At 40.0% G+C, this 72,089-nt stretch overlaps 2 protein-coding genes across 4 annotated transcripts; both read right to left on the reverse strand.

The window, feature by feature from the left end:
- Positions 1-16,038: 16,038 nt before the first annotated feature.
- LOC121634448 lies at positions 16,039-28,522 on the reverse strand. 3 transcript variants are annotated; one of them, XM_041977083.1, is made up of 2 exons: positions 28,233-28,522; positions 16,039-20,860 (listed from the first exon to the last, which is right to left on the reverse strand). In XM_041977083.1, exon 2 carries the CDS (start codon positions 20,408-20,410, stop codon positions 18,635-18,637), a length of 1,776 nt encoding a protein of 591 aa, XP_041833017.1. In that variant the 5' UTR covers positions 20,411-20,860; positions 28,233-28,522; the 3' UTR covers positions 16,039-18,634. The 3 variants fall into 3 exon arrangements, with proteins under 3 accessions (XP_041833017.1, XP_041833026.1, XP_041833035.1); XM_041977092.1 differs by lacking the exon at positions 28,233-28,522 and adding an exon at positions 27,200-27,361; XM_041977101.1 differs by lacking the exon at positions 28,233-28,522 and adding an exon at positions 27,148-27,361.
- Positions 28,523-39,540: 11,018 nt separating this feature from the next.
- Positions 39,541-42,547, reverse strand: nfil3-6 (nuclear factor, interleukin 3 regulated, member 6). The gene is made up of 2 exons (XM_041977172.1): positions 42,247-42,547; positions 39,541-41,479 (listed from the first exon to the last, which is right to left on the reverse strand). Exon 2 carries the CDS (start codon positions 41,370-41,372, stop codon positions 40,197-40,199), a length of 1,176 nt encoding a protein of 391 aa, XP_041833106.1. The 5' UTR covers positions 41,373-41,479; positions 42,247-42,547; the 3' UTR covers positions 39,541-40,196.
- Between the last annotated feature and the right edge of the window lie 29,542 nt (positions 42,548-72,089).

Genomic DNA, 72,089 nt, shown 5'->3' on the forward strand with positions numbered 1-72,089 from the left:
TTGGACAATTGTCCCTCACTGTACAGGTGATCTTGGAGCGGTTGTCGTCTGTGTTGAGGTAAAAAGTTAAAATAATTATGATCATTATTTGGCCATAACTCTTGACCTCTAGCTACTGATTTAATGTTATAACTTATGATGGAAACTCACTCTGAGATTGGGACATTTTTCATTGCTTGAAGTTCTGCTTAAAGCCCCACCCTGATAGTACTGAGGACTCATGAAAATACTTTTCTTTGGGGGTATAAATTAGATAAGGTCTTTAATTACTCATGCATTACAAAGTCAGCGTAATTAGGACTGAACTGACATGTTATCTTTTCATTTAACTAAAAGAATCATAAAGCTTAACACCACCACCAAAAGCTTTGATCAGGCCAGATATTTGTTGTCTAATCTCAAATCAATTGCTTTATCATCTGTCTTTTTTAAAACAATGACTCTGCACTTTAAGACCCTGGTTTTGCTAAAGAGCAGATAGATGTTGGAGATCTTCCCACAGCCTGAGCCTGAGTGAGACAATGAATCGTTTATCCCACAGACATGATGGTAGGTGAGTCAGTCTGTGTGGTGAGGACTGACGGGAACCATGGGTGGGTTTTCTTCTTGGATTTTTTCTCTTAACCCTTTAATCACGTATCTATCATATTTGATACGTAACCTAAAACCTTTCGCATCACTTTATGGTAAAAACTTTGCTCAAAACCCTGTTGGACACAATAAGATACTCGTCTTCGCGATCACGTGGAGTATGTTACATGCTTAACTCCTTTGTATACAAATCTTTGGTGGTTTGAACATTTTTTTTCTTTTTTTTTCTGTCATTCTTTATCTCAAAATTCAGGACACAGTCTATCAGTGCTTTGTGTGTAGAGGTTGGTGGGATGAGCCGGGATGTTGGGAAGTTCTGTTTTTATTTTTTCTTTATTGATTCTACAGCTTTTTAGTAATTAAGTAAAGTTTATTTATAAAGTGCTTTTCACAGATAAAAATCACAACCTGCTGTACATAATTTTTCTGTTTTACACTGCAAAGAAATAAAGTTTGATTGACTGACTGACAGAGTTTTTAATGTATTTATGTGTATTACTCTCTGAAGGACTTCCTAAGTTCTGGGGTGGGGGGAGGGCAGGCTAAAGTCGATAGGATGCATCTTTTAGAAATTTTGCTTTGATGCCAGAGATCAATAAAGATAAATTTAAAAAATATGTCTGATTGTAGACATTTGATTTTTGGTCTTTGTGTTTATTTCATTCAAATGTATTTTTAAAAATTCTTTACAAAATATAGCAACTTTTTACTTTGTTTATTCACACAACATCTGCAGTAGTGGTGGGAAACATCATGGTTTAATTTAATTACAATTAAGATGGTTATGACCATTTTCAGAGAGGAAAGGTACCACGAATTTTCACATTGTCATGACCACCAAAAGAAAAAAACTAGTCTATCGTCTAATTTGAGCAATGTATGTAAAACCTAAAGTAGCAGCTAGTTGTGAGTGGAGGACAAATCAATATGTTGCTGCCCCATAAACCTCAGGCTCAACTCTCTGTCCTTTTCTTTGTGTTTAGTTGAGGTTTTTAAGGGAATCATTAAGATCTTTTGTTTCTATGAGTGAAATATGTATGATACATATTTTTAATGGGTGACTCTGGTGTTGCAGCTACAATTCTGGATTCATGGCCAGTAAAATTAATAAAATGAGCTGCAATTTATCCAAAATATGAATTAGGAACATCAGAGCCTAAAATAAAAGCCCTCTCTGACCTCTTGACATGGTTTTACACTATAAGTCATATTATGCTTCTTTTCCTGTAAAAGGGTTTTTGGGCTCTGGTGGCCTTAGCTGGACAGAGATCATGGGGAATGACCTGCAGCAAAGGGCCCCAGACCAGGATTTTAACCCAGACCGGCTGCACCAAGAAGCTGAAGTCTCTGTACATGTTGCTGCCCCTCTGTCTCCTCCAGGCTGGATTACTGTAATGCACTCCTCATCGGGATCCCTGACAAGAGCGTTCAGAGACTGCAGTACATCCAGAACAACGCTGCCAGGATCCTGATGAGGGTGCGCAAGCAAGACCATATCATCCCTATCCTGAAAACTCTTCACTGGCTCCCTGTCCCACTCAGAACAGAATACAAGGTCTCTCTCCTCATCCACCAGTACAATCATGGACATGCCCCTCCTTATCTACATGAACTCCTCACCCTTCACATCTCCTTAGCTGTGGCTAAATTTCACATACTTTTGAAATCTGGGCCCAGGTTTCACCAGTTTTGGCTTAACACTTTCAATAGGAATCCATCCAATATTGAGCAAGAATGATAAAAACCATAACCACAGAAAGACTGATTTTATACTGTCAAAGGGAAACAGCCTGTTTTAGTCATTGAGAAGTTTAGATTGTTATTCAGATGAATGTGAACAGATCTTTATCCACAGTATGTCATGTTCATCCATGCACACCTGATGTTGACTTTCTGGAAACTGAATTGCTTCATAGACCATTATGTGGATTTTGGGGATTTTACAGAAAAAAAATCTCCATTTATGAGGGTATTTCTGTCTGTGGGACTTTAACTAATTAAGTTATGTTAACAGTCTCAACATAAACTAGATGAAAAACATAATAATGACTGGAAAGAACATACAGTTATATACACATGAAGAACTGGATCATGTGTACTTTGTTATGGTTCACATTTAAGTCTGCCGAGTGTAAACACAAGTTAAACATTAAAATATCCACATTTTTACTCATGACAACAAGCAGGCAAGACTTGTAAACAACTTAAGTAGCCAAGAAAATTATTATTTGGAATACAAATCACCCAAAATATTTCTTTTTTCTTCATACAGTATGTTTTCAGGGACATTTAAGTCAAGCTTGACTGGGCCAAAGCATTAATGTTCTCATCCCAGTAGGAGAATCTGCTCGTTGGCCAAAGTATGTCTGACATTTAAAAACAAGTTCAAGTTGGCCTGTTATTATTATTACTAGTCCAAAACAATTGCAATAAAATATTTTATACTGCAGTGAAATGATGAAATGTTGAGTTTTTGCATTTCAGATGAGCCGTACTTGTTGCTAAAGGCTTTTTCTGGATCAAAGCCAGAAGCAGGAACCGAGCATCTAGGCTGATTTAAGCCTGATTAAGTAGATACTTGCAGAAATATTTCAGTTTTATTTGCATTATTTGGATGTGTTTGTCCATTTTTGAGAAATTTTGTACGATTTTAGTCAAATTGATGTTTAGATGCCTTTTAAAAGACCAGATTTTATTGCACTAAAACCATTTGATTTTTGTCATGTAAATGCACTGATTAGAATTGCTCCCTTCTGGCCATAAGAAAAGAGTGGCAGTTTTAGGCATTTTGCTTTTTAGACTTGGATTGTGGAGGACATTGCAGTCCAGTGAACTCATCGTCATGTTCTAGAAAGCAGTTGGAGAGGATCTGAGCTTTGTGACATGGTGCATTATCCTGCTGAAGTAGCCATCAGAAGATGCTACACTGTGGTCATAAAGCAATGGACATGGTCAGCAACAATACTCCCGTAGGCTGTGTTGGTTAAACCAGGCCATGTTGGGCCCAAAGTGTGCCAAGAAAATATTTGTTTTTCCAGTTTTGGTGAGTCTGTGTGAATTGTAGCCTTAGTTTTCTGTTCGACAGGAGAGGTACCCAGTGTGGTCTTTTGCTGCTGTAGCCCGTCTGCTTCAAGGCTGGACGTGTTGTGTGCTCAGAGATGCTGTTATGCAGACTTTGGTTGGAACCAGTGCTTATTTGACTTCCTGTTGCCTTTCTATCATCTTCAACCAGTCTGCCCATTCTCCTCTGACATCAACAAGACATTTTGGTCCAGACTACTGCTCACTGGATATTTTCTCTTCTTCAGACCATTCTCTGGAAACCCTAAGATGGTTGTGTGTGAAAATCCTAGTAGATCAGCAGTTTCTGAAATACTCAAACCAACAACCATGCCAAGTTCAAAGTCACTTAAATGCTCTTTCTTCCTCATTCTGATGCTCAGTTTGAACTTCAGTGCGTCATCTTCAGCATGTCTACATGTCATGTGATTGGCTAATAAACTGTGTAAAAAGCAATTGAACATTGTACCTGATTAAATAGCCAGTGAGTGATAATGTGTTTCTGTTTCTTTGGAAATAAATAAAGTTCCTTCTTCCATTGCAGCTCCGATAATGTTTTAGTGCAGCCTTGACCTCTGAATCTCTCAAGCCTTTTTCCCAGGAAAAAAAACCTTTCAGCAGTCTCTCTGGAAGGTCTTCTCTCCATCCTCTCAGATCTCACTTACATGGGGCTCGCAGCCTGCTGCTTTGTGACAAACTAGCTTGAACTGGATAAGAAAGCAGGTTCAGTGGCTTTATATGTGGAGAAAGACGCATCAGTTACACTGTGACACACAGGAGCTGTGGGAGTGTGTGTGATTAATAACGTGAGCAAAGGAAGCAGATAACGTGAGCCAGAGATGTATGTCGGCAAAGCCATGAAGCATGTATGTTTTCATGGAGATGACTTTCTTATTCGTGCACAAGAACTGAATAAGATGCTAGAAAAACATTTAATGCTCCAGTTATTGGCCTGTTTGTACAGCCAAACCACAGCCCAATTAGTCACACACTTTCTAAATAATCTGCTTAAATTAATGCATTTGTTTGTTTTGTCTAATGTGTCTTTTTTATGCAAAGACTGCTGGGCTGTCGGTCCGATACAAAAGGCCCTTTTAGCGAGTTGTATAACCAACCACAGAGTTCAGTTTGCGTCTCTGTTTTCAGATCATATTTTCCTTATCTCTCTGGGAACCTCTTGTCAGACGTTTGTCTACTCTTCCCCTCCATGGTGTCTACTTTCCTGTGTAAACTATTTTGATGCTGAAGCCTGGCTGCTATTCATAAAACTACAACCACTATATGATTCATGCCTTGATTAAGTTTTGTGTTGTAAATCTAGCTGAGACTGGCTAATATAACTAAAGTCAAAGTTTAGTGATGCATGGAGAAATGACTACAGAGCCAGGATAGTATGGAACTAGAAGATGGACACAAGTTTTGTCATTTTAAGCTCCAGTTTTGTAACTTGTACCCATGTTTTGTAACTTGCGCCTCCCTATATGTAAGTTTAGTAGTAGTAGTATCTTTGGACTTGTAAAATGTACTTGTATTTTCTGACACGTATTTTCAAACCTGCAGAAATGATCTGTACTTGATTTGTACCTCTACTTGCTTACAATCTCAAATATGGAGATGTAAGTTAGAAAACATGTGTTTAAGTTTTAAAATTTATGTCCCTATCCTAGCTTGACAGAAGACATGCTGCTTTAAAATCCCTAAACTGGGGCCTCCGTCTTCCCTTCAGTTGTCAACCTGTCTACCATCCAGCTTATAATGGCTGCATCTGTTTGTGGTGTGATGCAAAGTGGGATTTTATAACACGGTCCTGACCAACGGCCTCATAACGGGAGGTTGAAGTCACCCGTCAACAGCCGTGCAGTCAGCTGCTGCCAAGAGGCCTTGATATGAGTCTGTGCTCAGATTCCTGCCTTATGGGAAGCAAAAATCCCCCCCCCCCTTCATTATCTCCTTTTCTTTGTAAATCCACCCCAACCCTTTACAGATCACATATCACCTTTATTTTTCTCCTTAAAAGGTGTCTCTGTTTCTGTCCTGACTGCTAACAGTCGCAGCGCAGCATCAACACTTGAGGGGACTAAACTTGCTGTTGTATAACGGTCGGACTTAAGAGGGGTCGCCGCAGATGTGACATTCCTGCAGTTGGCTGCCAAGGCAGAATCAAGGCAGACACGTGACCACAGTTTAGTCTGTTGGTGTGTGTGCTCACAGGCTGCTGTATATGGTTTGAATTCTTGGAGTTTGGGAGCTAATTCCTAAGAAGTCAGGAAGGAGGAGGGGTGGTTGCCAAGAGACAGAGCCATGTAGGGAAGGCCGAATTAGGATTTTAGCGTGCTCTTTGCTGGAGTTTCACTGATCAGCAACCCCCACTTTTTCCCCATGTCTTTATTTCTGCTCTGCCATGGGTTCATTTGAGGCTCCGCTGCTTGCTTATGTGTTTGGTGGAAGGGTAAAAACAAGGTGGGGTCGTGTTGAAGAAAAATGGGAGGAGCTGACCTACATTCTGCTTCCAGCGCAGACGCCGATGCTGTCGTGCCCACAAAGGATTGATTCACTCCCAAACATTTTTTTTTAAATCTTTTTTAGTTTTTATGTCTGTCAAGCATCACAAGATGGATCATGTCTGAGGATAACATGGCAGTGTTTAATAAGTTTACCTTTCACTGACTGTTTCTTTGCAGCTTTTAAATGAAAGAGAAGGAGAGTTTACTAAGATTTGCTAAATATTGTGGATAACTGTTTCTTACCTGACTTCGATTTCTAAACCATATTTCATTCTTTTGTTTCAATTCAGAATTTGGTTCTGATTTATTTCCCACGTGTAGCTGCTCATTCCTATAGATGCATCTGATGTTTAGAAATAAAGTAATTTCTGTTTCAGTGTATAAAGGTCTAACCTCTGCTTACAGACCCCAGATTGCTATCAACACCTCGCCACTAGTACCTACTCAGTTCAACTTGGTTTTTAAGGTGTAGCACCTGGTACCAGGTACTTTTTTTTTAGCATGTATTCAACCGGAATTGCAAAGAAACCTGTTGAGTCAAGCTGAAAATGTGACTTATTGGCCAGGAAGTCATTTCACTGGATGAGTAATTAGAGCGACTCCTTCATAAGAACCCTGTCAAATGCTCCTGTACTTTTCCATGGTGTTTTGTCTCACCTCCTGCAGACTTCTCTGGCTCTTTGCTTTGAGTCAGAAAGGCCATAATCTCTGTTCACATGGAAGCCACTTAACTAGTTTAGAACTGGTATTCATTTGTAAGAGAAAATGGCCTAAACTGAGTTGAGTCGAGTAGAGTAGGTACTTGTGGAAAAGAGGCTATAGTCATTGTTAAATTATCAACAGACAGGGTGAGGCAGCTGTTTTAGATTTTAGTGTGAGAAGGCATTGAGTAGTAGCCATTGCAGTCTTGGGCCAGAGATATATTTTATTTTTAACCCTCAGCCAACCAACTCTGTCATGTGTGTAACTGTTAACCTCTTTGTTTATGAATGACGCTTGTTACTGGAGGATTTCACTAGGATGCACATTAGAGAACTCAAGCCTGGTTGATTTTCTGAACTTGTTGAGTGTAAACAAAATATGAAATATGATGACAATATGGGAGGTTAGTAGGTGGTGTGTAAGGCATTTAAATCAAACAAAGCTTTCGGCCATTTTTACTCTTGTCAACCCTGATCCCTTTTCTCTGGTCAAACCAATCCCCATACTGCCCCCTAGCAGTAACTCACATATTGCAGCGAATATGCAAAGGGTTCATTTCTGAGGACATGCACAATGCTTCAAACACAAAAACCATGAGGCAGCCATGATAAATGTATAATTAAAAACAAGTATGTTAAGAGCAAATTTTTACTCTTGCATCTCAGCACCTAACGACAGCGATCTTTACTTTTAAGTGATAAGTTAACAACTGGGAAAAATAAAACCAAAAGGCATCAACAGCTCAAGATGCCATGCAGTGGAAAGCTAAAACAGGTGTCTGCACATTTGCAGGAACTGTCTAGAAGAGCTACATGTAGGCAGGGCTCTAAATTAATACACACCATCCTGCCAAATTTGGGTTAAAATCCATTTTGGTTGGTATAAATGAAAACTTACTGGCCAGTTTGGCAGATGATGAATGAAGTAAATCACTTTGGTTATTTATCCTGCAGTGCTGTCACTACATTTCCAAAATATTTATTTATTCTATTATTCCATGACTGTAATAAGCAGTATAGAAAATGAATGACCGATCTCATCCATGGACGACGTATGTGATGTCATTTATGCATTACTGCCTGAACAAAGTGCAGCTGAATGAGGAGCAAAATTTGAATCAAGCAAGTGAGATGCAGACTGAAACACAAAAATGTGGCTGTGGTTGGATGATGTAAAGAACGAGGCTGTTCACATGAAATGAAGGAAAGTAGGGATAAGGCTGATGATGAAAAAAAAAATGAGACAAAGAAACAAGAAACTTAATACAAAAGGATTTTTGGTTTGTAAGTGGTTGGTGTTTTACCATAAAGTAAAGAACTGACACATCTACACAAATTAAAAAAAATAAATAAATAAAACAAACCTTTTTATCATTGGGACAAATTATTTAAGCTGGAGACAGTGAAAGACCATGAAAGAGTCAGAAGAGAATGTTCCCCAAGACAGGGATAAAAGAGGACGTTGAGTCTCTTCTTCTTCTTGTTGTTCGGCATGTTTATAAAAACATCAATGAAAACAGTTTAACATTTTGAAACCTGGGCCTATTTGTTATGTATTTATTTTGCATGTTCTTGCATTCCTATAATAAAATTAGGACATCTCTGCAACCACAAGGTCTATTTGAGTTCTTTTGGATTAATTGTAAAGGGAGATTTCTTAAGATGGGTAAATATCAGTATATGTGTTACTGCTTAGGAATAAAAGAAAACGCACAGCACAAATGAAAAATGTTTCAGGCTTGCCTAAAAATTCAAACATATTCAGGATAATTATGAATATCTCTTTAGAATGAAGAAGCTGTGACATTGCAGCACAGTATGTTAACATTATCGCTGCTGAGATCAACTCTGATCAAGTGAAGCAGAACAAAATTAGAGAAGTTTTAGTTTAGACAATAGCTTCAAAATGGCCATGTTGGCACCATCTGTTCTCAAATTTATTTATTTGAACAGGGACAAATCCAATAAACATAACTTTATAAAATCATTTAAAGTAAAACCCATGCACACAGGTTTATTTGCACACAGGGCTAATTTGCTACCTCTGTGCCTGGTTAGATTTCCAGGATGAAAACAATGAATATTGAATTAAACATACTACCATTAAAACACACAATAAGATAAGCATTTACAATAATATGTAGGATGTTAAAAGCAGGAAGCAGCACGAGTATATAGATAGGAAGAGAAAGATAAAAGAAAAGAAAAATAGTTTGTGTTTGTGTCTGTGTGCTTGTATTTGAACACATGTATTAAGCACGTATGATTAAATGCATTCAGATGTACTTATAATATGGCTAACCTAACTTTAGCGACCTACCAGCCACACTGGTTGGTGATCAAAAAGGTTCATCCAAAGCCCTGCGCAGAGGTATGTTCAGCTATGCTAAATATAGATGCTGCACATATACGACACCACATTAAAACAATACAGACTGAAAAAGTCTATAAAGAATACTTTGTGTAAACCATTAGATGTAAGGTGCACTTAAAACCTAAAGCCAAGAGCTGCTGCTATTTCTGCCTTTTAATGGAGATACAGGAGTATGTTGCACCTGGTCCTAGCAGGTTAATGTTTAGCCTCTGGCCCAATATGAACATTTTTGTTATCAGGACGTAGAAGTGCACAGAGTACATAATGTTATGCATTTTGACCCCTTTATGTTGCTTCTCAGGGAAGAAATCCGTAAAAATTTAAAATAAAGGTAAAATAAACTTGTTGTGTGCCCCTGGATTTAGTAACAATCACCATTTGGCAAAGTTTAGTGGTGTAGAACCATAATTAGATTACACCAGGCACAAGGCAATAGTAATAGCTTTTATGTTGAAAAAAATCATACAACCAATAAGAATCTATAATGTGAACAAACAACAGCAATAACACTACATTAAAGATGTCTATATTTTGTATTACAGATATGTCCAGAGTTTAGCTTGCCAGTTACTGATGACTTTATGGACAGTGAGTCACCCTAACTTCTTGATCCAAGTTGCCAGGAAGAAAAAGAAACCCATGACCAGGCTTTATATTATTTCAGATATGCATTGCTCTTCGCCATGGACTCAACATGTTTCAGTCTGAAGATGAACGCTGACTTTACTGTCAGCATGAACCTTTATCTCTATGACATGTATTGTTTTGTTCTTTGTTTCCTCATTCCTGCCACTCCCTGTAAACACTCATATCAGGCATTTTGCACATTCAGTCCAGCACCTGCGATGGTGACTTTCCACAAGGTCACTGCAGCTGGAGTCCTTCCAAAGTCAACAGTCACATGGCCAATTTTTATCTCCATACAGCTCGGTGTAAAAAAAAACCTCTTCATGTTTTGGGCGATGGAAGTCAAAGTGCTTGAGTTTAAAACTTAGCTACAGAATAACAAGGAACTTGTTTTTCTTTTTTCTTGACTGTCATAGCTCCGCTGGCTGGAAGAAACTACATGTGACTGTTGACCTAATTTCCAGTCATGGATGAGGAGTTGAAAACAAAAACAGAGGCAAGGCAAGTGGGAGTAATTTGCTGTGATTGAGCCCTCCTATTACTTACATGCAGGCACACACACATTATCTGAGTGCACATGTAAACACACTTCATTGCTCGAACCCCTTGACTTAGCTGTCTGAAATCAAAACAAACATTCTTCAGTCTCCATGTCCATACCCAAAGTGTCTGTTAATCAACTATAACTCCCAGCAGCAGGCTGCCCAGAGTTGTGTAATACATTTCCCAGTGCTTTTTGATTTGTTTCACACTACTGATGACTTCAGATAGACTCCCTAAGAAGCTAGCTTGCAGACAAAGTGAAAAAGAAACTGAGCTCCAAAGACTTTTATCACAACCCTAATGTTTTTCAAATGTGTTGTGCTTTAAAGGAAATGTTTTAACAATGACTTGCACAAACATGCTAGTGCTAGCACTTAGCTACTATTAATTTCATGGTATTGTACTCTTTATACCTCACCAGTAAATAGTTCACTCTATATCATAAAACCTTTGATAGCCATCAAGTCAATATTTAGATGAGATTAGTTGTGTTGTTAATGACTCTTTGTGGTTCCAGCCTTATCTAGCAGCAGCACAGTTACCCAAGGCCTCACATTAGCAATGGTGATGTTTGTCTCAAGTCTTTTTATCCCATTACATGGACACCTTCCTTCTCAGTTTCTGTTGGGACAAATCATTTAGCTATGCTTCTAATTTTATAACCAGTGTCCCACCTCAGATCTACGGTCATGGTAAAATAAATAAATAAATAAATAAATAAATAGAAAGCATTCATCCATAAATTCTGGACAAAATAAAGCCCTTAAACGTAGGTAAATACAACTTTAGCTGAACAGCATCTATGCTTATTTTAAGCCATTTAAATATTTTTGTTGCTGCTGCATGACCGATGGCCGCTCATCTGACCCATGGGAAAAGAAGGATCTTCTCTAGTATGTTTCAAATCCAACAATTTCCTCAGACTGAAGCTGGTTCACAAACTGTGTTGCATATCCAGTGTAGTGCATCGATGGGTACTCAGACCTTTTTATAGGAGACACCAAACAACCACTTTATAGATGCGTGGCTCAGCGTAGGAGAGCTAGCTTTTCAGGTAAAGCTTCATGAAAGACCCTCATTTGAGAGAGGTGTCAGGGTATCCATCCACTGTATGTTAAACTGGAAAATCCCTCTGTGAACACAAAAGATGGCCTCAGATATCACATTCCCAGCACCAATACAGTTGAGACTTTCCAGAGTTTCACAATTAACATGTTGGACTTTGTGACCAAATGAGTTTGGGTAACAGTGGTGAAGCTATACTTTCATACATGGGGGGCCAGAAAGTAGACAAGTCTTTATCGGGGGGGGGCATTTCCTTTTTTTATTTATTTATTCACTGCTCTAAATTGTGTTTCTTTGTGTGTATATGTTTGCACATGGTTGCTTTGTTTTAAGCACTTTGAGTTCTTTTTATCTGAAAAGTGATATATAAATAAAGTTTTATTTGATTTGATTGTGTTCCTCTCTATAACATACACACTCTCATGGATGTGATAACTGTGGTCACATTAGAGAGACATGAGAAATGAGAAACATCTTCACATTAAGACTTACATGTCTATCTCCTCATTGGGAGCTGCTGGGGCAATACGTGGGTTCGGGTCTGTCTCGGCCTGATCTGTGTCCGTGCTCTTTACGAAAAAGTTTGAAATATCTCAGTTTGCTTCAGTCTTATAGCTTCCTAAACAAAATAAGTCTGGTTACAGGTTTTATTTGTCTACGTTTTCATGCCATAGTTTACTTGAAAGGCAACTAGCAGTCTTGCTAGCCTTCTGTTTAATTTAAACTAGATCATGTAGCTTTACCTTAGTCATTAGTGGGGAGTAAGTTGGCTATTGAGGTACTCTTTGAGTATCTTTATAGTTTATTTTCAGCTCTAATGGGAAAAATTCTGATTAACTGAGTTTATGTGTAGTCCCTATATACACTCACCACCAACTAAATATGACATGGTTATACCACATCAGGTTAAAACTAATGTTGTGTTCCTGACTAATTTAGAAAACCCCTTTAGAATTTGTTTCAAACTGGTGTAGTGACACTGGTGATCAAGGTGTGTCTGGAAAGACATTTCTATCCTCCTCCAGTGACCTGTCAATCAGCTATGGAAGCACCTTCGGTGTACTGTGAGATTTGAGAGGTGGCGTTAGCCACCTTGGCCACCCCTCTAGTTCTGCCCCTGTTTGGTATGACAGGTAAACAACACAGGGGACCATGAGTTGAAGGCCCCACATAGTGGCCAGGATCAAGCTCTTCGAATTACCATGACCTGGCTGAGTCTACACCAACATTTTGTTGGCTTGTTTTATGCTACAAAACAAACCCCAACCATCACCTCTCCACCACCGTCCTTGAAAATTGACATGAGGTGTTAGTGCTGGTATACTGTTTAGTTTTCTTTATTATGATCAAACACCTCCACTTTGGTCTCATCCATCAAAGGACGTTGTTCCAGAAGTTTTTTGGTATGTTGAAACTTTAGCTGTGCTGCCATGTTCTTATGAGAGAGAGGAGGAGGATTTCTGCTGGCAACCATTCCAATCAGGCCATACCATTCATAAAAATTCATACTGTCATGAACTGTAATATTTTAACATGCTAACTGAGGCTTGTAGATGTTAGGGTTGTAGTCTGGGTGATAGCTCTTGGATTTTGATGTGAACTTACTGGAACATCCACTCCTGGGGATATTTTCTACTTGTGATTTATCTTAACTGTAGAGAGATAGACTAAAAATAATTTGGAAATGTCCTAACATGTCTTCCCAGTTTGATGGGCAGCAACACTTTCTTATCTAAGATAATTGCTGATGTCTTTCCTCCTTGGCATCATGTTACTACAAACCTGAATGCTCCAAAGCAGCAAACTGTCTAAACATCTGTGTTCACACTAATGGTAATCAGCACCTCCTAGCTGCTAATTACGCTCTTAAATCCCTGAAAATAATAAAGGTGAATACAGCTTTTCCACACATTGCTTCTGTATTTTGGCTTAGTCATTGTTTTAAAGAGTAAAATCTCATGTGTTGTTTTTTTTTATTATTATTATTAATTATGTCCTAATAAATACATTCTTTGAAGTAATGGATTTTTTTTTTTTTTTGGTCTGCTTGCGATGTGTAGCAAGCCTTTTTGTCTAAGCCAAGTTTCTCTCGGGGGAAACAAATAGTGACCTTTGACCTTGAAGGCAATTTGCTTTTATTTTCTTGTAGGGGAGTTTAAAGAAAATCTTTTTATTTTATTATAGAAGTTACTGTATAATACATACAAAGCAAAACAGAAACAAAATTTTTACTATTCCCGTCATAACTCAGTCCTGATCGTCCCCAGTTCATGCCACACCAAGGTTTAATGACTTTATAATCACTGGCATCAGTGCTCAGTGTACTTCAGGTGTGAAATCTAAACAAACTCTTTCCACCTCTGGCACCTGACATGTTTTTCATTCTTTGATTCATTGTCTTGGTCTTTTGAAATGACAGATTGTGATAGTTGCATTGGTGATGTAATTGAATAAGTCTTTCAAACTGATTCAACCAAGCATTGCAGAGACCTTTTTAAAGCACCTGATGCACCACAAATTCTTGATTAGTAGTGGAATTTCAGACGTGTTTGCAATGCCCCACTGCATGTCTTGCTGCTGCATGAGATCAAGCTCTTCCAGCTGAATCTGCTGCTGGGAGATGATTTGCGGTATTTGTGTTGCCCTCACTTGTTACATCACTTCTGTATGTTGACCAAGTGGTTTTGGAAAGGATGTGCAGGTGTGGCTGGTGCTTGTGTTGGGAAACAAGGCCATAATGGGTAGATTTTAGTGTTTTTTTTTTTCCTCCTGTTGCTGAAGTTTGTGGCTCTTTGTTGGCCGACAGGAAGGAAGCCCATGAGGAAAATAACACAGCCAGCTCTTTGTTTTCCCACTCCCTCTCTTGCAACCTTTAGGCCTCGCATCATCGTTCACTCACTTGAATCCTCGCCAAGTGGTCCCACTTCTCTTGACTGGTTACTGCAGATTCATGAGCCTTCACCTGTCTCTTCTTTGTTTCTCCAGACTGCTTTCTCTTTAGATCTAATAGGAGCTGGCAGAGCCTGCTGTTGCAGATAAAACTCTCACCCTGGTGGCTCGCCGCATGCCAGTCGGCAGCCGACTCACTGCCGCATTTGCACTCTGCTCTGCTGTGGAGGAGCCACAGTAGTGGGGATGTCACTGCACTGCAGGTGTAGGTGGAAACAAGTAACTGATTTTATGTCTGAGATTATATCAGGACTGAAAGGATTAAAATGATCATTTGAGGATGTTTCAGCACACAAATGTTGCACATAAAAACTCATGGAAGTATTTTGCTTTCCTTTAAGCTTGGAAAATAACACAAAAATGTGAATAATAAGAACTGAATACACAAAAAACAAATGCTGCACGATCCTTTTGCAGGTATGTGTGAGCATGCATGACCTAGAGACTCTGATGTGGGGAGGGGAGGTTGTTAGAATGAGCCAAAAGCTAAATCTGGTCCAGGCCACTCCCTGTCCCTGTTCACTCTGCTCACTGCAGCAACCGCCTCAGACCAGTCTGAATGTGGGTGAACGACTACACAAAGCATTAAACACTTCAACCCATCTCTAGAACTATAATTTGCAAGAATTTCATCTTGCATTGAATAGCAGGATTCCTTTCCAGGAAAACTTTTCCCTAGAAGAAACAATTTTCTGTTGTACAGGCCTTGTTCTATACAGCTTAATGGAATTCAGATTATCTTAACAGCACAGTCAAACTATCAATCATCCCTTTATATCCAACACGTGCTCTTTATGTTTGACCTGCTGTAATGATGGTTTATATGCAGGAAAAATGGAGTTTTGTGGCTGGAGATGTGCTTTTACACTTTGCAGTTTACAGGCAAGGAATTCTTCCTTTGGTCTTACCTGAATTTAATTTAGCTGTGCAGCCACATTGAAGCCTTCCACAAAAATGCCCTTGAAGCATCTAGTGTGTCATCTTGGGAACAAACCAGATTTCTACAATTGTGGGGTCGCCCTGCTCCACTGACCGCTTTTCCCCCTTCCATGAAGAAGAAGAAGGTAACACAAGACTTTCTGCTCCATTTGCCAAAAGACAACCCAGGTGACACAGATGGAGCCATAACCGTCACTGACCCACTCCCTCTGCCCTCCTCTCGTTTCTCCCGTCTCGCGCACGTTGACCTACTTTCATTCTGACCTGTTTATGTAAGCGCCGGTGCAGCAGCCGCTCAAGTCAAATTAGGAAAATAAGGGACGCAGCAGAATGCAGCCCTGAACTTTGCTGTGCTTGCAGAGAGCGTCACCTTGGTACGATCCCATGGGGTGGTCGGAGCCAGAGGGCCTTTTATGCATCTGTTGTGTTGTGCCAAGTAATTTGGTTTGCTTGGCAATCATGATTCATTCTCTTATGTCAGTCACTGAGTAATGTGTTACCTAACTGGTGATTCTGGCATAAGGTTTATAACTCATCATCTGACATTATATTAGGACGAGTCAGGCTTTCAGCTTGTTGACGATGAAAATGGGTGCTCAGTTCACTGTCAGCTCCCATTTATGGTATAAATAGCTGCTACTTCAATAAAAACACTTTAACACACACAAAAAAAGCTCAAAACACGTTTTCTTGATATGTTAACAGATCAACCTTGTTTTTTTTATTCTTTTCTTGAAATGCTCCCATTTTCCACAATGAACATTAGTGTTTTTACATACATATTCTTGTCAGAAGAAAGAGATGGTAATGAGCAGCCAGACCAACCACCACCTGTCTCTAAACACCACACTATCTTTGCCTGTTTATTTTTTATGTTTAATTTTTTTAAAACCATCAGCAAAAAACCACAAACATTACTGATTAATACACACTGAAAAAGTGGGGAGGAGGAATGAGGCAAATACACATTGTCATGTCACAGTCAGTAGAAGGAAAGAAAACAGGACATCACCTTGACTAAAAAGAGGATATAAAAGCAATGAAACAAACGTTACAGTGTTTGTGAAACTTTACATTTATACACAAGCACCAAAAAGCCAAACATGGTACATAGACATAAAAACTAGAATCCAGTGAAGGCAATTCATCACAACCCAGTAGAACTACTAATGAGAGGGGGATGAAAAGGGCTGAACAAGCCTTGAAACACACTCTTAAAGCCTCATTTATGCTCCATTTACATAAAATTAAATGTCCTTTACGTTTTCAATATCAATTTCAGACAATAGCAAACATGGTGACGGTTAGGCTCCCTTCACTCATGTAAATATGTATGTCTGTGTTAAATGTTGTCAAACATCATCGCCCACGTACTCCCATGTGTCCTTTACGTTTGCATGGCTGTTAGTCAATTCATCCACTAGAGGGCAGTGTGGAGTTCAGAGTTAACTTCTGAGTTCGATGTCAGTTTCCGACAATTGCAAACATGGCGACGATGGAGGAAATCATGATGTACATTCTCAGAAAAAGACATAAAAAAGGCAGCACGCTAGACAGTGGTGGTGTGTGTAGTTATTAAATAAAACGGCTTCTTTTTTGTTCCCTTCACTGGTCGCAGGTGAGCTCTACTGCTCAACACTGCCCCTGCAGACTCCAGGGATTTTGCTCTGTTTGCTACGTCTGGCTACAAATCAGCAAGCTCTCTAAAAATAGACTGAAATAGGCACATAAAGGATGCAGAAGACAGGAAAAAAGTCTCTGTCCGTATGTAGTGTAGACCATAAATGAGGCTTTAATGAAACACCCGTTGAAGGGCTGACAAAATGTTTGTATTAGCATGAACCTTTACCATCCATATCCTCAAATATATGGTGTGTTTGGTCACACTACAAAACCAAAAACAGTAGCTATGCAGGGCTCCTTAGTTAGGTCTTCACACACGAGGAGCTCCTGTTTTCAGTGCACTGTAGTGTGTTTACATAAATGTGACTAAATTCCTCCTGCCTTTTGTTCCCAGGCATCCCATACCAACATTACAGTTCAAACCCTGGGCTGCTACATGTATCTAAAAAGATCTGTACACACTCTGTCTATGTTCCTGTGGGCTTCATTTCTTCCTTTTTTTTTTTTTTTTTTTTTTTTTACAGTGACGGGCATGTTGAAGGGAGGGGAAATAAATACATGGGGCCAGTGAATGGTGACAACAAGAAGATAGGGTTGATAAAGCTCAAATAAACTAAAGGCTTATAGCCTGCAGCTGGTGAATTCCACCAAATATTTAAAGGCTGGTTTAAAGGTTTAAAAATCAAGACATTTTAATGAGGCCACTGCCTCAGGGAACAACTCGTTCTCCATTCAGTGCTGCTGGCGCTCCAAACTGGACGGCCACTTCTGTGTAAACAGGGCATTAACTAATGATTAATGCCGAAGCTTAACAATCAAGATAGAGATGATTCACTTGAATGGGGTCCTGCAACGGTAGACAACTTGGCTGTACAGTAATCGTGATTTGTCATAAGGTGGTCGCTTTCAGAAATCTCTAATACCATTGCAAGTTTATCGCATTTTTTGTTGAATTTGTATTCAAATTTCTTTCTAAAATAGAAGTTTATAATAGATACATATATGCATATATCACAGTTATATACAAACCATATGTTTAAAAAATAAAGATGATGGCAATCTTTTGTGAGATAAAGGAGATGGTTGGAGAGAGTTGGGGTTGGTAGAGGTAGGGTCTGGGAAGAGGTATGGAACTTGATATCTGTAGTGTTGTAGGTGTTTCTTTGGTCAAGGGGATATCCCCAGAGTATGTTAGCATTTGATTTCAGTTAAGGCAGAGAGCCATACATGTGTATGTTTATCTACAGCTGGATATGTACCAAATTTATTCTATAGATAAAGCTTGATTCTTTTTGTTTGCTTCTACATTCCTTTGTGAGTTATTAAAATGTGCTTTCTCTGTTGTACGCTGCTGGATATTGTTGAATGACAAGTAGAAAAACTGGTTCCATTCCTCCTCTCATCACATAAACAAAAGTGCTTCTCTAAGTATGGAGAGGATGTAAGAAATGACAAATCTGTACATTATACACAAATATGATACAGCCCTACAAAATGTCCAGCCGTTAGGTGACACTGGGGGGGGGGGGGGGGGGGGGGGGGGGGTGGTATAGAAAAAGCCCAGTTTCCTGTCCCAAGGGCTTAAGGAGGTGATTTGATTGTAGGGCAAAGGCATGATGGTAGGGTAGTTCTTAGAGGTGCTCAGAAGTAATTGTCATTTAATCTCGCCTCTTGTTTCGCCGTCCACCATTCTCCTTTTTCTTCCCGTCCCGAGCCTCTCGATTAATGTTCTGTGGTGGCGAGAGGGACAAGTAGGGATGCTGGGGGAGGGGAGGTGGCGTTGCAGAGGGAGGAGTGGTTGGTGACTCCTGGCCAGAGCAGTTGCCACCAGTGCAGCTGCCGGTGCTCATGGCCCGGTGTTTGAGTCTGAGTTTGTGTGGCAGTGCTGTTCCCCGCACCTCCCCCTGAGGATCCCATCCTTGGACTTGGGAACAACCATGGTACTGGTTGAGAGGCGAAGGTGGCTGCAGGATGGCTGAAAGATGTTGGTTTTGGAAGCCCAAAGAAGGGGACTCGTCGTCATCCGTGGAAGCCTCTTTATCAGGGCTGCCGGGATCTCCTTCGCTCAGTGTGGTGTCTTTGTTAGAAGAGGCCAATTGGCCTTGATAGCACACCTCGTTTCTGTGCTCGCCCTCGTAACTAAGCAGAGGTGGCTCCTCTTCTTGAGTGCCGAGGTATGACTGGTGAGACTGCTGTAGATGGTGGTACAGGTGAGAGTGGTTGACCTCCTCTGCTTGTTCATCAAGGAGTTCTGCAGACAAATCGCCTTCCTGCTGGGGAAGTTGGCACATTCTGTACACCTGTCTCTCTTTGGCCTCATTACAGCTGTCCGCCAGCTCGTATGGAGGGGAGTCTAATGTCTTCCTCTCCAGCTGCTTCGTCACCTCAGCCAGCGTCTCTGTGGAGCTCTCTGTGATGGACTGTGGCAGCTGGCTGACACAGATCTGGTTGTTGCTGCTGCTTTGCTTTGGGGCTGAGTGCAGATCGACCTCCTGGGGCCTGGCCAAGGTGTCTACGGGGTAGGAGGCACTGCTGGCGCCGTACAGAATGACGCTCCTCTGGGCAGCAGGTGGGTGAGGGGCAGCTTTGATAGGAGTAACAGGCTCCTGATGGGGTTGTGGTTGCTGCTGAATTAGATGGTGCTGCTGCTGCTGGCTGTGATATCCAGCATCCATCTCTTGATGCTGCTGGATCTGGTGGTGAGTGGGTACAGAAGCCAGCCCACGGTGGATGTTAAACATAATCTGGGTGGTGGTGCCATTGGCAATGTCCATCTCTAGCCTGTCCCCTTCCTGTTTGATTTCAAAAGGGATAGGCTCTGGGCTGTCCCGCGATGAGCCATCGGACATGTCTGAGAGTGAGCCACGTGGGGAGTACTTCACCAGCTGCCTGTGACTCTCACTTCGTCCGGACTGCTCTGTTTCAGAGGAATCAGAGTTCATCATCACCTGAGAACCACTGGAATAACCACTGGAGTAGTACTGACTAGAAGAGGAGGACGAGGAGCCTCCATTTCCCGCATTGTTGCTCACGCTAATTTGTTGACTCTTTTCGATGTAGGAGGCTGTGCTTATGAGGCCGAAGCGCAGCTTCAGCTGAAGCAGCTCTGTCTTAAGCCTCACATTCTCATCGTTCAGTGCAATGACGCGGTTTTCCAGAACCATATCATTGAGACGTCGCTTCTCCCGAGAGCGCTTGGCAGCCTCGTTGTTCTTGCGCCGTTTCTCCCAGTATGAGGCATCCTTTTTCTCATCAGATATGAACTCGCGCTTCCGCCTGCAGCTGACGTTGGGCTTGGGTTTGATGAGACGCCCCAAGCGAGACGGCGTCCCCTGAAGAGAAGTCTCTTCATAGTTGTTGTAGGTCTCAAGGCAGTTCAGGTTATTCTCTGAGTTTTTGTTTAATGTTTTGAGAGCTGATGTCAGATTTTCCATTCTTGTATGATGGTAGCCAGTTTGAAATGCTGGGGTTGTGATGAAAACGTCTTGCCTTCCACAGTTTGTGGGGTTTTTTTTATTGTAGGTTTGGTGTAGTTATACAAGGATGGGACTCATGTGTCCAAGTAAGCCAATAAGACAAAAAACAGTTGAAGCTCAGCATTGGCAACCCTCATTTATCCACTTTCACAATTCTTGTTTCAGAGTCCAGTGGATCAGATCAATCCTCCAATTTCCTTGTTTTTTCTTCTCTGGCTTTTCCTGGTTGTCAAAGGTTAAGCATGAGAACAGCACAGTGTGCTAAGCTGGCGAAGACGTGTCCTAGATCTCCACGCAAACAGCAAGATGTAGGTCGGCCTGTCTACCTCAGCATGTCAGTCTCTTGGGGAGCCTCTTTCTCTCTCTCCGTCTGTCTCTTCACTCTGCAGTTTACTGTAAGATGAAAGGCTGCAGAGATAAAAAAAAAAGAAAAAAAGATATGTTAATCCACTCAGACTGCTGCTGTTCCACTTCACACTATAATACAATACTTGTACTTTTTCTTTTTTGGCATTTTTAAAAAATTTCCCTTTTTCTTAGCATGAATACCAATCAGAGATACATTTCTAAGCAAGTAAAGCTTTCTTCCACTGCTTTGGCATGTCTGGTCTTTGCTGACTCTGTCACCCCTGGCAACCACTGAATGGCTGTTAAACCCCAGTGTCTGACCTTTTGGCCCTGCTATTGATCCGATCTGTCTGCAACCCATGACCCTGGAACCTTTGCCTGGCATGTTGATGTTGGCTTTCGTGATGTAATGTGGGCAATGAGTTCATTGCAAGGCCGACAACCTTATTTCATTTCGTCACCCAGGACTTAAAAAAGCCATCTGTAAGACACGCTGAAAGATCTGTGCTCATTTTTATGGCAGCCAAAAGCAAAGCCGAGAGCTGGTAATTATAAAATTGCACACACTGCAGATGAGGCAAGCGCACACATAAAATAAAGAGCATAACACCACTGAAATTACATCAGTCTGAGACATGCTGAGAGCATGAAAAGTACATTGTACAAGGATTAGCTCTTTTGTTTTCCCTGCCTGATGATTATTTGAGCCAGACAGAGGAAAGGGTGAGTCAGTTTCAGAGCTTGTGGGGTTCCCTGGATCTGTTTTAAAGCATTTCCCCTCAAATAGAAAAAAAAGGAGAATGGTTTTCCACTGAGAAACCCCATCCACAAACACATACACCGCCACCCCCACCCTAACCCAGTGCGTTCATTCGCAAAGGAATGTGGTAACAGTCTTCGCCAAAACAACTCAATGCCAAATCAATGATGCAGAGTGAGCAGATAAGGTAGACAAAGGCATCTGCTAATGCAGGTCAAGGATAAAGAAGCTGAGACTGTGGTAAGAGATTTGGAGGTGTGGGGGAAGCTGGGAGGTGGGGCATTGATAAATATAGGTCAAGGGCCCCCAGAAAGAAGGGAGGCGGGAGGTGGGATGTGGGCTGGAATAACACAGAATGATGAATTCAGTGAAAGCTCAGAAGGCCTCAAAACAAAGGAAATAGGTACTTTGGTATCTCTTTATAATAAATCTAATAGGTGTGTCATAATGTGACTGAATTAACACCTATTAACACACACACACACACACACACACACACACACACACATATATATATACATATATATATATATATATATATATATATATATATATATATATATATATATATATATATACAGAAAGAGACTAATTTAAATACATTCATCATGAAAATGTGAAAAAAATTACTAATCTAAAGTATGTTTTTACGATTTTTTTACACAAAAATATACATTTACTGTTTACTAGTTTAATCAAACTTTTAAATAAAATCCCAACAAACAAATCAAGTAAATAAAGGTTTTGTGGGGAAAAAATGTAACATACCATTTATAATCGCTAAATAAAGCTAAAGTCGAAGGTCTGAGTGATACTAAATGAAGAGCCATTTGGATGGTTCTTCTAATGGAACCGAGCCAAAAGAGCTGAATCTTTAAAAAAAAAAAAAAAAGAAGATCTGGACTCGCAAACACTAGAAAGAAATACTGGTTAATATTTTAAAAAGCTAACAGGAAAAATCGTACACTTTTCTGTAACTGGTTTGAAGTGAATAATTGTGACAGCGTAGTTTCACCAGCGACTGGTAGAGAAAGTTACACTGCTGGTGATTGTTAGTCAGTTAAGAAGTTGACCTAACTGGAAACATGGAGGTTAAAAAAAGAGAACCATAAAAACAATAACAACAATAAAACAACTGTGGCAGACATCTATGAGAAAAATGGACAATTCTTTAAACTCTTGGAATATCTGGAATATTATATGATGTCTGGGAGGATTCTAGGAATCTTTCAGCATCATGATTCAATTCACTTATGACAATTATTCATGCACCTTGATGTTTTTGTTTTATATATGGGACTTCTTCTTCTCATCGTGTGACTACTTGGTACTTTCTGAGCCGAGTATTTGTAACAACCCATCATTTACTTTCATTTATCTTTTAAAATCAAACTAACAGAGGAAATGAGCTGGAAGGCTTCCTGGAAATAAAAAAGAGCCAAAAGGAAAAGAAAAGTGTGCCCGTATACGGCCCGATGGTAGTAAATTAATCTAAACATCAGCATATTCATAATAACAAAACAGAAATAACTAAAATTAGCAGGATAATGACTCATTCACTGCTCTTGTCTGGATCAGATAAGACGCTATCTGTCGATCATCTATGTGTTATATCACACGTTAGAGCTACTCAACCTGTTTTTCTTAATTAGCTCCAGGGCTCTGGGGATCACTGTCTTCAGCAGCATAGCGTTAAGATGGGACACCGTATCTTAGTTTACAGTGTGCTTCATAGTGCAAAAGCCCTGATTCAAATGGAGATACGAAAAGTTTTGCTTTTCCTTTTTCGAGTTGGGATCAAGCTTTCACATCGCTGGCTCAATGGTTGTCCGTCCTTGGCTGGAACTGCTGCTTCTCATGTTTGTTGAATTTCCAGTCTATTTTAGTTCAGTGACATAGAAGCCAAAATGTTTCCATTAGCTAGCTTTAAATACAGATCACTTTTCCAAGTTTTTTCTTTTGGACTTTGTTAACATTACCTCATAAGCAAACATTAGAAAATCTATTTTTGACTTTCCACATCTGCATCTTTACATAAGATTCAATTACCTGATTGTTTCAAAATCTTTGAAACAGGTAGAAACCAACTCAAGCAAGGATAAAACAACTTTAGCGTATTAGCAGAAGTTTCTCCTGTCTCAGGGTATATTGGTACATTTTGTATAAAACGTAATTAATCATCATTTTGTGCTATATAAAATTCTCGACGATGTCTTGGATCAGCTATGAAATTTGACCTCCTTTTACCTCTTTGTGATCCCCATGGAGAACCATATTCTAGGTCAAACCTTTAATATGTCTCATGCTTGTTTTCAAGACTAAATACAAAGCAAAACTAATAACAATCGCATCAGATCTGGACATGTTTATGTAGAAACTAGTCCTGAAATAGATATAGGTCATGCTATGAAGATGTGGCTTTTATATCTACTTGTTGAGTCCAACTGAAAAGCGCAGGAACGAAGTCATGCCAGAAATGTTTTTGTTCTGTGGAAATGCAGCAGCAGTAATCCCGTGTTCTTAACCAGCTGCTGTAAATGCCTGTTACTCAACATTGGCACTCCTGGGTTAAAGTACATAAGCACTATTTTACTGTCTGAATCTCATAATCTGTCAAGGTGTTTGCATCAGTTTTACTCTGCTCCTCCCCTGGATCTGACACTATTATGTAATTCCTCACAACACAAATAGATTTCACCCTTGATCCTGGGGAAATACATCATTTTATGGCCCTAAAGGCAAGAAAAGGTTAACTGAATTGTTACTTCAAATTTTTCCTCAGAAAAACTGGATCAGTTCTTAGAAAAAGCGTCACATTCACGCATTGCTGTGCAGTCTGGAGCAGTTTTTCCTAAACCGTTTAAGGTCATCCTCGTGAGCCTTTGACATGTGCCTGTTGGACACGCGAGCGAGGAGCAAACGAGAGGAGAGAGTTTTTCTCTACGTGTCCCAGTGACCCAAAAACTGAGGCCCGGCTGCACTCCGTAAACACAAGTCTGGCTTTCTCTCCACTGCACGCCCCGCTGGAATATAGGTCAGCCGAGAGGCGGAGAGACAGAGAGAAAAGGGAGGACTCCAAAAACTGATAGGGAGACAAAAAAAAAAAAAAAAAAAAAAAGACAAGAAGAAGGAAGTGTGCAGAGCACTGTGTGAATATCAACAAAGGTGTGAGCAAGCAGAGCAGAGACAAAGAAGTGAAGGGAATTAATGAGCGAGAGTTAAAACAAAGAAAGGAATTGAGATGAGATTATACTGTTGCTCTCAGAGAGGTGAGGTGGGGGGGCCAGTGGCAGTTGCAACAGTGTTGGTGTTGCATCAATACAAGAAATGTGTCACCCATAGCAACAAAAAAGGGGGGTGACAGTTTTAGCCAATCATATCAGACTTTCTCTCCTTCTAAACCAGTAGCTTGACATGGCCAGAAGCAGATGGTGAAAAACAAGGTTCCATAACAAGAAAAATAGACGTCAGAGAGTGCGTATTTTCCATATCTCTATTCCACACAAATGACCTTTGGTGTTTCAATAACTAACAGTGGAGGCCTTTCCCTTTCCTCTACAGGATACCTCAACATTTAACTCTGAGAATGAAGCGGATTTACATTCTGATGATGCTTAAAAGAGCAGCAACATGCTGCAAAAAAGGTAAAAAAGCAGGAGTTTGTATGCTTTGCAGCACACTCTTTTCCAGCTCAAATTTACAAATACAAGCACTGAAGCCAGCTCCTGCACACATTCCCTTGACCTAGATTACTCTTTCCATTTATCATGTGTACTTCACGTGTCATCGTCTGGTCTCTGTGGCACTTGTGGAATGATAGCACAGTAAAAGAATCCCAAGTCGCACTCCCTCACGTGACCGCAGGCCCCACGCCGCAGGAGGCTAAATGTGGCAACGAGCTTTAGAAACGGTGGTCCAAAAGCCGCCACACTTTTTTTTTTTTTTCCAGCAAAGGAAACGGGAGCAGGTTGGACATAAAAGGAGAGAAAAGGGACTTCCTGCACAGACGAGGAGAATGATGAAACTCTGGTGCCCCCCCTTCATGCCATACAGTAAAGGATGTGTGATATGTGGTGTAAAACTTGGGGTTGGGGGTGTGCTTGAAATACAAATCTTCCCAAGAAAATTATGTCAAGGAAAAGGGGAAGAAGGGCAAGAAGCCAACAAGGCAAGGGTGGAGCCGCTATCCAAACTAGATTCTTGTTCCATGCTCACAGGCCATATCATCACCCCCCTGTCAGAAAGGGGGAAAAAGACAGAGTGACTAAGTCCATGTGTTGCACCAGTCACATGTGCTCCCTTGGCCTACTAAATGCTGTAATTCGCCTTTCTGTTGGCTCCAAACCGCAGCACGATAACAAAGCAAGGCCCTCATCTTTCATCATCTTACATGTGCCAGGAAACCCCAAGAAAGTCAAGAAGCCGTAAAGTGGGACAGGATGGAAACATGGCTGACCATAAACATCCCATCCACATTTTTTTAAATTGGCTCCAATACATTTTATTTCCCACACAACAGATATCTCAGTTAACTTGAATGATTTATGACCTGTTTTTAAAATTATTTACATTTTTAAATGAAGCCTACTGCTGTTTATTTAAGTTGGGCTTTCAGTTTTCTATTTCTGCATCTCGCTTCTTTGTTATGACTGGGGAGGGGGCAAGGATTTATTTAGGTAGGGTTCTGAATCTGCCTTTTCTTGTCAGCAGCCGCCCCCCTTCCTCCCCTCCCCGCGGGATTGATGTGACCTACATTCGCGGCTGGCATAGAGACCCAGTGTGCCACGCCAACCAATTGGCAGCGGCCGCTCCGCAGCAGAGCGCAGCGCATAGCCACAGACTCCGAGTTTCCGCCTATTGCATAATCTGCTCCATTCTTTAATCCATTTTGATTATTTAATTAATTTATTATGTAACCTACAAACTGATTCCTACAGCTCGGTGTACACAGGCGAATAAAAAAAGTTAGAGCTAAAAAAAAAAAAAATCACGCATCACTCAGTTGAAGACATGTTCTAATCTTGCTTGTGGATGATCTATATTTGCCCAATAGCCACGTAATGAATGCCATAGCTGAAGTGGAAACCTGCAAGAGGTGTAGGGCTATATGATCCCCACGTGGAGCTTTGATATTAGATAGGAGTCTGCATGGAAAGTGAAACCCAGATGTGGTTTATTTACCAAAACACAATAACAAACAGCGCATAAACAACTAGCTGGTAATCTGCCCGCAATTAATAATGTTAAACCACAATAGATCTGCAGCCAAGTGGGGTTTTTCTAGCTGCTAAAGTTCAGTTTCAGGCCACACTGTAGGCTATTGTTCGGACAAGCAGATCGGAAAATAAATGCATAAATAAATCTCACCGATCGAGCAACACATTGCGAGCAATATGTTTCCCCGCACGCTTCCTTTGTTGCGCTGTCTGACAAATCGTGTTCATGCATATTTAATCGGATCCTCAGTCATCCGAGGCAACTCCAACTGTGCCATGAAATTCACCCACGTCCTCAAAAACGCTTCAAACATATACATACGCACAATAATAAAGCCCGTGTGCAGAGCTAATCAGGAATAGTGACACACTTTTGATCTGACTCCCCCAGAACTGATCCAGATGTTCCGACCCGCACCTCACCTTCGCCTTTATTCCACGTCCATTTGGCTGCCGTTAGTCCGAGCTCAGGTTGTAAACAAAAAGAGAGGAAACCGGGAAAAATAGGACGTGACGAGCATTTTGTCGGTCGTGCGCGTGCCGGGTTGTGTTGTGCTCCTTCAGCGTGCCGTCGCCTACTAAAGGGTTAACCCGTAGGGCTGCACAGCCGCGTTAACCTTTACAAAGAGCTGCTACACGTGACGAGGAGAAGTGTGTCCTCGGAGCCTGCGTGGGATTTTTTTTCCTCTCTACTTGTCTGCATGGACTAGCCTACTAACCCAAAAGAACGCGCGTGCGGCTCAGATAACCGCATATAAACCCCAGTCTATTTACGTTATCACTAACAATTAGCTAACACTAAATAGGTTAGGTGGTGGTAGAACTATTAATAGTTGTACTATATTAATAATAATAGTCTAACTAAGATGTTAGCGTAGGCTGTACTGGTAAAGTTAATTTTAAAGTTATTGATACTATTTATGTAGGCTAATAAAGTAATAAGCTAACAGGCTAATATTAATATAAGCTAATTGGCGGTAGCTACAGCTATTATTATTATTATTATTATTCTATAAATAATTGCAGTGTTAAAATAGGCTGCATGCACGAGGGCTTGTGTTCATCATGTGTTAAGAAAGCAGGTGTTTGGTAAACAGACTGGGAATGCAAAGCTAGCTTATTTTGATAATGCAGCATAGTACCATAATAAACAGCTTCGTTACAACCATGGCACCTGTCTGTACACAATCGCATGTGTTTCCTCCGCAGCCTCAACTTAACGCTTTGCTTTTTTTTTTTCCTTGAAGGAATCCCACAACCTCAAGCCACCCACCTACATCCTTTCCGCACACACAGACCCCCACAATTAGCTCCATGGAGGTGGGAAGCTGCCTCGCCTTTACATTAAAGCAGCCGCGCACAGAGCACCAAAACAAACACTCACCAAGTGTAAGCGGCCAAACTCCACGCACAATTTTCACAAATGAGAGTTTAATGATAATACAAGAAAACTTACCCTTTTTATTTACTACAGGAGAATCCAAAAGAGTCCACGCACAATTTTGTTTTCCAACAATCCGCTTTTCCCATCGGTGGTCGCTCATCTAAAACACCAGCTCCTCGGTTAGGCGCAGGTAGAAGAGAGAGCGTGAACACAGTGCCTTGTTTTGGTGCGCTCCTTGTGTCATGTTCGCTTCAATTCCACCCTCCCCTCCTCTATTTTTCTCTCTATTTCCTCCTCTCGCTCTCTCCTTCTCGCCCAGAGTCTCTAAATGTATGTTAGTAGGTCAGTTGTTGCATAACAGGACGCTTTGGGTGCCTAGTCACGTTTTTTGTTTCTCTCTCTTGGCTCTGCCCCCTCCCTCGCTCCTCGCCTTCAAATCCTGTGGCAGCAGAGGCGCTGCAGAGAGCGGAGAGGGGAGGAGACAGGTCCGAAAGAGGGACGGCCCAGGCTCCGAGACAGATGAAGGCTTGTGACAGACATAAGAAGGTTAGCAGACATTAAAAAAGAGTGGAAACACATAGAAACACTGATCATGAACACAGATGCTGAAAAAAGTCTGCCTTATAAACCACAGCTGGTGCTTCCAGGAAACCTAATTCTCATGCAGTCCTGATGCCAAACGTTGACTAGGAGGCCCATAAAAGTGGATTCCACTGCTGTTCCAAACCAGTTTTAAAGAGTTTCTGGAATTTTTGGAATTTTGACATACCCTAATTGTGCTTTTGCTTTAATAGTTGGTTTAGAAACCTGATAACAGCCAGACAACTTATCTTTATGCAAAGACTAGAAAGAGTGGAATAAATCACTTTAAATGCCCTAAAACACAACTTCTCTTTTCTTTTGTTCTTTAAGTTTTCATAAACCATGATTTTATAGAGCTTTTGTAATGCAGTGCAGGTGCGGGTCTAGAAAAATTTTGATGGGGGGAAACGTCCGAACAGAGAAAGTCGCTGTGAGAAACTTCCTGTTTTGTGGTGAATGTTTCGCCACCAGCTTTGGCAATAAACACCGCACAGCTCCGCTAGTTCCAACAGAGTCTCGTGTCTGCTTCACACTGCTAGGCTAGGTATAGAGAAGGGAGCTGACCCTGAAGCTAGCTGCAGCTTTACCCAGGAGGAATCCCCTCTCCTCTATCTCCCAACGTCGATGTGGAAAGTTTAGCAGCTGTTTCTGTCTGAGTTTTTACCGATAGTGGAGACAACAGACCAGCACGATTACTAAACACTCACAAAAATTGTTGTTTCAGGAGCAAAAAGACCAGACAAAGAAAACAACTGGTTTTCTTGTTGCTGAACGCTTCTGTAGGTGCAGTGTTTCGCTCACGTAGCATAGCAGGTGGCCCTTAAAGCAATCCCGTCTCCCTGACCCACTTTCTCATCTACCTGCTGAACAATGAAGGACACCGGAGCCCACACAATGATTAAAATATAACTATGTAAATATATCTGTCTATGGAACACCCACGCTAAATATAAATAACACCTCATACAAGTTTTACAGTTTCCATTTGGAAATAAAGGTTTTTTTTTTTTCACTTTTATTATTGACGATGTCGCTCGTTTTTGAAAGGCCTGATTAGTCAACTTATATAGTTATTAGATTTAGATTTGGTCTATTTTGGATTGCATCAGCTTGAAACAGTTTGGATGAGAATTAGCATCTCAAAGTTTGAAGCTATGGTCAGTAGCGATAGAGTAAGGATGAAAATACAAGTGGGTTTCCTCTGAATGTTGCCGCTACTCACTTTTAGGGATAGCGTATGGAGCTGAGTCATCCAAGAAGGGCTCAAAGTGGAGATATCCAAACAGTTGAGGTGGTTCAGACATCTAATCAGGAAGCCTTATGAACATCACCCAGGGTAGGTGTTTCAGACACGTCTCAGTGGAAAGAAGCCTTGGAGCAGATCCAGGACTCACCTGAGAGATAACATATGTCTACTGGCTTGGGTATGCTGGTGCATCTGATCCGAACAGCTTGAGGAAGTGGCTTTGGGAGAGGGAGGATTGGGCTGTCTATGCTAAGATTTTCGCCCTGGACGAGTGGTAGAAAAGGGATTGATAAAGGCCTGAACAGGTCTGAGAGTTTTTGAGTGAATTAGGGCAGCTTTCCTATCAACAAACCATAGAATTGCATAACATGATACTGAAGTAAATTCAGAGTATTTCCAGGCAGTTAGCAACATATTTAGAGGCTTTTTACCATCAAGAGTTAGTTCAAAATTAGCTCCTTGGCTAACTCTTTTGCACATTTACATTAGTTCATTTATACTTATGTTGGAGAAAAACAAAATTAATTATTTATTAAGAAATCTGTAAAGAAGAACTCACAAGCTACAATAAAACAGTTAAACAGGCCGGAACATGTAATTTTCCCATCTTATTACAGAAAATAAAAATAACCTCAAATTCCTTTTAAGGACAATTAATCGTTTAATAAACACAGATTTTAACAAGTCTTACATGACAGCATCAGACGCTGCATGCAAAGATTTTGCAAACCACTTCAGAGGTAAGATCAATGCTATTAGATCCAGAAAATTTCCTACAAGTGTTGGTGTTCTGTTTGTGTTTTCTGGTGTGTTCATGTACAGGTGTAACAGTTTGTTGTTTCTTGTCTGGTGATGGTGTGGATTGAAGGGTCGTTTCCTTCTGTCTGTGATCTTTTTGTCTCCTTTCTTCTTTCCCTTTTGCTCTTTTTGCTATTTTCCATCTTTTTCTGTCCCCTCCGGTCAGGTCCAGCAAGATTACATAGATTGCGTGATTTAAAGTAAATAAATAAATAAATGAATCAGATTATCAAGAGGAGCCTTACCCATAGGTCTCCCCTTAGCAGAGCAAATTCACTCAGCACGATACAGCAACCAGATTATCAGTTTGCTTGCTATGATGCTGGACAGGACAAGTTAAAAAAAAAAAAAAAAAAAAAGCTATTAGATCCAGTCTTCAACAACATGTTGATTTAACAGATCTGAAGCATCATTTTTACCCAGGGAAACACAGGAGGGTTTTGTCCTGGTTGATGCAAAGGTGCTTGTTCAAGTTTTTTCCCAACTAAACCCAACAACCTGCCTTTTAGATCCCATTCGCTTTTAAAAACATTTTAAGGTTTCTCTGAGTGTGAGCGTTTAAACATAGTGAATTACTCTGTCTAGATGGATTTCTTCTCATCTGCCTGTAAAACAACATTGGTAAGGCCCCTTTTGAAGAAGAATAATTTAGGTCCAGACATTCTTGATAACTACCGACCTGTATCCAACTTATCGTTTTTAAGTAAAATTACTGAAAACTTGTGTTTATGCAATTAAGTTTAAGTTTTAAGTTTAAGTTTAAGTTTAAGTTTATTTTATTTGCACAAAATATTATACACATCACATAATATAAACAGAAAAAAAAAAAAGCTGTGCAGGAAGAGGCAAAAAGCCAGTTTGGCTTATTCGGAGCCTCCACCTAAAGCAAATTGATTAAAACACAATTACACGAGTTTTTGCATAAACACAATATTTTAGGAAAATATCAATCTGTTTTTAGGACAAACCAGAGTACTGAGACAGCCCTTTTAAATATTGTTAACAATCTCAGGAGTAACTTAGACTCACAGAAACTTTCTGTCCTGGTTCTACTGGATCTTCATGCCACCTTTGATACAGTAGATCGCCAGATTTTATTATACAGACTCAGAAGTCTGTGGGCCTCTCAGGTACTGTTTTGAAATAGTTTTACTCCTATCTCAAAGAATTGCAGTTTTAAGTAAGTATGGATATATGTTCCTCAGGAATCCATGAAGTCAAATGTGGGGTTCCCCAAGGATTAATTTTAGGCCCAATTCTTTTTAATCTGTATATGTTGCCTCTTGGGGATGTCACCAAGAGACATGGTATTGATTTATACAGCTATGCTGATGACACACAGCTTTACATCGCCGTGTCTCCTGATGACCTGGAGTCAGTCAATGTCCTTTTAAACTATATTTTAGATGTAAAGTCATGGATGGCAGAGAACTTCTTGCAGCTCAACCAGGACAGAAATGACGTTTTAATTATCGGTCCTGAAAACATGAGAGAGATCATTTAACCAAAATTACATTATTTTAATCCATCTAAGTGTGTGAGAAACCTGGGTGTTCTTTTTGACTCTGAACTGGATTTTATTCTTCCCATCAGAAATGTCACAAAGATAAGATTTTTTCATCTTAAAAACATCAGAGTGTGCCCATTCTGTCTCTTGCCAGCACAGAGATGCTGATGCTTGTCTTTATTTTTAGTAGAATAGATTACTGTAATATCCTGCTCTCTGGTATTCCCAAAAGATCTATTTTAAACCTACAACTACTTCAGAACTCAGCAGCACATATTCTGACAAGGACCAGAGAGCGGGAACACATTACACCAGTTTTAAAATCGCTGCATTGGCTCCCTGTGCATTTCAGGATTGATTTCAAGGTTCTTTAAATCTTTTATAAATGTCTTAATGGTATTGGGCCTTCTTATTTATTTGACTTGCTTTTAAATTATAAGCCCTTTGTGGACCCAGAGGTCCTCTAGTACCGGCCTTTTAGTTGTTCCTAAAGAAAGGACCAAGACATATGGTGAGGCCTCTTTCCATTACTTTGGCCCTCGTCTGTGGAACAGCCTGTCAGAGAGCCTCAGGGCTGCAGAAACTGTTAATGTCTTTAAAAAGAGACTCAATATGTCATGATCTGTGTTTTTGGTTTTTCATGGCCTTGTCATGTTTAGTTCTGTTTTGTTTTGTTAATTAGCAAATTCTCTTCACCTGTTTTCTATTCCTCGGTGTGTTTTATACCCCTTGGTTTCAGTTTTTCTTTGCCAATCCATTTGTAGCCTCGAGTCATGTAGTCTTCATTTCATTTTTTGTTCATGTCATGTCACAGTATTGCCTCTGTTATGTTTTGTTTTTCTAAGATTTGTTTATTCTGCATCCATATGCCTCCTGTCTCGTCATCTGCCTGCATTTGGGTCCACACCTTCCACGCCACTCAACCCTGACAGAATGGATTGGCCACCCACAGACCCAGCTGGCTATACCTTTATCACCTCTTCACAATTGGTGAGCTGGCTACAGGTGCATGATCCATGGACCACGCTCCTGCAAGGTTGATGTTCTGGGGGTCCAGACTGGCAGTCTGGATGCCTCCTGGCAGACTCATGTTTTATGGGTGTGCATGGACGGCTGCGGTAGCCAGAAGAAGACAAGGCTCCAACACACCTTCCTTGGCACCATCGCACCCAGCTCCATGGCCCACGTTTCCAGTGTCGCCACCAGGGCTTCAGCGTCCAACGGCGGCGCCCAGACCCTGTCCAGTGCTTCACAGTCCTACACTGGCACCCAGGTCTTCTCCAGTGCTCAAGCATCCCACACCGGCTCTGCAGAGGTACTCACTGCTATCACTGCCCCTGGTTCCTTTCTCCAAGGGGGTCCTGGTCTGGGGGGGTTGTTGCCATGGTGTTTGGCTTTGACTGGGTGGCTGGGGGTCCTGCACTACAGCCCTTCGACTGTGGTGTGGACTCTTGCCTGCCATGATCTGGGTGGTTGTGGTGACAGCCTCTGTGGACATGGGTGGGCTGGTTCCTGGCGAGACAGAGTTAGGGAGTTCATGTTTGGGAGGGTTAACTGCTCTGTTTGTGCATGTGTGGATGTCTGTGATGGATGTGAGAGATAATGATGTTTTTTTAAATGGCTATATTGCTAAATTTGCTGTATGAAGGCTTGTTTTTCTTTAATATGTATAAATTGTTTTTACCATGTAAAGCACTTTGTGTTGGCTTTGGCAGGAAAAGTGTTTTATAAATAAAATTGATTAGATTTTTAATGTACTATTTGTCCTTTAAAAAAAAGAATTAGAAAACAAAACAAAAAAAACAGTGGACTGAAGTTTGCTGAGGGCTTGACTGATGGATGGATGAGATCAGTGTTAATTCAATCCAGATCTAATTTTGACCTTGTTTTATTGGCCAGCCCTAACGTAAAGTGTACTAGGGTTAATTTAGTTCATCTTGTTTAGTTCTCTTATTTCCATTTTATGCCACCTAATGATTATTTTCCACTGCAGACATCTTTTGTGCAACTGATGACTTTCAAAACATGGGGCCAAAACCAGGATTTATTTGTTGTCAGTTTCCCACAATAACAAGCATATACATTGAATTTCTTTTGCCTCAAACACTGATTACACTAAAATCCATTTTTGAACATATGACATTAGTAAAGATAATTTAAAAAACATAAAACACCAAATGAGCACCATTTTCATACATTTGATGCCAGATGTTTAGAATCAAATGGAGTATATGCTCATGTTTTCTTTGTAAGCATTGGTTCTTAACTTGTTTTTACCAGAACTTTACACTGAATTCCTCTTGACACCCTACCCTCCTCACCAGTAACCAGTAACATGTGCTTATAAGCATACAGGAAAGATCTGCAAACTGCAGATCATTATGTCATCATCAGATACACGAACACAAAATATTAGTTTAATCATTATAGAAGAATGCAAGTGGAGCTCAAAGTCTCCTCTGTGGAGAATCTGACGAAGCTCTGAATAATGTAGTTAAACCAGTTCTCCTGGACAGAGTGTAACCATTTTTACATGACTGAAAGGCATGTTTTGCTTCTTGAAAAGAGGAAACGTGTGTCATGTCTGCAGAGATGGAGCCTGGAATAGATACACAAAGAGCTGGGTCCGCTTCATTCATCTCAAAACTCTGATTTAGGTGTGAACATTTTGCCCTGATTTTGAAACAGCTGAAACTGTTGAATAGTTATCAATGATGGAGGCGTGCAGAGAGCTGGATCAGTGTATGAGACGCACTCCAAGAAGGATAAGATAAGTCCACATGGTAGAAGCTTTCAAATCTTTACGCAGCAGCTGGTTAATTATAGGAAGGAAAGGGATATTGTTTGGCTTCAATTTGGACTCTGATGGAAGGAGCTCTGTCAGGTCCAGGTAGAAGTTGCTTTTCAACCTGCCTTTGTCTCACTATGAAGTGCAACCTCTATAGTGATTAAAATGTCCAGGTAGCAACTGAGTATAAGCCTTGAAATCTGACTTCTGCTGCAGATGTGACCATAACTCCTTTTGTCATCAAGGCCGCACACAGTGTGAATGTGTGTATTTTCAGTAAACTTGACAGATGTAATCACATTTTACATTTTCTGTTTTAAAAGTAACATTTATGGGTTTAAATATTTGTGTAATTAATGTTTTGAACAGGTCCCTGAAGGCCGTTTAGACTAAATATTATTATCACTGTTTAAATTTACACATTGTTTACAGATGTTAAGTCTCTCCAGCCATTTTTGTTTTGTTACTTCACATTTTCAGAAAGTAACCTTGACCGTGAACCCTTGGTTTTGTATTGAATAGTTCCCCATTCCTCTGCACCTCTTTGTTTCCTCCTGTAGCAGCAGGAGACAAACGGCGCTGAGGCAGCAAAGGCATCGGCCGTGAACTCGGATCCCCCTCCCCCCGCTTAAAAAAAGACACTCTCAGTTTCTGTCTGCAGCACTCTTTTTCTTTTACTACCCATCTTTTACCCCACCCTAACACAACATTTTTACCCCCCTTCTAGCTATGTCTGCAAGTGTTCCCATGGCAACTGTCGCACTGCCTGCCTAGCAACAGGCTTTACCCTTTCATTGGTTAAAAAAACAGGGAAAAGGGGGAAACAGAATAAGCAGAAGAGGGCGGTTGCAGTTTTTATTTTATTTATTTATTTATTTGTTTATGGGTGTGTGAATGTGAATGAGCATGGTGGAGGAACAGCAGCATGGTGCAGTGGGTTTATTTATAAGTACATGATACTTCTGATTGCTCCACCTGTAGCAGCTTTTTCTGTTTCTGTTAAATTGTGTGTTTTTTTTTTTGTTTGTTTGTTTGTTTGTTTTTTTGGTCATTGAAAAGAAGAAGAAAAGACAAAACAAAACAAAATAAAAAAAACAAAAAAACAAAAAACAAAAAACCAAAAACCAAAAACAAAACAACAACAAAATGAAGCCAAAAGTGGGGGTGGGGTGGTGGGGCTAATGAAAAAAACATCCACGTATTAGTAAGATAATAATGGGAAATGTCATGCAGAATAAATTACTCTATGAAAAAAAAAGGAAAAACTTCCTTAGTTTAAGTAGTTAGTAGCAGAAATAATGTTGTTGACATCATTTACTTTTTTCTGCAAGAGTTTCTCCTGAATGCGACATTTCCAGATGAACTGTCGGTTAAAGCAGGGCCATCTCTAGCCTCTAAAGGCGGGGGGGCTCAGTCCTCAGGAGAATGACATACAAAGTTGTTCCTGTCAGCCGGAGGTAAAATCATGACGATGATAAGTTAAAAGCAATGTCGATAAGCAGTTATTGTACTAATCTTCAGTTACTGTAATGTTTTTGTAGACCCAAAGCTGTGTGGGACATGAGGAAGTTGCTACTGTCTCATGCTCCTGCTGAGTTCTTCTAGATCAGGGGTGCCCAGCTCTGGTCCTCAAGGGCAACAATCCTGCAGGTTTTTGATGTGTCCCTGCTCCAAAACCACCTGACTCAAATTGTTGATTCATTGTGCAAAACTTAGGCTGTTGGATCCATTTCATTTGAGTCAGGTGTGTTGATGCAGGAAACATTAAAAAAATTTGCAGGACAGCGGCCCTCAAGGACCCACTTTGGGCACCCCTGTTCTAGATACAACAACATAAATGCTAAATGTTCAAAACGAAAAGCAACACACCACCTAATTCCACTTCCCACTAGATAACTCTGTCCACCTATTAATGGCACTTTATTGCAATTTATCTTATTTGGACTAAATCATAAACCCTTCTAGAGTTAATATAGATGCACCACCTAACATGCATTTTTTTGGACAGCGGGAGGAAGTCATGCATGCAAAGGGAGAACATGAAGTCCACATAAAAAGACTCTAGCCAAGTTTCTAGCTGTCATTCAACTAACCAACGAGCAGCCTGTTTCAAGTCTAAAGAAAGTTAGGTCCACCATCACTGCTCTGTAGATTAATTCAACCAGGGTATGATTTTATTCTGTGGTTTTACTTCCAGGTAGAATACAGTAGAAAAAACTATTTACTCCTTATAAACTCCAAACATATCTGGTCTTCATTATTACCACAGGAGGGGGTGAGATGCTCTGTTCTGTGCATCTCATGGACAGCTGTTCAGCATCGTCTGCCTGGTCCTGTGGCTTTGTCAGACCCACTAGTGGAAGGCGTTTCTTCTTTTATATGGATCTGTTTCAATTTCTCTGTCTCTGGATCTCAATGTTCTCCCTAATGGACAGGTTAACGTCATTTAAGCTGTTTATATTACTCGAATACAGTAACAGAACCCCACATCTTTTTAAGGTCAGACTTCTTGTTAAATCCTTCAGACTCACCTCCTCAGCCGATGTCTCTGTCCTCTCTGTCCCTGTCCTGTCTCTCAGTCTGGATACAGATGACAGAAATGTTTTCTTTTTCATTGATAACAGCTGGAGAACAAACTCAACGTTTCAGAGCTAACCAAAAAAAACAGACCTCAACATCATTCTAAAATTTTAACTGAACAGACTAGCAAGTGTTTTATTTGTAAATAATCTACTTTATCAATAATAACCAGGTTTTAGCCGTTAACTAGCTGGACCTAGTGACTACTACTTACTCTTTTCTTTTTCAAAAAGCTTCCTGGATATCCATTTTATTCACAGTTTAAGTTACATGCACAATTTTAATGTTACATGCATCATGAAATCATGGATAAACGGACCAGATTTGGCTTCCAGGACTTTAAACGGGAAAGTTCTCTGCATTGTGTTCCAGACATCATTGAACACATCTCTACCACTAACACCACAATTATTGATGCCAATATTAAAATCCACTAATTTATTATTTTTTAAGGGAGGCTTAAGAACATTTTAGGGTACTTCCAGAACCCCTGATACAAGCCTAATGACATCCATGAGTTACAGAAAATAATGTATCAGACTGATTCTTCATGGCTGCTCTGAAGGAAATGTCTTTGCTGCCCTCTGCTGAAAACAGCAGAGAAATTCATCTTCACAAGAAAGGTGGTTTGTCAGTGATGAGCCTTAAATTAAGTCCAGATGCTCAATAAAACAGTTAAATGTGTCAATATGCACTTTGTTCATGCTTAAAATGTAGCTGTGAGGTGTTGATTTATGTAAATAAATATACATATGAGCCATCAGGACACCCTTGCTAGTACCAGGTAGGACCTCGTTTTACCTTCAGAACTGCCTTCATTCTTATTTAATTGATTCCACAAGGTGGTGGAAACATTCTTTAAAGGTTTTGCTTCACATTGACATGACAGCATCACACAGTTGCTGCAGGTTTGTCGGCTGCATCCATGATGAGAATCTCCCGTTCCACCACATCCCAAAGCTGCTCTACTGGTTTGAGATGTGGTGACTATGGAGGCCGTTGGAGTCCAGTGAACACAGGTGGAGATGATCTGAGTTTTGTGACATGGAGCATTATTCTGCTGGAAGTAGCATCAGAAGATGCTACACTGTGGTCATAAAGGGATGAACATGGTCAGCAGCAATACTCAGGTAGACTGTCAACCAGTCAAAGTAATTTCACCCTTTCATGCATAGTGTCCAGGACAGTGGACAGCGATTTGATAGCTACTTTCTATTATATTCATGAGTGAAGATGGTATATTTACACATTTGATGCTTTACTGGACATCAGTCAGTGATCCAATACACTGCTACTCCAGAATGTATGTATATATATATATATATATATATATATACATACATTGTAATTACCAAATTTGACTTAATATTAAAAATAAAATTAAATAACATAGCTTCATTTTTATAGAATATTTTTATTATATAAATATGAAAACAAAATATTATATAATTTTGTGGAATATATTTATATATTTATTTATTTTTTTTTTTAACCGACCTTGCTCCAGGTCTTAGTTGCACACTTTAACTTGCATCAATAAAGTTTGGAAAACGTAAAGAATCTTTAGTTAATTCAAAATGAAAATTCTCAGACACCTTGCAGAAGGAGAGAAGAGGTTGAGTCACAGCAGACACGCAGAATCTGTGTCTGGTTGGCAGTCAGTTTGTTTTACCGCCTGCATTTGTCAGCACTTGCCAGGTTAAATGTAACTCTCTCTGAATAACACCACACCATCTTCTCACATCTTCGATATAAATGATCTGTTAGAAAGTTATTTCCTTGATTAGAAGATGGCATCTGTTGTAAATGTTCGCTGTGATCATCCACCTGTTCCAAGTATTTCCAAGCACAGAGATCAACGCTCCACCATAACAATGAATCAGACAAATATTTATTTTTAATATGAAAATACACAAAAACAGCAAACAATGAATTCTCATTACCTCAGTACAGATAAGTTGAGCCAGAACAGTGATGTGAAACAACGAAACTCTACAAGTGACAGTGTTTTTACTTAAACTGAATGTATCCCGTGATGAGACAATATGATACACAATAGCTCATGTAACCTGATTCAGAGCAGATCTTTCCTGAAGCTTTGAGGGCCTGTGATAGTTTTTTCAGCTAATAACTTCCTTTGTGTGTGTTTGTACTGTTTGTAGCTTTGCAATGGGTCGCACCACCCTAATTACACAACTGCACAAACTTCCCCATCCTGGTGTGTTAGCAACCTGAACTCCAGTTAAATCGATTCTACCTGGTGTGAGGCTATGAGCTTTTTTTTCTTTTGCTGTCACAGTGTATGAAACAGACACCGTTTTACACTTTAATACAGGTAAGACTCAGCAGCAGTGATACTTGAGATTAAAGTAAGTTTTTAAACAGCAAATATAGGATGAGTGTTCAAAGACGTTTAATACAACATTTAGAAAAACATATGTTAGCAAGACTTTAAAGTCCTTGTGAGCATCTGGATGGTCCGGCACTGCGGCTTTTCAGCTTCATTTTCTAGACTTTGTCCGTAAAAGTGGAGGCTCATCCGTTAATTTTCCCCATCAGTTGCTCTGTAAAAAGCTTCTTCAGCTGCGCCACCTCCTCACTGAGAGAGTTCAGCTGGGACTTCAGGTAAGTGTTCTCATGCTTGATCTCGCTTTGAGCTGGCGTGGGGGGTGAATGAGGGTTGGAGGTGGTAGAAGCACCATTATGAGGGGATATTCTCTCCCTCCGGCTCTCGTCCCCTTCTAGCTTATGAAGCCAGGATCCAGCGCAGTGCCCCACTTCCACTCCGATCAGTCCTTTGACGGCCTCTCTAGGACCTTCCCGTCCAGGGCTCCTTCTGACACTGTTGTCACTCGTACTTTCAACCCCTTCGCCACTTCCAGGCATCTTGAAACGTAGCTTGTGAGGAAGGTTTTTCATCCCCTCTCCTTGATCGAGCTTTCCTCCATTGAGTGCTGCACCGTGGTGGGCATCAGCAGGCGAGTGATGGAGGTCGTAGCCCAGCTCCTCCACCCTGGGTGGGGATAACTTCTCATGCTCGCCAAGACGGTCTTCAAAGAAGATTGGGCTGCCCACACTGGACCCACCTGGCGTAGAAAAGCCGGAGTCCTCCGACATGTTACCAGCCTCCCTGGAGCTCCTGGAGTTTGACTGGCCTGTCTGGTTGCTGGGATTTGGTGTTGGAGAGCCCTGGAGACCTCCATCTTCTCTGTGGAGGTAATAGTGAGGAGTTAAAGTTTGAGAGGTGTGGTGAGGAGCCGTAGTTAGGGGAAGAATCTGTGCGTTGGAGGGATCTTTCACCAGGCCGAAGCGAAATTTAAGAGCCAGCAGCTCTGCCCTTAGGCGAGCATTTTCCTCCAGCAGAGCTAGAACCCGGCTCTCCAGGACTATGTCGTTTACACGCCGCTTCTCTCGCGAACGCTTGGCTGCCTCGTTGTTTTTCCTCCTCTTGTCCCAATAGCCGTCATCCTTTTTGTCATTCGGGATGAATTCACGCTTGCGGCGGGCACTGGGAGGGGGACTCTCTTTGCGCTTGATGGCTGAGGGGCGACCCAGCAGGGAGCGAGCCAGCAGGCTGCCGGAGGTCAATATGGGCACAGGTTCATCTGTGAAGGACATCAGCCCCACTCCTGCACCTACACCTGGCACTCCTGCAGCAGGTGACTCCATGTTATGGAGCACAGCCACCTCCCGAGACTCTTCCTCAAACATAACTTCTGAGGGATGACTTTTTCCTGGCTGCTGGGAGTGAAGAGGACCACTGCGAGGTGCTGAGTGCTTGCTGAACTCTCAGGAACTGTGTGTAGCAACAGAGCCACCTAGTGACAAAGAGGAGGGAAGGAGAAGAGCAGAGGGATTTGGTGGTTACGCAAGAGCCATTACAACACAATATTATGTAACCCCATTACATCCCTCCAATAAAACAGGAGCAACTTGTACCAGAATCTTACAGGCTTCATTACATGTTAAATATGTGGCATGTAAGGTCAAAGCTGTTTATCCTCAGGTCTTTTTTTTGGAGGGGGGACAATAATTTAGGCGCAAAGCACCTGTTTTTTTTTTTTTTTAATTCGGCATATAACAAATAATAAATTGATATTAATATTTCTTCAGAGTTATTATAAATTATATGCATTTCTATTAGGTTAAAAACTTAGACTTGAACGGTGTGTTTGAAAGAATTAGCGTTTCTCTGTCATTTCAGCTCCTGAACCAGTTTCCGGTGTGACTGGTCTACATGCCTAATGCGCACTGACCCACATGTCTCTTCACTCGGTCACTTCTAACTATCAAAGCTGACCCGATTCTGCTTTTCTTGTCTCATCGTAGAAATGTGAGACTCAGATTGAGATTTAAAGGCATCCGGATATGTTTTTTAAAGCACTATGCAACCATGAGTTCACTGAAATTACAATAAAAGAAAGCGCGTAAGTGGAAACATGACACCGAAACATGCGTAAAAATGCTCAAATAACAACAAAATATCAGCTGAAAACTAAAGTTAATACAAATTTTGGGGAAAAACTTTATGATTTGTTTTATTTTAAATAGTTTTAGGAAATCTCTGCTTATAAAATAATCATACCTCGGTGAAATGATCAGTTTTCTCCTCCGGTGCGCATGACTCCTTTCCAAGCGTGTTGTTTTCTTTTTCGGTCCGGGAAGACGTGCTTTTCTCTGTTTCCCTTTCTGCTTAAATGCCGCAGATTCTCTGTTCGCTGTTACTTAATATTATCCCCGGCGTGCTGCGCCTCCACTCTGCTCCACTTGGAATGCCGCAGCTCCTATTTGTAACGTCGAGTTCACCTCAGGACGGTCCTTATCCTCACTTGAACTAGCGAAGCCCTGTTTGTGTGTGTGTGTCTCTGAGACCGCCTTCCTCCCTCCGCCATCCAAAGGAAAGCTCCCATCGACGCTCATATAACATAGCTTTTCAGACATCATCATCACCATCGTCATCATCTGACCTCTGTGGCCACGCCCCCTCCGATAGGATAATCTTGTAACAATTAGATAATGTTGCGCCCCTCTGTGAAGACAGGCTCTGTGACTCAACCTCGCAAGAAAAACGTCCCTCATCATCAATCCAGTTACAGTTATAAATGTGATTTTTCAGACAATTAGATTTTCTTTTTCCCCAGTAACACCATATCCTCTACTTTAGGGATCAGAATGGAGGCTGAAAATATTAAATTTTGTGGTATTATCAAGAAAATGGGAAGTAGTTGCAGCAGTTTAATGAAACATACATAAAGACAAATCGAAACATTTCTAATGGGCGGTCTGAAACCTCTTAAACAAGCTTTCTCCTATAAGTAATCTTCAGGAATAATTCTCCAGGCCTCTTGAAAGCCTTTCCAAAGCTGATCTTTGGATGTTTTCTGCCTTTTATTAAATTCTCTGTAAGATAATCCCACACTTAAACAGATCCAGGCTCTGGGGGAGGATTTATCCATCAGTAAAGTTTTTCTGTCATGGTGCATACTTCAGCATTTTCTCCCTGTTTACATTCCTTACAGATGGCTTAATGACAGTCTCCCTTCAATGGAGGCCATTTCTGATGAGGTTTCAGTGAACAGTAGGTCCAGATGCCTCTCTCAGGTCCTGTGTCAGGTCTTTGCTGAGGTTGTTCCTTTTTTAAGGACATCACTTTCAGATACTGTTTAGTTGTTGCAGGTAAACTTTTAGGTCACTTATCCTTGGTGTTCCTCTTGTCCAGTTTCTCCAAAAGACCCACTTCACACCATGCTGCCATATGCCAAGTTTTTAGCTAATACCTCTTTGAAAATCATCATGTTGGTCCAAATAAACTTTTTCATGTCTACCTAACTGTTTTATCTTCTGCAGCTTAAGAAATTGGAAAACAAGTTATGTTCTTTTTCAACAAGCTTCTAACAAAGTACGATACGATGTAAAACTGGTACTTTCCTAAGTGATCTGTTATGTGTCGACACAGCACCGGTTAATCCATTCAGTTAGAAACCATGTTCCTACTGAAATGATTCAAGATTCAAGATTCTCTGTTGTCGTTCAACACGTTTAACATGAGTGGATTAAAATTATGACCCTCAGGATCGATAAGAAGGCATAGTAAAAAAAACAATGGAGCAAACACAAACCATGCAACCAATATATTCAAGTGGGAAAAAAAGGAAGAAAGAGTAAAATACTAACATAAAGATAAAATAATTAAAGCTAAATAATGAAGTCAGTAAGGTGTTGAGATATAAATAGACTGTTGAAATGATGAGATATTACACATAACTAATTAAGCTTAATGCACATTCACAGGTCAGTTAAGTGACTTAACAAAAAAAACAAAAAAAAAAAACAAAAACAAAAAAAAAAAAAACACATTCCTCTGAAAATGATCAGGTTTAAGAATTGACTGAAAGTTAGTGAAAAAGCAACAAATATTCAAAGAAAATCTTTGAAAGTCCCTCAGAAACTGTTTCCTCCCGTCTACTGTACACATCACCGACACCTCCATGTAAATAACCAGTCACCATAGTTTCATTTTATTTTCCATTTTTATATTTTATTTATCCCCCCAATTCCACTACCTCTCCTTTCCACTACACACTTTGTTTTGTAGACCTTTTCTTTGATATAGATGAGTACCTTTTCATACTTTAATAATTTACACCCTTTAAATACGGTTTCTGTTCTGTTGTGTTGCTTTTGTTCTTTTTATTTTAGCACCACCCTAAGATAAATTCCTTGTATGTGCAAACTTACTTGCCAATAAAGTCCTTGATTCTGATTCTGAAAGCGAGTCTGCTGCTCAAGAGAAGATGACAAGAACATCTGGCTGCTTGGAAGCAAAATAAAAAAGATACGAGGGATGGTCTGAGACTAACACAGTTGGCTACTGTATGTAGTAGAATGACATAAAAACCAGGGGGATCATAGCTCACACATCACCTTTTAGACAAAATGTTGGACCATTGTTGTCAAACACAAGTTTTTAATGGGACACTCCAGAGAAATAAATGGAGATTGTTGCCAACAGCTTCAATAAAAGCAAATGTGTTAGGGAATTCGGACGACTGACAAATGTACATTTCTATCAGCCATTGTTTATTGAGGACACATGAGCATGTGTTTACAGGGAGATGTTGCAGCAGTCAGTCTTCACTGTGTTTCCAATTCAGTTTGTTTGACAGATATACTGGTTTATCAATAGTTATTACAAAAAGACTCCATCTGTTATGTTATATTAGTGACGTATGATCAGATTTCATACTTTAATAAACACACACTTCACAGCACAAAATAGTGCCTGTTAACTCCTAACAGTTAGTTAGTTCACTCCATATGTGATTCAGCCTCCCTACCTTTCTTTTAGAACGATCCCAGTAAACTGTATCTGAGTGTGTGTTTTTGTTGATACAGGTATACTGGGTGGTGGAGAACACGTGTGTGAGACCAGCACGAGGGCTTTGGCCAAAAACCTGGACTGACCTCAGTTTTTGCAGTGAACGTTTGTGCACACAGGAGACAATGAACTGCACGGACTGTATTATATCATGTATGTAAACTGCCTGAGCAAACACGCTGGAGTTGACAGTGAGATACACTTTGAGCCCCTCACCCCTTACTGTTAGGCCACTTTTTCTGATAGAGACTGAGGCCAGAGCCTACAACCATCATGACCTTAAACAACATCTGCTAATGTGGAATTTTCCACCTATGCTATAATAACTAACTTAGCCTGCATTTGGTGGTAACATCAGCCATCAACTATAACAATAAAAATCACGTTGATACTTAAAACCTCTAAAAGCAACACAAAGACAGCTTAGTTTTATTAACTTAACAAGTGAAAAATATTCTACTGTTTGATCTTAATGGGATAAATATAATCTTAGATGCATGACAACATAACACTGTTTTGTTATTTATTTACAAAAAACTAGGCCAAAATGCAGAGATATTACATGAAACATCTAAAAACTCCCTTAATAGTTCAAAATCCTGCAGAACAGCTTGGTCTGCTCTTCTTTACAGCTCATTTCTTTGAAGGTTGCAGGTCTTTGTTTCTGCACTGCTCTCTTATAGCTACATCATTGTAATTCATTCAGGTTGAGGTCTGGACTTTGGCTGGATCATTGCAACACCCTTATTCTTTTCTTTTTCAGTCAAAGTACTGACCTGATTTGACTTTGGAATACTTTGGTATACAGAGAAATTCATGGTCCACCCAATGACTGCAACGTGTTCTGGTCCTGTGGCTGCAAAACAAGCCCAAATCATCAGCCTACCACTACCATGCTTAACAGTTGGTGTGCTCCTTCACAACCATCTCAGAGACTGATAATGTCTTAACAAGAAGGATTACTTCAAGTTATTGCTATTAAAGGTCTACATGACTAAAACTGATTCTGCATTTTAGCTTAGTTTGGTTATTTCTAGCTAATATTGCATTTTTCATCTAAAGTTCTGATAACATTTTTCTTGTTGATATATGAATTTTAATTTATGGTATTTTCTTCATCAGTACCAAGACTAATACTTTTTGCCCCTTAAAGGAAAATCATATGACTGTACATTATGCATTATCTTTATTGCACGGGCAATATGGAATATGAAAAAACTCAAACACAAATACTTGAAAGAAATGCTTATAAAATTAGAATAAAAATGAGGGAATTTATAATTATAAAATAATTAGGGCTGTCAAATCATTAAAAAAATTAATCAGATTAGTTACAGCTTACAAATGAATTAATCATGAATAATTACCATTTGCAACTATGTCTGAAATATGCCAGTTTGATATGCCCCGCATATCTCAAGTATAAATGCTTTCTACCACCTGTCAGCACCTTTGTTAGTGAAGGTTCCTGTCTAAAACAGTCACATGCTTGTCACATGTCTTAATTGCATAAAAAAATAAATTAACAATTAATTACACAAATTAGTTACTGTCATTAACATGTTGTTTTTGAAAGCCCTAATAATACATAATACATACATATATAATTATACAAATTAGTATAAGATAATATAAAAATGTAAATATTTAAGAATATTTTAACTTTTTAAATTGAATAAAATAAATAAAGTATGCAATTGTAATATGATAAATATATGCCATTCATCATCACTAACATTAACAGCGTCATCATCACATCTGAAAAGCCTCCATAAGGAAGGTATACACTGACCCGTGAACATACTTTTACTGCCCCAAACTCTCTAATGTAAAATACAAATGGCATTCTTTGCATTGTCAGAGGGGTTTCCCGATTTTCAATAAAAAGTATTGAATCCAATGTTTTGGCAGATAGATAGTATCAATTCCAGGGTATCAATACCCCCATCCCTAAAGAAAAAAGTCATTATCAGACTGACTTTTACTGGCTGGAAAGAGCTCAGAGAAGAGACAGGGTGCAGGTTCCTGATTTAGCCATCGCTAGGAGGAGCTGCAATGAGAAAATCTACCAAAGTTCAGTAGTGGGACTGAAGCCCCAGTGAGGACAAAATGGTTTTTCATTGTGTTATGTAAAACCTGTATGTATTCCCAGAAACCTATTAAATGAACACTTTCCATATGGGCACCATCTATCTGTACTTGCATTTACAATAACCAAATAACACTATTTTTGTTGGATTTAAATGAAAAGGATAATCTGTTTCCATCAAATTACTTTTCACATTTTAACATTAAAGTTCTCTGTAGTTCCTGCAAGTTCTACCCAGAATAAAAAATATTAGTTTCATCTGAAAATAACACAAAATTTGAATATATTTGAGACCTTACAAATATAGTTAATATGTAAAATAAATAACTCAGGACCCAAGACTGATCCCTGGGGGATGCCACAAGTATTGTCTAAGCATGATGACGTATGTCCTACCAACAAATAATTTTATTCCCTTAAATAACTTCTCACCCAGTGCTATACAACCCGCCTAATCCCATACCATTGCAGTTTATTGGTTAATGTCATGATTGATGGTGACTAATTCTTTTCTAAGATCTAAAAATACACTAGCTGCATACTTTTTTTTTTATCTATTGCATTAGTGATTTCCTTGATTACTTCAATTTGTCCTAGTGATGTTGAATCCATCTTGACTGTTCGAGAGTAGTTTATGTTTGTTGATGAATTTATCTAATCTGTTGTTGAATAGTTTCTCTAGAAGTAAAGACACTGATCTGTAATTTTTGCAATGTTTATCCCCAGTTTATAAATTAGCACAGTTTTGGCTTTTTATATTTTGTTTGGAAATTTACCAGATTGAAATGATAGATTACAGATGGGTTAGTGGTTTACAGACCTTTTCCAAAATTTTCATGTCTATTTAATTATTGTCAATAGATGTCTTAGATTTACATTTATTTACAGTGTCTTTTGTTTCCTTTGTATTAACTGTTGTGAGGAACATTGAGCTAGACTCCTCAGATGGCAATAGATCGTGGATTTTCTCTGCCCCACATTTACAAAAAGCTTATTGAAGCTGTCAAATATATCATTCATTCTCTTTTCAAATAGTACCATCCATAAAATACGGAGAGTAACTTTGTGACACACCAAACTGATCTTGTTTAGTCAATTCAATCATTTCTATGAACTCTGTTAATAAATGCCATGACCCAGTCTTTACTATTGTAAAATGATTGGTTTTGGCTTCACTGATATAGGAAGTGGATGGACATTACTGGGAAATACTGATTCAGATTCTCCATTAACAGAATTTATTGAACATTCTGTACAGTCATGTTACAGTCAACATTAAAGCAGTTTCTTCTACAAAGCAATGATGTCACAATGGCCACAACTTTACAGCTTAATTACTGGCACATACTGTAACTGAGTGCTTGTAGCTGTATTTCACTCAGGTTTACCTTTTAGGTGGAATCACAAATGATTGACTGAGTAACAACATTAGAGGAAAGCTGGCTTTATGAGTTGGTGGCACCTGTGGGTGTCATGAGTTCTGGGAAGGTCATGAGTGTAGAAATAAAAACATGCAAGCAGGTGCAAGTAAAAACTGGATATTATGAATCAGAACGTATTCACTGATGAACATACTAGTTATTTCAGTTGAGTTCACATTAATTAACATACTATGATCCTAAAATACTTTAATAGAAAAGCTTCTGTTATTGATAATCCCCTTTATGTTGAGAGATTTGGGACTTCTGTCTTTTACCCCTCATTATGTGGCAGGGGCAGAGCCAGAGGGGTGTCCAGCTCTGAAATCTGACTGGACAAACTGTGCCCCACCTCAGTGGAAAAGCAGGACAACAACATCTTTCAAGACAAGCATTGATCATCAGTTTCATTAGACCAGTTTAAAATTTCCTAGTCATCCTTTGAAAACATTGACATTTGGCTGAGCATTTTTAGATGGGATTTAGTCCCTGTGCAAATACAGATACTAACGTCATTAACCTGATGTTAGCATGAAGCTATGCAGCTGTGCTAATCTGGTTATGTTAGCGCTAGATTAGTTTTAAGATAATTCAGGGAAAACCCTGTTATATTGAGTTGTCAGTAAGTGTATTAAGGGACTACACATCAATTCAGATAATTTAGATTTTCACAACTGAACAGAAAATAAACTATAAAGATGGTCAAAGAATACTTCAGTATCCAAAATACTAGAGCTACAAGATCCAGTTTAATTTAAAGGCCAAGCCATGCCCCACCCAGATAGCAGGCATATTTGGGCCTAATCTGAGCTGCTTTTGGCACTTAAGCCCAGTCATGGCCCTGGAAAGTGTTGTGTGGACCAGATGTGGTCCAAACAGGCAAAGCTAGCATTGACAGAAATTACAGCAGGTTTCTTGTGGGCCACATGTGAAAGTCATGTGGCTGAGTTTCAGCTGCCACAGTCACATGGAGTTAACGCTGTAAGTCAAGACTAAATATGGGCCAAACCAAACTGCAGAAGTGGGCCATATTTGGACCAAGCATTTTATGCTCTCTGGGCAGCTCCAATGCCTGCAAGCCCTTACAGCTTCCAATATGGAGATAGCCGAGTCATTGTGATGTAACTCCACCAACCCTACTGATTCTATAAAATACTTACTTCTTGTCTGATAGTGTTGGATATGTAGACATTCAGTACAAGGGAATTCTCCCTAAACTGCAATGTTTGATTTACGCAACAGGAAGTGAGTTTCGCCATACATTTGATGGGCTGTTAAGGTTTTGAAATAACTTCTTTGGAAATGAAACAAAAAAAAAAACAAAAAACAAAAAAAACCTAAAAAACAACCAGCATCCAAGATCAACTCTGCGAAGTATCAGTCTTTAAGCTGTAACAACGGATGTGACTCAAATGAACTATAAATGATTTCTTTGGACAGTCACAGATGATTTAAGGCAACATTTCAGGTACAATAATTTTAGTGCAAATACATGAATTATTGACATGTATAAAAAGCTTTTTCTTCATAATGACCCACTGCAAGTATCAGGCAGTCAGTCAGGCCTGAGCTAAAGTGAAGAAGGGAAACATTCAGTGAGGAGGAAGGACAGGAGTTCAGTAAGTTCAAGCTGGATTCTTGACATTCTAACAGAGGCTCCTACAGAAGTGCTCACCTTGTATATTTGACCTGAAAAGATAGAGAGGGTAGATAACTGTGCAAACAGAGCGTGTTGCCTCAACTGAAAAACATCTCACATCTCAGGGGAACGTGTAAGCATTCCCAGGGAGGCTGTTAGTCACAACGGCAGCCGGTAATCTGTTAGCTGGAAATGATAAAAGAAGACAACACATGAGACATATAACAAGGTTTACCTTTTAAGCAGGCTATATATATATATATATATATATATATATATATATATATGTGGGACGTGATAAAACAACACAATCTAATTAATAAGACGCTTTGTAATTATGAATCTTGATTAGTCGCATTTTAATCGCGTAACAATATTTGTCCCAAAAAGCAAAATTTTTTTAATTTAAATGGATTTTAGTGGACGACTGAATCGAATAATAGACACAAACTAAACTAAAGCTCTAGTAATGTCTGGAAAAATGCATTTAATTGCATTTCAATTCAAAACAGCAGAAAAAGGAATAAAATATCCCTGGCCAAAATTGAACAGACATAAAGATAAATTACCATTTAAAGTACTTTAACTAACAACTCTGGCTGTTCTCTGATTAAAAGTCTACATATTAAAGTCCCTTTAACTTCTACACTACACTCTTCATTAAAAGGCATTAATATATGATAAACCATGGCGGGATCAGCCAGTCGCAATTTTGAACATTTAATTTTCAGTCTGGTGGAGCTCTGAATGCAGCTGGGAGCTGCTGAGTGAGGATGGGACTACAGTGTGCCTTTTGGGGCAGGGCCTGTGGCAGCACCCGCTAGAGCAGAATCAATCCAAATATCAATAGTATTGATGCCAAGGCTAGTATCAGTATCGTTCAATACCAGCGTGATGAGATCTACATTTTTCTTGCAGAGGGCTTTGGGAACAAAAAAGCCAAAGAATGTGAATGAGAGCCAACAATGGTGGGTTTTAACATTAAAAGGGAACAAATAGTTATTGTATTATTTTTTTTTTGTTATTTTATATTGTTTACAAATTAAAAAGCTGAATTTAAATTTAAAATATCTGCCATTTTGTGCTAACACAAATGTTTTATTTGACAAAAATCTCTACTTTGTTTTTTATTATGATCAAAATCTTTACATTGATTATGAAATGTCAAGCATAAAGTATTGGTATCGTATCGGTATCATCAGTACTTACCCTGGATTTACTTGGTATTGGATCGATAACAAAACTTGCAGTATCACCCAGTCCTAGTACAGGATTGAGAACAATAAACTATACCTGTTTTTGTAATGGTTATAAAATAGTTTAAGTAAAGACACAAAGCAAAAGAATATAATATTGTAATACTGTTTGGTTAAAAAAAAGTAATTTGCTTCAATCCATAATAGTGCCTAAAAGGGAAAAAGATACCTAATAATTCCTTTATAAAAGACACTTGTCAGAGTAACCCTTCATTTCCACCAGATGCATGTGCGCCATGTTACGACTGCACCACGGTTTTGTTCCGACCTCGGCAGTCTACACCAGGAGCGTGTCATGTGTGGCGCCTGGAAGTGCAGTCCACTTAGCAGGATCCGGAAGATCATGCAACAACAGGAGGACTGGAGAATCTTGTGATTCTCCAATTCCAGGATAAACATCTTGTCGTCTGTGATGACAAAAAAAAAACAAAACCCTGAGACCCCCTGACCAGTTAAAAACGTAATGTTTACATGGTTCAGCAGCGCAAATCTGCATGGGGGCTTTTATTTTGAAAAATACTGGAAGCTTTTACACTAACTGATTTCCTGTCTGCTCCTATCTGAACTGCGTAAACTGACGCATTCTGGGTGCGTGGAGCATCAAAAATACACTCGCTGTGAAAATTTAGCAGAGAGCCGTGACGCCTCTGACACGAGCACCCGGTAGAAACCAAACCATTGACCACAACAGCTGCGGAGAGCAGCGAAGGCCGCAGTGCAGCCATAACTTGCCAATCACGCACCTGGTGGAAGTGAGGGGTAAGGCAGATTACTGATCGAGTGATCTATGATCGACTACTGACTACTGGTCTTCAGGTTATAAACCCATTAAGAGATTCATTAGAACGATAATGTTTAAAATGCCAGTATCTGAATATTTTCAGTGGATCTTTTGATTGCACATGTGTTGTCAGAGTGTTTTCCTTAAAGTTTGTGTTTTGAGAGTTTTACCTGTAAATTGTGTATCAACTGATTATGCCTGAGTTAGTGTAGGGGAAATGTGTTGCTCCTGCTCGTCCATTACAACACTGTGAAATTGTATCTTGTGTCTGTTCTGCATTATTCCCCTTTTCAGGTAAAGTCTCTACTTATTGATGCATTTTAATGTCTGTATTTATGTTGGAAGTAAAATCTGTATATAGTAACCGCTTTAGGCTTCATTTAGGTTTTACTCACCATAGTGAAACCGAGCTTTCTGGGGTTCGCCTAACTGAAAAATTTGTGACAAAATAATAAACAGGGACAAAACATCAAGTGCTCCATTACATTGACGGGAGTAACTATGACCCTCTTAAGGTCACCAAAAGGGTTCTTGGTGGGGCTGTTAGGGAGGCTGAGGCTAGGAAACAGTAGCTCCATGGGAAAGAGCTGCTGGAGTGCAGCAGAAACATATTGACCCTCACCTTCTTGTGGTCCTGCTGGTAACACACTTTCGGGTGTGGCTAAAAGGGTATCCTATGTGGCAGAGCTGATCAGCCGTCACATTATTAGATCACAAACCTCACGGCAATGCATTAGTTTGGAATTCCCGGGCAGGATTACCGTTCTGCCTTATCAAAATCGGTGCTGTATGGCGAAGCTGTTTCACCCTGGGCTAGAGATTGGGCCCCTGGTGTACTGGTGAAGCAATCTCCCCAGTGGGCGATGGGATCAGCCTATTAGAGTAAGAGTGCTCTCATGATGGTCGGTGGGCATAAACACAGTGGTCCCGGTGGCATTCCTTTTTTTTTTCTTTGACTACCAATCCCACCAACCTGGGCAACAATCAACCTACGGCAGCTCTGAGGGGACATACATTTTACTCAACCTCAAAAAATGAAAGACTAAGACAGATCAAGCTTGATAACACACAAACTTTTGTTTTCCTTTCTTTATTTTGTTTTTTTATAAAGAATTCAATACCCACAAGTATTAAAGAAAGCACATCCACCAGAAAACATCCCCCCAACAAATAACTACCATGACTCTTACAACTGAATACACAAAAAAAAACATGACACTCCACAGAATCCAACTGCGCAATACAAAGCAAACAACAAAACTAAACAACAGTCATGTAACCAAGGAAACAGGCCACCTCAGACCAAAAGATGAAACCAGTGTTATTACCACATATCACAACATGACAAAGTCCTGAAAGCGTGACGGGGCACGCACCATCCTGCCTCTATGTGAGTACATAGGACCCATCTCCAGTCCACCGGGCTGTTGCTGCTCCCCATTCAGAAAATCCAGAGAAGCCTCTGCTCGGGAAAAGGGAAGGGAGGGGGAGAGTTCTTGCAGTCGTTTGTAGAACAAGCAGGTAGGGGAAAAGTGGACAGTTTCAGCCTGTCATGATGAACAACCCGGGCCCTCTCCTGTGGGTCAACAGGGTTAATGATGGGGTACGTCAGTCCAGCCTCAGTGTCTGAAGCCAGAACCTGCTCAACACAATAAGGGCTCTTCCAGTGTGGGGCTAGTTTTGTGCAGCTTTCCATGGGGTTGCTTAGCCACACCAAAGCACCCACCATAAAAGCTTTGCGGTGTGAGTTCCCATCATGGTAAAGCTTCGGCCTCTCATGAGCTTCTGCAGTATTAGCCCTGGCTGCACTAAAAGCAACTTCCAGCCACTCCACCAGGGCTGACACATATGAGGGCAATGTTGCAGCACTCCTGGAGCACCTGGAGTCAACCACACTGGCAGGAACAAGAACCTCTGTAGGAACCTGTGCCTCCCAACCATGCATAAGATAAAAGGGGGTGAACTGTGTGCTTGCATGCTTGGAGGTGTTGTATGCAAAAGCGACTGGCTTTAAATGGTCATCCCACTCACTCCCATGAAAGAATAACATCTTAGCCAGCTGACTAATCAGTGTCCCATTGTGATGCTCCACCATGCTATCAGATGTGGGGTTATAAGCTGTGGTGCATGTCTTAGTAATACCCAACAACTGGCAGCCTCTGCCTCAAATTGGCGACCTTGATCACTGTGCAGCTTTTCAGGGACTCCATGCACCAGAACATAATCCTCAAAAAGACAGTGAGCTACACTCTCTGCAGTCTGATTGGGCCGGGCATATACATTCACAAATTTGGTAAAATAATCTTCCACCAACAAGACATATCTCTTGGCCTGGGATATTAGAGGAAGCTCCAAAAAAAAATCCCCCCATGGGGGATTTGGACTTTGGAACAGGTGACCTGCATGTCTGACAAGTCCTGCATTGTTCGCAGCATCGCCTTATGTCTCTTAACATGAAGGGCCAGTAGTAGCTATGCCTGACTCTCTCAGCAGAGACCTGTGCTGCTATGGGGCCCCCATGCACATAATGGAGAATATCAGGAACCAGGGCCGAAGCGACCACCACTGAGAGGTAGTTGAACTCAGTCCACAGCTTACGCAGGCAGATAGAGGACGCCCTTATGAGTCTGTGAGGTGGTCTAGTGTTTCCCTGCTCCAGCCAGGCTAAAGCACTGCTAATGTCTGAGTCCTCAATGACTGCATCTCTGAGTTGCTGTGACACAATGAAAATGTGGACTGCTGTAGACTAGCAGCAACCACTGAGGAGGAGAGTACAGGACTCGTGGGGTCGGGAGAAGCAGGCTGGCAGGATGTGTCTGCATTTCAGTCCAGTTAAACAGGTCCATCTCCAAGATCCACCTAACCCTCTTTCCTGATGGGTCATTTTCCAGTGCCATTTTCCTGAAGCCAAGTAAAGGCTGGTGATCCATGATGACTGAGTGCTGACAAGCCCACATAATGTTTGAACTCTCGCACAGCCCACACTACAGCCCACAGCTCTCTATCAAAGGAGCACCATCTTTTCCATGTATTTGTAAGGGCTTGGCTGTCGGGGATGTCGGCCAGTTCTTTATCTTGTCTGTATTGCGTGGATCTGGCTGGAGGCCCTGTTGGGAGACAACATGGCCCAGGAAAACAACATGGTCTCTGGCAAACTGACATTTCCTGGGGTTGAGTTTCAAGCCTGCAACTTGTATTCTGGACAAGACCCTCTCCAAATGTACTAGGTGATCCTAAAAGGTGCAGCTGTAGATCAGTATATTAATCAGATATACCATGCAGATATACCAAGGCAGGCCCTGAAGAACCAGCTCCATCATGCGTTGAAAGGAACCAGAATGAGCCTGCCAGTGCATCAAGGCTATCATCAACCCGTGGGAGTGGGTGTGAATCTCTAATCGTCACTGAATTAAGGCACTGGTAATCGATGCAAAATCTCCACTCACTAACTGATACAGCTAAAGGAGTTACACAATGCCTTCTAACTTTTACGAACAAACCGAGCTCACTCTAAACAGAAATCCCACCACTGCCACCAACGTAACCGAGCTTTCTGGGGTTCACTAACTGAATAATTGATAACAAAATAATAAACAGGGACAAGACATCAAGAGCTGCATCTCCATTACAGTATTTTGCAAAATAAAAGCGATATTTGTGCAATTGTGATTTGCAGGTGTTTCCATTGAATGGTGTTTAGTGCATTAGCCGTTATTCTTGTAAAATCCCGTGAGACTCCACTTTGAGGAGGATAGAGATTTCTAAATCTTTGTAAAACTCTTGCATTTCACTGTTGTTTGCCATCAAGGATGACGATTATATTTTTTTCTTTATTTATTTGTCGAAAGATTTCCATCTCCTCCTGCATCTACTCGGACTGCACTATCTCTATTTGAAATGAACTGGTCACGTGACCCGCTACGTCACTATGTCCAGTGAAGCGTAAATATGAAAAAAATGTTTCCATTACACTTTTGCGATATACTTCTATATCGACATGTCTGAAAAAAACACCTCATAAGAGTGTAAAAACTCTTTAGTGATATTTGGGAGTTTTTTTTTTAAATGTAGGTGTTTCCATTACTGGTTTTTTATTGCGATATTTAGCTTTTGCAGAACTCCAGGGGTAATGGAAACACACCTACTTGTTCAATTCTGCAGAGATCACAGTCTTCTCTTTATTCTTTTTTTTCTTGGACTACAAATCCCACCAACCTGTGCAACAGTGTGCCTACTCTATGGCAACTCTGAGGGGACATACATCTTACTCAACCTCAAAATATAAAAGACTAAGATGGTATTTTACAATAGTTTAGTTGCATCATGTGGAGGAGGTAGTGTTGCAATAGAGATGACTGTACTGTTTGTATGCAAAGTTCAGCACTTCGAGAAGATGTATTTTTTTGATAAATATTATGATCTGTTAAACAATTTTGTATTGTTTAAATAGTAATGCTAATGGTTTTGAAGGTGGATGGAATCAGTCTGGTTGTAGTAACTGTTAAATGTCAGAATATTTTCATTCATGTTTGTAAATGCACTTGCTAGCTGGTAAACATTGCTGTAATAATACAGTTTGCCCATATTGTGAGTACAGCACCCATTTGGATTTGTGTTTGTACTGAGATTTTGGTATCTTAAATGTTGAAAGTGTTGAATGTAAATGTTGAAATGTCCAAAAATTGAAAACATCCTTTTGAAAAACTTATTACACTGAACGTGACAGCAGTAAGATTGTTTCTTGTGTCCGTTCTGCATAATGTGCATTTACGGGGCTGTAACGCATTCAGTCTCCAAAAGCCACACCAGTAAAAGTTGCTAGTTTCTTGCTAGTCGGTTTTTTTAAATAAAGTTGATGGAAGTGTGTGAAAACCTGCAAGAAACTACCAGCATCACAAGCCAAGTTTGCGAAAGGACTTAGACTTGAGGGGAAAGATTTGGACTTGTACTTTGACTTTGTAAACATCTCTGGTGCATTCATTGACAAATTGATAAAATAAAATAAAATTTGAAATTTAAATGTTAAATTTGAAATAAATTTTAAAAAGAAATAAATATTTTAAAACATTTTCAAATGTCTTCCTGTTGTTTTTATTATTTTTTTTAATAAGAAGAAAAATGCCAATTCTGAATTTCTCCGGGGCCTGACAAAATAAACAAGAAAAAAAAAAATCGTAATTCATCAACAAAAGAAACAAATAAAATAACAAAAAGCAAAGGAAAGATTTTTTAAGTTATTTTTTTTTTCCTTTTTCTTTCCTTTTGTTGTTAAGGTCTGATCTATTGATTCCAATTTACTTTGGGGCCTTTACAGACAAAACAAACAAACAAAAGAAAACAAAATCACAATGATTGGCATATACATGCATTAGTTTACAAAATAAATAAATAAATACAATAAATATAAAAAAGTAAAAGAAGATGTAAAAAAAATAAAAATAGAAAAAAACAAACAAACAAAAACAAAAAAACAACACTGCTAAATTCAGCAGCCAGTCAAACTAAAACTTGCCCAATTACAATAACCAATCAATCAGTATATACCTTATTAAGTTTAAAAAAAAAAAATACTTCTGGTAAATTTCAGAAAATTATTAGAAGTATTTGTTACAAAAAAATCTATTAGGATAAAGTTCCTTGATATTGACACCACCCTCCATGCCACGAACATTTCTAACAGAGAAACATTTAATTGGCTTTCCTCCACTGCTCATCATTCATCTGCTCTGACTTGGATCGAGTCTAAAGCAGTGGTGGGCAGCAGGAAGGACAGAAATATCTGTGCCCTGTTCTCGCCAAGTGGGTGACACAGACAAGACTGTTTACACCAGCTGACTAGTTTTACAAAAACAGTAAGTGAGAGTCAGACAGATGAGCCTGGAAGAATTTGCATAGATGAGCGAAAGCATGTTATATATAAAGTACCTTGCTGGAGGTGGTGAGGATGAGCTTTAAATACATTTTTAGCCTGCCCAGAGGGGGAGTATGAGGAGTAGAAGAGGCCCAGTCAACTCTTACATACAGAAGAGCACATAGATAAGCATCAACCAGCTGAGCGTCACCAGCCTGACCTCATTTGTCTGATCTTATGTCATCCTTTCTCCTTTTCCTGGTTAGTATAGATAATTCTGTTTCTATACACAGTTATTAATATTAAAATTCTGCCTCAATCAAAAGCTTTATTCATTGCTGGAGAGAAAACCCCTTTGCCGTGACACAGTGTGCTGCTGACACAGTATCATCAAACTGCACAAAGGCTTGGCCTCATTCCTTCTGCTATATAATGTTATCTAATGCGAAACTAACACTCAATGCTAGTCAGCTGCTGTTATGAAAGCTAGGCTGCATTTTTGTAATACTGGATATAAAAAGATACAAATGGAGCTTCATAATCAGCATGTCCTTTTCTGATCTGCACATCACATCAAGCTCTGCTTAGCTGCTCTTCTTTCTGTTACTATTTGCACCTTGTGCGATTATGCAAACACATTGTGTTACATACTCGCTCCTCTTCTAACATATTTTGTAACTGTTTTTAACCTGATTGCCAAATTGAGCGAGCTTGGAGCTGTAGTCGTTGGAGCAGGAAAAGAAATATGAGCTGGTCTGTGCTTTCCAAATGAAAAACATTGAAACTTCCTATCTTACATTTGTACAGAGAAAGGCTAAAGTAGGCTAACTGGTGAAAACTTCAAATTCCAGATGTGAGGTATTTGACCCTCAAATATACACTCACTGGCCATTTCATCCAGTACACCCGTTCAGTTATTTGTTAATACAAATATCTAATCAGCCAATCACACGACAGCAACTCAATGCATTTAGTCATGTAGACACAGTCAAAGTGCATGGCTGAAATTCACAATGAGCATCAGATGAGCAAGAAGGAGGATTTAAGTGACTTAAACTCACCTAAACTGGAAAATGGAAAAATGGAAAATTGACTGGTTTGATGAGTCTCCACTGGTGGTGTACTGCTACTGACCATCAACTCCAAGATCCATTCAAACTGGTTTCTTTAAAGGCTAAATAAGTAGCATTTTATCTGAAAAAATAATAAAATAATAAAATAATTAAAATTTTCTCATTTGTTGCAAAAGATAAAAAGAAGCTTCCCTATAAATATTCTGTCTCTCTACATTAATAATTTTTTTGTCAAGCTTTTCTCCTTTCAAAATAAGAGTTACGTGATGGAATAACTTGGGTGCACTGTATAGCTCTTTCCTACTTCCTGGTTCCTTAACCAATCATATGCGACTCCCCAAGGTTAACAACAACGCAGCGTTTGTAATTTTATGTCGACAGCCTGCAACAGATTAGGTATGGAAGCTAGTAAAAGAAGCGGACCAGAAATAGTTTCAGAAAAACCTAAAAATCCTCAGTCCTGCTAAAAAAGCAAACGACTAAAATTGTAAAAAGGTGGAGAAATCTGAGGGACCAAATAAATTTGAAGGTGGATGCAGAGCTGACAAAGTTTCTCCTCGACAGGTAAACACCAGAATATTGCTTGAATTAACCAAAAAGTTTATCTTGATTTACAAAGATTTTAGTCTAATTTATTTCTTGGTACTCATGAAATTATTAGTTTACTAGTTTATTAGTTTACAACAACAAATGTAATGATGTTTTGGCCAAGTGAATAGTGTGTTTGTCCTTATAAACTTAGGAAACTACTTTCAGATTCATTAATTAAGGGAGACTAAGGGGAAACTGCTGCTGCGTGGCATTTGTTGATTAATATAGCTTTTGTTTACACTCTATTTTATGCTAACGTAAATTAGCGCGTGGAATTAGTGCTAGCATTGCAAAGCATAGCAACTTACTGTGTGTGAATCATCTTCACTTGTCATCATGATGTTTGCTGGCTCTATGTTCTCCGTCCTTCATAGACTGTATAAAAGAACCGTCCTCTCACAAACCAGCTCTCAGTGTTTTTCCCTTTCGACTGCAGTTCTGATTTTAAACACAAGGTGTCATTGTTATTTATTTAGCCTTTAACATGAGAGTAGTTCCCTGTACTCCAAGGGTCTCCACAGTTGCAAATTGTTTACAGTGTTTTCCTGCTCCAACACACCTGACTCAAATTAATCCAATAGCCTATAAAATTCTCAATAATGACTCTTTCATTTGAGTCAGGTGTGTTGGAGCAGGGAAACATTGAAAACCTGCAGGACTGTGGCTCTTTTGTGACCAAACTGACTAGTCCTGCACTAGAACACCTCTGTGATATGGTGGAACAGAAGATTCTCATCATGCCACTCCTCAGCTAAGAACAGGAAACTGAGGTTACAGTTCACACAAACCCACCAGAACTGGACAATAGAAGATGGAGAAGTGTTGCCGGTCTGATGAGTCTCCATTTCAGCTCCACATTCAGATGGTAGGGTCAGAATTTGATGGAAACATCATAAAAACATGGATCCATCCTGCCTTGGATCAACAGTTCAGGCTGCTGGTGGTGTAATGGTGTGGGGGATATTTTCTTAGCCTACTTTGGGCCCCTTTGTACCAACGTGACCTGGTTTAACCATGAAAGCCACTTAAAATCGTGAATCCATCCTGTCTTCTATCAACAGTTTAGGGTGTTAATGGTGGTCTAATAGTGTGGGAATATATTTTTGGTACACTTTGGGCTCCAAAGTACCAACTGAACATCATTTAAACACAGTCTACCTGAATATTGCTACTGACCATGTCCATCCCTTTATGAGCACAGTGTAGTATCTTCTGATGGCTACTTCCAGCAGGATAATGCACCATGTCACAAAGCTTCAGTAGTTCTAAACTGCTTTCTAGAACATGATGATACATTCACTGTACTCCAATGACCTCCATAGTCACCTGATCTCAATCCAGTAGAGCAGCTTTGACAGAATGGGAAATTCTCATCATGGATGCAGCCAACAAATCTGCAACAACTGTATGATGCTGTCATGTCAATATGCAGCAAAACCTCTGAGGAAGGTTTGCAACACCTTGTTGACTCTGACACCAAGAACTAAGACAGTTCAGAAGGCAAGAAGGGGTCCAACTAGCAAGCTGGACCTAAAAAATGGTGGGTGAAATGTAAGTATCATTTTGGTCCTGTTTTACTATAAAATATGAAAACGAGCAAAAACTAATTTATTGATTTGTGTCCAGATGTGCATCTTTAATTTTTTTCCTATTATTCGACATGAAAATAAGTACATAGAAGAAAACTGTGTCACCACATTTGATTTAATACAGTTACGTCACATATAAAATGTGACAGGTTGCATTTGTAGGTCAGAGTGGTTGGATGGTGGAGCTACACACCCACTACTTGGTCAGAGTGAAGTATGCAAAGCTGCTTAAAACCGTCAGAACACAATGCATCAAAATGACCTTTTCCTTGTTTACAGTTTAAGTCTTTCAAATCAAAAGCAATTACAGCCGTCTGCACCAGACAATGCAAGTCTGTTTAATAAACTTTTGAAATCTTATCCAATATTTTAACATTATTTTCTTGAGTTAAACCCTCTGACACCATTCATTAGTGTCATATGTTAATTAAAATGCAGTATGAACTTTGCATCAACTGAGGCTTCTAGAAGATTGTTAATAGTGGAAGTAGCTGCTCTACACTTACTGCAAACATTGTTCTACTTTTACAGTCTAAGTCTGGAACAAGGCAGGCAAGCATTTTAAACTTTGCACAGGTGTTATCAATAGAAATTTCTGCAACAGTACGGGAAGTACAAAGAATATTACATAACTTCAGCCCGCATGGACAGAACTCAAGAACAAGATGCTTACTTGACATACAGACTTACAAGATTAAACTTTGCAGAGGAAGAAAAAGAGAATCCTCATGAATTTATGGAGAACGTTTTTTTTTTATTTTTGTTTTATCATTGTTTTATTAGCTTATATAACATCTGGCCAAAGAATAGCTATTAAGCACTCAGAGAGCTCAGACCTCCTCCAAGACATTGCTGTTCTTCATTTCTACCAATTTTATCTCATGTAAAGGTGATGTTTTCTCTTAGCAACATAACTTAAAAAGTTATGGACAGATTCTGATGAAATTTTCAGGAAATCTCAGAAGTGAAATAAAGAACAAGTGATCAGGTTTTAGAAGTGATCCGGATCACAAGGCTAAAATATTAATACAAAAATAAACCAAAAATAAGAAATAAATAAAAAATGTATTAAGTTATTCAGTTTTGTAACTGAGGCTAAATATTCTTGAAATTGCACTCTTTTTTTTAAAATAAATTTTAAGTTGTTCATGTTTTATTAAAGGATAGTTAATAAATGAAAACATAATATACTTGTACTTCTTTAAAATGAAAATTAAAGGGAAAATTTGGCTTTTTCATTCTTTAGCTATTATGCTGTTGTTTTGCTGGTTTGACCCACTTGACGTCAGATTGTGGTGAACGGGGCCCCTGATCTAAAATGATCAGGGGCCTCCTCATCATCCTCGGTGAAGCACAAAGGTGACAGTTTAATGAGATGAGGATGAAGAATTAATCTTTTGTGAATAAACCAAAACTGTGACAGACAATTTGAGTCCCAGTTTCCAGAAGCTTGACAGAGGAGAATATAGCAGCATGATGATGATCCTAAACACACTGCCAACATTACACAAGACTAGACTATGACCTGAGCAAGAGTGCCACTTTACCTGATTCCAAGAGAATACCTTCGATGTATTTCAAAGGGAAATGTAGGACAACACAAGTCCTCTAGCAAAGAGTAGCTATAATATATGTGTGAGTACCTCTCTCTTTATTTGTGTGACCAGTCCCAAACACATAAGCTTTGATAAGACCAGAAAAAACACAGACTGACTCTAAGTGAAGGCATTATAGATTTTTATTGTGCTGAGCTCCTTCTATGTGCTTTTAGTCAATTTAAAATGTCACTTTTAATAAAAAATAACTCACTTTCATCTTGAAAGTAACAATATTGCTTATTTTGAATCATTTGGCATTGAAGTGACACCAACTAGAGATGCTTGTTCTGCTTGTATGCTGGATTCATAGAAAACTGTGCAGAAGCATTTTGCATGCACCCAAATTTAGCTGCCTCTGTAATTGTTTATGATATTACTGATGACTAAGAAAAATGCAGTTAAAATGAGATCTGTGCTCATGTTGTGAATCACCATGCCCCCGAGACATATATGCAGAGAAGTGTTTATGTAACAGCTTGTCTATACCACAGATACACAGCTCCTATCCTAGGCTCAGACTCAAGAGGGATGTATTGCAGCAACTATAAATAGGCAATGACTCATTTGATTTGACTTTGGGGCCTGTTTCGTAATAGCAGGAGTGTCCTGTGCATATGCAGGAATATATTTATTGATAATTTGTAGTCAGGGCTGTTACATTTCATTCAAATTAGGCTCCAGTCTCAGCTGTCTTCACATAATCAGACAAAAAATGTCACCATCATGTGAGTCTTGGCCTCTGACACATATAAGAGGAACACAGAAAAGCACTTGGATCACTTGTGAAGCAGAAGCCAAGAGCCTTAGACCTGTTTTTCTCTTTGTGCTTCTATTCTTGGGCTATAAAATACGTCACGCTGTTTCCAAAGCAACCACTTCTGACCGTTTTGGGAGCTGGGGAGGGGTGTTGGGGCTTTGGGGAGTGGAGGAAGGGACTTATGAAATTCTTATAAAACCAATTACATATATATAAGGACATGTGTCAGAAGATTGGGGAATATTTTCCAAAATTTCACACAAGACAAAAAAAAGAAAAAAAAAAGAAAAGAAAAACACGATTTAAAAGTAATTTTCAAATTGTAATTAAACATAATTATTTTATTACAAGTTATTGAAGAACTTTGTTCTGTTATTACATCCTCTAACTACCTGCAAATCACTGACCTGAAATCAGTCGTTACAGTTTGTTTTTTAAAATAAAAATAATGTAAAACATCAACAGACAGATGGCCCTGCAATGGACTGGTGACCTGTCCTGGGTGTACCCTGCCTCTCACTGCTAAATGCTGAGTTAGGCTTCCCTGCAGCCCTTAATGGACGAAGTATAGATAATGGTTGGATGGATGAACAAACAGAGAAAGAAATGCTCCATTTATAATAAAGGACTGCAGAAGATTTATTATGGTGGAAGTGGGATGTAATAATTTCTTGGTGCCAATCATTGAGACCAGTGTTATCCCACTTTGACCCCTTGACGTCATACTTTAATGTGCAGGATACCCATTATAATTTGCAGTATTCACAAAGAATTTGGATTTCTTTACCTTTGTAGGACCTTTCAAGCCCAACTGCAACCCAGAGTGTTTCACACAATTTTAAAAATGCAAGTAACATTAAAGTAGTCATAAGTAAACCAACACAACAGTTAAGAGTTAGTAAACACAATAAAAATGTATTAGTAAATGGAGTAAAACAATACAAATGGAGTGAAACATTAATTGAAATCATATTCAAAAGGTAAAAGAGTAGAAAAAACAAAACTGACTGATCACAAAATGCTGAAAAGATACACGGTAACGTCTGACACAAGCTAGGTCAAATCATTGTTTGTTCTGCTACTAGTCTGAACCAAGTAGAGTTCATGTCTCAGTTTGACTGGCTGGTTGCTGAAGTTCAAACAGGTTTGGTCACCAGCATTGTTGTGCTAGTTACTGAAAAAAAGTAACTAGTTACTGTTACTAGTCACTTTATTTAAAAAGTAACTCAGTTACATTTAAAGATAACTCTTTAGTTACTTTTGTAAAAGAACATTCTTAAAAATTCTCCAATTAATATCCTTATAGCTTAATTAGTGTTGTATGAAATACAAAACAAACTCAAATTGAAAGTAATTGTTCAACACTAATTTATTTAAATCAGGCCAGCAGATTATTTGAATGAATGAATGAATGAATGAATGAATAAATAAATAAATAAAATAAATTAAATCTATGCCGCATGTTGACCCCTCCAATGCATCGTTCTCCTACTCTATTATATATATTCTATTTATATATTTCCTTAGTATAGTCTCTGTATCTGGCTGCATTTCCATTACCCCTAGAATTGCTGAAATATTGCTAAAACATTTTTATGCTCTCATGAGGTGGTTTTTCAGATGTAAATCGCGAAAAAGTAATGAACACTTTTTTCCCTGCATTTTCACGTCACCAGATGTGACGTAGGGGGTCATGTGACCAGTTCACTTTAAGGAAAGACGGTGCGGTATAGCTGGACGGAGAAGAAGACAGAAATATTTTTACAAATAATTAAAGAAAAAAAATAAATAAATAACCACCATCATTTATAGCAAACAGCAGCAAAATGCAGAGTTTTACAAGGAATTAGAAATCTAATTAGGTAGGTAGGGGTAGGTAGGTAGGGGTAGGGGCGTGTTGGTTTGGATGCCCACGGTAACCAAGGACACACCAAGGAAATGAAAACTAGTTCCTGGAAAAAAAGGACTGTTGCGTTTAGATTACCCATTCCGCATCCAGGTGTTATTGCTTTACTGTGGACAGCTGTGAGAGAATCATTAGGGCTTCAGAAAGGAAGCAGAGGAAGACTAAGTAAGCACCTACACTTGAGAAAACAAACGCCACGGCCTGGGGTCTAACAAAGCCCCAAAACTGACACTGATGGAATTTACAAGCCACCACAGAGAAAAATAACCCAAAAAGCAGACTTTGCAGCACTGCCCATGTCGTGCTGCATCACCGCTGTAAAAAAAAAAAAAAAAGAAGATGCAAACGGTAACTGAGAGTAATGCATTATAGTATTAGTTACTGACAAAAGTAACGTGTTACTACCCAACACTGACCACGCTAACATTTTGACCCTTTGATGTCATACTTTAATGTACAGGGTATCTATAGTAATTAGTAGTATTTACAAAACTAAATCAAAACTTTTTATTACTCAACTAATCCTAACCAAGTAGGTGTGAAACCTCAATTTAACCAGTTTTGCTGCCAAATTTGAGTGAGTTTGCATGCCCAGCCATAATTTTTATAAAGCAGAGCTGTCATACAGGATTGGACTTCAAGTTTCTGAGGCACAATTAAGAGACAACCCAGTGGTATCAATCATTTGTTTGGGATTATTTCCTTCCATCCAGATATTGTTCATATTGTATTACACCTTGGACACCAACACGAATGTGAGATCAATGTATTTATTAATCCTTTAAATTGATGGAATTCGGTCATTTGGACATTGATCACTTTCAAGCTAGTGTTTTTAAAGGTGTCATTCACACATTCCCCCGTGTCTCGTAATATTTGGACAGTAAATCAAGTAAGTTATCTCTCTAAGGTCCTTAAAGACTCCATTTTCTCTCAACAGCATGTCATGCTACCATAACAATGGATAGTAGTGGAAGCAGCTGAAAACAACAGTTTTATATGATTCTAAGCTTACTGAAAAGTTGTTTTTATACATTTTAAGTCTTAATTGAGACAGGCAATTAAACTTAAGGCTTAACAGTAACTGCACAGTTGTTGCTAATTGAAGGAAAGTGTGATCTTTTATAACTGTCTCTACTACCACTGCTGTTTGCATGAAGCTGTGCCAACAAACATAATCCCACTCTATTAGACTTAGTTTTCTAATACCAACGTGTCGTTTTGACATAAAATATTATATCAAATATTGATATATATATATATATATATACCATATAGAGCATAGAGCTTCAGCTTTTCTGTATTTGGCTCAGACTGAGGAAAGAAAATGACTTCTCAGCTAACTGTTAAAGGTAAAACCAGGAACTTAGACAATTTTATCCATGCTGTGCAATCATTTTGACTCATCTGAACATCTACATCACATGCCAAATTAGACAAAATAAAAGAAAATAAAAATGGAAAAAAATGATTGTTTTACCTATTTTTTACCTATTTTTGAAAATAAATGAGAAATCAGTTCATTTTAATCTGCTTTCAAATATTTTGCCAAAAGTAAAGATGGAATAAATAAACAAACAAATAAATTAATTAATTAATAAATTAAGATTTTCACCAGAGAACAGTTACTAATCTGGAAGTCATTTCTGCTGCGTGTACTCTTTGTTAATTACTTTCCAAAGCTGTGTTGAGCCCTCTTGATCGTCATAATAAATACATCCAGAAATCCATCTTTCCTTATTTTATGTTACATGAGCATTATTAATTATTTTATAGATGACAGAATGTTATTTATTTTCACCTGTAGATGTAAAATACTGAGCAGTTAGATTAAGAGTTTATGACTGGCCAACAACTTATGGCATCACTCACTGTGCTTTCATAAGAGCTGAGTCTACTTCTTAACTCAGGACAAGGAACAGTTTGTAATCTGATTTTTTTTATTATTATTTTGGTTTAGGAAACAAACACAAGAAAAACAATTTGTTTTAAATTTTCTTTTTTTCTTTTTTGTTTCAAAGGAAAAAAACTAGCTGCCTGAAAGCACACGGAACAAATGAACCATAGGTATTGTTTATTAACGTGATGACTGCAGCAGCAGTTTAGGTTTGTTTTCAGTTGGAAATCATAAACATATGTTACTACAACTTAACTACACATGAGCTCATTCAGACATGAAGGGAGTTAATCAGAAGCTAGAGGTTCCGACACAACAGCAGCTGTAACAATAAGAACAGATTGGATGGATTTGAGCGATGTTTCCCATCCAACCTGTACAACACAGTTTCATGATGAGATTTCTCTTCCATCTGTTGGCTGAAGTTGTTTCATGATGCAGGATTCTTACAAAAAAATAAAAGAAAACAAAGTCCCTTCCTCCTCCTTGATATTTTTATATGTGCTTAGTTAGCAGCAAAAGCCGTTTGTTTTGAGCAAAGATTCACAGAGATTTTGAAAGTCACATGTTTTGCCTCTTGGTTTGGGTAACTGTAGCAGTGATCACTGTAAATCAGTAAACAAGGACAGGAGCTTCACACCAGAAAAACAAAACAAAAAACATAGAGAAATTCCCTTAAAAGATGGAGTTTTAGTATCAGGGATGGATCACATATTTAGATGTCAGGTGGACAGATGGCATTGGGGCAATTAAACCATTCATTGTGGGAAGTAAGGGTAAGCCAGAGGAAGGCATGGCTATAAGTGGTTACATAAAACATGCTATGCTGTTGCATAATCTGTTCATAATCAGAGGCTAGTCCAGATATAGATGGCCCAGTTTCCTCCTTCATTGCAGCATGACAGTGGCACAGTGTCCTAAGGACTCAGGTTTACCCAAGGCAACCCTGGCAAGGCTTTGATTCTTGATCTGCAGCCATCATAGCAGTGCTTGCAAGTCATTCCCCACAGAGGCCCAGTTAATGCTGCATGTTCCTACTGAAAGAATATGAATGGAGCTTTAAGTTGTTTGCAATGTGAGTCATAATTTGTTATATAGTCTGTTTTCTGAAAGTCTTTTTCATGTCACTGCATAGGATAATTAGTATGATGTAACATCTTTAAGCCATGCCACCCACATAAAACATTTAAGAAGACACAGATGAAACAATAGCAACTGCGTCCACATTCAGGTATATTCTTGTGTATTAAAGAAGTCCAACAATGAATCTGATTAATCGTGATCACTGTGTTGTACAGATGATCAGCAGCAGTGCATCTTTATTTGTAAGTAAACCTGCAAACATCGAAGGAAAGATTATTTTGCACTCAGTCTGACACTGATGTTTAGGTGACTATAAGCCCATAAAATCTGACTTCTACATCATTGTGTCAGGATTTATTCACAGCAGTTAATCATGTTTCCATTCAATAGCAAAACAAATCAAACAGATCAAATGATGCAGGGAAAAAAGGATTGTGTTTGTACAGTAGAAGTACCAGCTTTTCAGGTTGGTGTCTTATGTCTGACAGGCACTTGTAATTAAATGATTGCCTTCACTTGGCCTGGTAGTCTGCTATAAAATGGGTAGGGCTATGACCAGAGACTACTAGGCCTGCAGCACATACGGGTTGGCTTTGGCTTCAGCAAGGTGTGTATTTTATGTCTCATTTCAATGTGTGTTTCATTGGTTTGCTTTATTTTTAAGAAAACAGTTGTTCTTGGTTTTAACAAATTTCCTGGAAAAGTGACTAGGAGGGGATCTTCCAACTGTATTACTCCTAGTTCAGTGGTTCTCAAACTGAGGGTCGGGACCCCAATGGGGGTCGCAAGATAATTTCAGGGGGTCATCAGATAATTGTAAGATATGTAGCCTACATTTATCAAATAAATTTTGGATTTTTCTTTTTTTTACCAAGGCTGTCAAAATTAAACCAATAATGAATATGCAAGGCAAATTTATTTATGGCACAACTCAGCAGTAGAGTGATTCAAAGTGCTTTACAGAAACACTGAAACATCAGAAAATCCATCCATTTTCTGCCGCCTATCCGGAGTCGGGTCGCGGGGGCAGCTGCCTAAGCAGGGAAACCCAGACTTCCCTCTCCCCAGCCACATTCACCAGCTCATCCGGAGGGATCCCGAGGCGTTCCTAGGCCAGCCGAGAGATGTAGTCTTTCCAGCGTGTCCTAGGTCTTCCCTGGGGCCTCTTTCCGGTGGGACGTGCCCGGAACACCTCACCAGGGAGGCGTCCAGGAGGCATCCTAACCAGATGCCCAAGCCGCCTCATCTGGCTCCTCTCAATGTTGAGGAGCAGTGGCTCTACTCTGAGCCCCTACCGGATCACAGAGCTTCTCACCCTATCTCTAAGGGAGAGCCCGGCCACCCTGCTGGGAAAACTCATTTCGGATGTACTCGCGATCTTGTTCTTTCGGTTACTACCCACAGCTCATGACCATAGGTGAGGGTAGGAATGTAGATCAACCTGTAAATCGAGAGCTTTGCCTTTTGGCTCAGCTCCCTCTTCACCACGACAGACCGATGCAGAGTTCGCATCACTGCAGATGCCACACCGATCCTCCTGTCGATCTCCCGCTCCATCCTTCCCTCACTCGTGAACAAGACCCTGAGATACGTGAACTCCTCCACTTGGGGCAGGACCCTATTGCAGACCCGGAGAGAACACTCCACCCTTTTCGGGCTGAGGACCATGGTCTTGGACTTGGAGGTGCTGATTCTCATCACAGCCGCTTCACACTCAGCTGCGAATCGCTCCAGTGAGAGCTGAAGATCACAGCCTGATGAAGCCAACAAAACCACATCATCCGCAAAGAGCAGAGACCCAATCCTGAGGCCACCGAACTGGATCCCTTCAACACCTCGGCTGTGCCTTGAAATTCTGTCCATAAAGGTTATGAACAGAATTGGTGACAAAGGGCAGCCTGGCAGAGTCCAACCCGCACTGGAAACGATTCTGATTTACTGCTGGTTATGCTGTCAAAGCTCTGACACCGGTCGTACAGGGACCGGACAGCTCGCCCAAGCGAGTCCGGCACTCCATGCTCCCAGAGTACCCCCCACAGGAGTCCCCGGGGGACACGGTCGAATGCCTTCTCCAAGTCCACAAAGCACACACAAATTGGTTGTGCAAACTCCCATGTCCCCTCAAAGACCATGAAGAGGGTGTAGAGCTGGTCCACTGTTCCATGACCGGGACGAAAACCACATTGCTCCTCCTCAATCCGAGGTTCGACTATCCGACGGACCCTCCTCTCGAGCACCCCTGAATAGATCTTACCAGGGAGGCTGAGGAGTGTAATCCCCCTGTAGTTGGAGCACACCCTCCGGTCTCCCTTTTTGAAGAGGGGGACCGCCACCCCAGTTTGCCAGTCCAGGGGAACTGTCCCCGATGTCCACGCGATGCTGCAGAGGCGTGCCAGCCAAGACAGCCCTACAGCATCCAGAGCCTTAAGGAATTCTGGGCGGACCTCATCCACCCCCGGGGCCTTGTCACCAAGGACCTTTTTAACCACCTCAGCGACCTCAGCCCCAGAGATAGGAGAGCCAACACCAGCTAACCCAGACTCTGTTTCCTCATCGGAAGAAGTGTTGGTGGGATTGAGAAGGTCTTCGAAGTATTCCTTCCACCGCCTCACAACGTCCCGAGTCGAGGTCAGCAGCCCCCCATCCCCACTGTACACAGTGTTGACGGAGCACTGCTTTCCCCTCCTGAGCTGCTGGATGGTGGACCAGAATCTCCTCGAAGCCGTCCGGAAGTCATTCTCCATGGCCTCTCCAAACTCCTCCCATTCCCAAGTTTTTTCCTTAGCGACCACCGAAGCTGCGTTCCGCTTAGCCCGCCGATACCCATCAGCTGCCTCTGGAGTCCCACAGGCCAAAAGGCCCGATAGGACTCCTTCTTCAGCTTGACAGCATCTCTTACTGCCGGTGTCCACCAACGAGTTCGGGGGTTACCGCCACGATAGGCACCGATGACCATATGGCCACAGCTGAGGCTGGCTGCCTCGACAATAGAAGCACAGCCCATTCGGACTCAATGTCCCCCGCCTCACCTGGGACATGGTTGAAGGTCTGCCGGAGATGGGAGTTGAAACTCTTTCTGACAGGGGACTCTGCCAGATGTTCCCAGCAGACCCTCACAACACACTTGGGCTGCCAGGCCTGACCGGCATCCTCCCCCACCATCTGAGCCAACTCACCACCAGTTGGTGATCAGTTGACAGCTCCGCCCCTCTCTTCACCCGAGTGTCCAGAACATGCGGCCGCAAGTGTCCTGGTGCCAAGTGCACATGTGGACACTCTTATGTATGAACAAGGTGTTCGTTATGGACAGTCCATGACGAGCACAAAAGTCCAACAACAAAACACCACTCGGATTTAGATTAGGGGGGCTGTTCCTCCCAATCACGCCCCTCCAGGTATCGCTGTCATTGCCCACGTGAGCACTGAAGTCCTCCAGCAGAAAGAGGGAGTCCCCGGAAGGAGTGCTCTCCAACACCCCCTCCAAGGACTCCAAAAAGGGTGGGTACTCTGAACTGCTATTTG

This window comes from Melanotaenia boesemani, chromosome 2 (genome assembly GCF_017639745.1).
Source record: "Melanotaenia boesemani isolate fMelBoe1 chromosome 2, fMelBoe1.pri, whole genome shotgun sequence".
In the NCBI taxonomy this organism is placed as follows: domain Eukaryota; kingdom Metazoa; phylum Chordata; class Actinopteri; order Atheriniformes; family Melanotaeniidae; genus Melanotaenia; species Melanotaenia boesemani.

Excerpts from the sequence above, each read along its gene's own strand:
- LOC121634448 (XM_041977083.1), bottom strand. The coding sequence starts at position 20,410 with ATGGAAAATCTGACATCAGCTCTCAAAACATTAAACAAAAACTCAGAG.
- nfil3-6 (XM_041977172.1), bottom strand. The coding sequence starts at position 41,372 with ATGTTTGAGGAAGAGTCTCGGGAGGTGGCTGTGCTCCATAACATGGAG.